This window comes from Zea mays, chromosome 8 (assembly GCF_902167145.1).
Source record: "Zea mays cultivar B73 chromosome 8, Zm-B73-REFERENCE-NAM-5.0, whole genome shotgun sequence".
Lineage (NCBI taxonomy): Eukaryota > Viridiplantae > Streptophyta > Magnoliopsida > Poales > Poaceae > Zea > Zea mays.
In genome coordinates, this window is record NC_050103.1 from 167,740,852 (window position 1) to 167,811,836 (window position 70,985).

The following is a 70,985-nucleotide window of genomic DNA, read 5'->3' on the forward strand; positions in this document are numbered from 1 at the left end:
CATGCGTATGTGGTACAACATGGTCGTAAGAGCCGAATGGGATTCAGCACTTTCTGTTGTAACTGAAAAATGAACCGTACTTTTTATCGTTAATCCTCGGATTCCACAAATCAGGATCGAATCTAGGCTAAGGAAGATCCTGGCTGCAAACGGAGGGAAGACACACGGGACGGGAGCTACTCCAGGCAGTCACGGCAGGCAACGCTCGCTTTGTCTTGAACCGAAGACACCGCACCAGAGAGGCGCTAGGTACGGAGCACGGTCTACGCATAACAAGAGCAGAGCAGCAGCGAACAATGAGCAAGGCGGGTGCACGGATCACGTACGTGGAGTGGCCGCGGGAGAGGGAGGCGGAGGACCGCCTGGAGGGCGGCGGGGCGTCATGGCCGTGCCCGTTCTCGGCGGGCGGGACCCTCCTCCTGAATCCGGAGGAGGAGGGGACGCTCCTCCGACCGGCACCCGCGCCGCCGTCCATCTCCCGGCTCGCGCCGCCCGCCGGCGGAAGCGAGGGCCTCCGATCGGCGACGGCGCTGATCCGCGGCGGAGAGCGGAGAGCGGGGGGCACTCTATTTCTCTCGCTCCCGCGAATCGGGAGCGCTCCCGATAGGTTGGGGACGGGGGGCAGGCGGAGACCGGAGACGGGAGCGAAGGTCGCGGCGCGCGGCTGAGTATTCTGGGCTGGGCCAATGGGATTTTTCTCCAAAAATTCCTTTTCCCCGAACTGGTGGCGGAGGAGGTGAAAGTGAAATTAGAAGGGGAAAAAAGGTGAGTGGATCGGATCAATTTGGGGTTCGGGGTTCCCGTCCATTCCGTTTGGATACGCACAAAGCACAGCGAAATTTCTGGTTGGATTGGATGCCCGTGCGTTTGCGTGCGGCATTGGACAGCGTGGGGTTCGCGCATGTCGTGCGTTTGCGTGCGGCGTAGGATCGGATCGTGTCAGATTCGACTCATGTCAAAATCAGGTCGTGTGCTGCTTGGTAGTGCTCACGTCTAATCCGTGTCAAGTGTCAGATCCAATTGGGTTGGGTTTTTAGAGTTAGGTTGGATATTAGATAAAAAATATTGTCCGTTCTTGACATGTAGATTATTGCAGATAAAAAACTATAGTATTTAACTAATCGTTGTATTTGTTAGGTCAGATTTTTTTCCGGATAGATCAGATCGGATGGTTAATGATTAGATCTAGTATGAGGGAAAGGGTTGTAACGGAGGGAGTCAGATAATGTTGTAACGTGAGGCTCGATCGTCGAGTACATCATTTTGCTCATTCGCTCGAGAACTACTCCTTCATGTTCAATATCCTTTATACCCAGTTTGGATGTAGATATTGGAGCATTGAATTAGAAATAGGAATTATCATTCTATAATTCTATTGTTTGGTTGCACATGAAATTAAAATTTGGAATTAGAGACTGAAAGGGAAAATGTGCCCTTGGGCCATTTCTAAGTATTTTGGTGATTGGGTGTCAACACAAGTGCTTAAATGTGAATCAATGCCCATGGATGAACAAAGTGAAAATCTAGAGCAAAGGTATGTTTCTAAGTCTTAGTACATTGGTTTTGTGTACTAATATATTTGTCTAAGTGTTAGAAACAGAAAGAAGAAGAGAAGAGAAGACTTGGCTGTGTACAGCCAAGAGGCTGTTTCGGTCTGGGGCACCGGACTGTCCGGTGGTGCACCGGACAGTGTCCGGTGCGCCAGGCTGCCCCGGTCGAAGAGGCCGCTCTCGGGAATTCGCCGACGGCGTACGGCTAAAATTCACCGGACTGTCCGGTGTACACCGGACTGTCCGGTGAGCCAACGGTCGGCCAGGACCAACGGTCGGCCGCGCGATCAGCGCAGGACACGTGGCCGAGCCAACGGTCGGAAGGGGGCACCGGACTGTCCGGTGTGCACCGGACATGTCCGGTGCGCCAACGGCTCCCGCATCTGCAACGGTCGTCTTCGCCACTTAAGGAAAGGAATCGGGCACCGGACACTGTCCGATGTGCACCGGACTGTCCGGTGCGCCCGATGACAGAAGGCAAAGATGGCCTTCCAGATTTGCTCTCAACGGCTCCTAGCTGCCTTGGGGCTATAAAAGGGACTCCTAGGCGCATGGAGGAGACATCCAAGCAACTCTTGAGCATTCTTGATCATCCACACTCAGTCTTTGCGCATCCATTTGTGATTCTAAGTGATTCGAGCTCTGTTCTTGTGAGAAACTGTAAGATAGTCTTTGAGCTCGAATCTTGGCCGTGTGTGTGCGCGTTTCGCTGTGGATTTGTGTGTGTTGCTCCCCTCCCTTACTCCGTGCTTCTGTGTGAATCTTAAGTGTAAGGGCGAGAGACTCCAATTTGTGGAGATTCCTCGCAAGTGGGATAAAGATAAGCAAGGCAAAATACTGTGGTATTCAAGTGGGTCTTTGGACTGCTTGAGAGGGGTTGATTGCAACCCTCGTCCGTTGGGACGCCACAACGTGGAGTAGGCAAGTTTTGTACTTGGCCGAACCACGGGATAAATCACCGTGTTTTCTCTGTGTTGAATTCTCTGTGATTGTCGTACTGTGCAAGATCTTCTCTTTAGCCACTTGGCAATTATTGTGCTAACCCCTAACAAGTTTTTGTGGCTATAAGTTAAGTTTTTACAGGATCACCTATTCACCCCCCCTCTAGGTGCTCTCAATTGGTATCGGAGCCGTTCTCTTCACAAAGGGACTTACCGCCCGAAGAGATGGATCCTAAGGGGAAGGGAATTGTGATCAACGACAAAGAGAAGGAATCCTTCGTCAACGAGCCGAAGGATGACAAGCCTACCGACTCCGGCTCGGGGCATAGACGGAAGGAAGGGAAGAAGAAGAAGACAAGGCGCATCAAGGAGATCATCTACTACGACGATAGTGATGAGTCTACTTCTTCCCAAAAGGATGATGACAACGACTACAAAAAGACGGTCAATTCGAACTTTTCATTTGATTATTCTCGTATTCAACATAGTTCGAATTCGCATTTGCTTTCCATTCCTCTTGGCAAACCTCCACACTTCGATGGGGAGGACTACGGATTTTGGAGTCACAAAATGCGTAGTCACCTATTCTCTCTCCATCCAAGCATATGGGAGATTGTGGAGAATGGAATGAAATTTGATAGCTCGGATAGCCCTATGCTTATAAATGAACAAATTCATAGAAATGCACAAGCTACTACTGTTCTCTTAGCGTCTTTGTGCAGGGAAGAGTACAATAAGGTGAGTGGCTTGGACAATGCCAAGCAGATATGGGACACCCTCAAGATCTCTCACGAGGGGAACGACATCACCATGCTCACCAAGATGGAGTTGGTGGAGGGCGAGCTTGGACGATTCGCCATGATAAGGGGAGAGGAGCCAACTCAAACGTACAACCGGCTCAAGACTCTTATCAACAAAATAAGGAGCTACGGAAGCACACGTTGGACGGATCACGACGTCGTCCGCCTAATGCTCAGGTCCTTTACCGTTCTTGACCCTCATCTCGTGAACAATATTCGTGAGAATCCCAGGTACACGATGATGACGCCCGAGGAAGTACTTGGAAAATTCGTGAGCGGGCGGATGATGATCAAGGAGGCGAGATACGTCGACGACGCGTTGAACGGTCCACTCCACGAGCCTCAACCCATTGCTCTAAAGGCAACGAGGAGCAAGGAGTCGCTACCTAGCAAGGTGGCACAAGTTGAGGCAGCCGGGCTCAATGATGAAGAGATGGCTCTCATCATAAAAAGATTCAAGACGGCGCTAAAAGGTCGAAAGGGACAGCCAAGCAAGGCCAAAACCAAGGGAAAGCGATCATGCTTCAAATGCGGTAAGCTTGGTCATTTTATTGCTAACTGTCCCGAAAATGATAGTGACCAGGAGCAAGGGAAAAATGGGAAGAGAGAGAACAAGAAGGTTTACAAGAAGGCCAAAGGCGAAGCACACCTTGGAAAGGAGTGGGATTCAGATTGCTCTTCGTCCGACTCCGACGACGAAGGACTTGCCGCCACTGCCTTCAACAAATCGGCTCTCTTCCCCAACGAGCATCACACTTGCCTCATGGCAAGGGAAAAGAAGGTAATCACTCGTAATGCTAATACTTATGATTCTTCTAGTGATGATGAATCTAGTGAGGATGAGATTGATTACTCTAGTTTATTCAAGGGATTGGATAGAACTAAGATAGCTAAGATTAATGAGTTGATTGATGCCTTAAATGAAAAGGATAGAATCTTAGAGAAACAAGAAGACCTTTTATATGAAGAACATGATAAATTTGTTAGTGCACAAAATTCACTTGCTCTAGAAGTTAAAAGAAATGGAATACTTTCTTGTGAACTTTCTACTTGCAATGAAACCATTTCTTCTTTAAAAGGTGAAATTAATGTTTTAACTGCTAAACTAGAAGTAGCAAGTAACTCTTGTGTTGAAAATATTACAATTTGCACTAGGTGTAAGGATTTTGATGTTAATGCTTGTAGTGAACACTTAGTTTCAATTTCAAAACTAAATGATGAAGTGGCTAGTCTTAATGCTCAACTTAAGACTAGCAAGAGTGAAGTTGATAAAATAAAATTTGCAAGGGATGCCTACACGGTTGGTAGACACCCCTCAATTAAGGATGGTCTTGGCTTCAAGAGAGAGGCCAAGAACTTAACAAGCCATAAGGCTCCCATCTTCGTCAAGAAGAAAGGGAAGGCCCCTATGGCTAATAGTGCTAAAAGGAACCATGCTTTCTTGTACCATGATAGGAGACATGCTAGAAATGCTTATAATGATTCTGATTCACATGTTTATGATTCTCATGCCATGTTTGCTTCTAGTTCTTCCTATAAGCATGATAGAGATATGTGTAGGAGAAATGTTGTGCATATGCCTAGGAGAAATTTTGCTCATGTTCCTAGAAAAGTTGTGAACAAACCTTCTACCATTTATTATGCTTGCAATGCTCCCTTTGCTATTTGTAGAAAGGGTAAGAAGGTAATTGCTAGGAAGTTAGGGGCAAAATGCAAGGGAGACAAAACTTGCATTTGGGTCCCTAAGGAAATTTGCACTAACCTTGTAGGACCCAACAAGAGTTGGGTACCTAAGTCCCAAGCCTAAATTTGCCTTGCAGGTTTATGCATCCGGGGGATTGTAGCATCCCAAAAATTCAAATCTTGGAATTTTCTCAAACTCGCTCTAAATTCAAAATGAATTTCAAATTTCATTTCAAAATGTTTGTTTGCGAGTTGATATCAACAAATAAAATATAGTGGTCTATATTCTCTCCAAAATCCTCCTCAAATATCCTACAAATATTTCCCCAGTGATCACCCTCAAATTCTTCCAGAAATACCGCCCAGATATTTCCCGAGTAATCCACTTCAAGTTCTTTCCAGAAATACTGTCCAAATATTCCACCGATATATCTCCAAGTATTTTCCTCTTGAGAAATACCTTCAGAATCATTTTTCAAGTCCCTATAAATATTTTCTTCATAACTTTCCTCATGCTCATACGTATATGTATGCCTCCAGTGTCATACGATGAGCTCTACAAGCAAATCTCACTTATATAAGACAAATACATGCTAACCTCCCACTAATCCTCTCATCCTCCCACTAATCCTCTCATCCCTCCCCCTAATCCCTCCACCATGGCTATAAATAGAGGGGCAAGGGCCTCCTCTCATCCCACCCCAAGCCATTTCATGGCAACTCTCTCTCCCCCCCCACACACACCCACTCCATGTTCCACACAAGCACACACTAGCACAAGGATCGTTCGATCGTTCTTCGATCGTTCGTCCCCTGTTCTTAGTTTGTTCGTTCGTTCGTTCGATCGTTCGATCGTTCGTCCGATCGTTCATGGTTCGTTCGTCCGTTCGTCCGATCGTTCGATCGTTCGTCCGTCCGTTCGTCCAAATAATCTTTTTCCTACCGTTGTGCTGCCGAAATTCCGATCGTTCGTTCGTTCGATCATTCGATCGTTCATCGTTCGTTCATAGTCCCTATTCATCGTTCATCGTTCGTTCATAGTCCCTATTCATCGTTCTTCCAGATAATCTTTGTCCTGCCGTTATGCTGCCGAAATTCTGATCGTTCGTTCGTACGATCATTCGATCGTTCGTCCGTTCGTTCGTCCAAATAATCTTTTCGTGCCGTTATGCTGCCGAAATTCCGATCGTTCGTTCGTTCGATCATTCGATCGTTCGTCCGTTCGTTCATAGTTCCTATTCATCGTTCATCGTTCGTTCATACGAACTATTCACTATTACTATTCACCATTACTATTCATCGTTACTATTCACATACACTATTCATTATCGTTACTATTTACCATTACTATTCATCATCGTTACTATTCATCGATGATATCTATAATTTCTTTTCCATCGCCACTATTCATCGTTACTATTCATCGATTAGCCGATCACCCCAAATTTCAACTACTCATACATCATGCTGTCCAGTCCACCTAAGACCAGCCAGACCCATATTCCAGTCATACGAACTCCGGTGACAGTGATTTTCCTTCCAGTAGGGAACTTCCCATCTGGTCACCCATCCTAGGTTTCTCCAAGTTGAGCATGCTTAACTTTGAGATTCCTTTGAACCAGGCTTCCAAACTCAGATTCCAATAATACTTGTTTCTAAATTCTTATCAAATTATTCCCTATCCAACCATGTCAGCTCTTAAGCATGGTTCATATTCCAGAAGACTCCCAAAATACTCTTGTCCCATATTCTGCCTATAACTCTTGTTCATACTAAGTCAGACGATTCATTCGTCACTATTCTCACCAACAGTGAACTTCACTGTGCTACACCACATACACCCAGCTATAAATACACCCAGCTACCCTCTCCCTCTCCACACACACTCAACACCCTCAGCCAAGGCAAACACCCCACCCACTCAGTTACTCTGCTCTGCCGGCTACACACCTAGTGTCGCTTCGCCTCCAGTCCACCCTCCTGGTAAGCACCTCCGCTCCACCACCAGTAATATCACAACACCACATGACACAGATTCTACTCAAGACTCTACCCATCCATATATCGCTTTTCTGACCACTATACTAAATATTTGTTGGTATACTTGCTGGTTTGTATGTTTGCTTGCTCATGTTGCATAGTTATCGGAGCGTTCGTGCCGTCTCGTGGAGGCCAGATCTGCAAGTCTACGCTAGGCGGTGGAGCCAGAAGCCAGTTCCGCGAGCTCCCCTTCCCCCTTCGCCGAATAAGCACGGCAAGCTCACTGGATCCCTTTGATGCATAAATTACCTATGTTTTACAACCACAACCCTCAGCCTGTTATTTTATGCATAATATGATTTTGAGACAAGTTATTATGGCCACCCAGCCGCTTGCCGCAATCAATCCCTGATATAATTGTTACAAATGATTTGAGGAAAGGTGTGAGTTTTCAAAAGAAAATGCTTTTCAAAATGTGTTTGATGAAGGGTTTTCACCCTTATCACCTTTGAGTAGGGATGATCAAGGACTCCCTGGTTTAGGGGAGGGCCTAAGGTGATGGCTCAGCTGGTTTAGGCGTGAGCAGAAGGATTGTCCCCTCTTATAAGGACCGGTTTGTCATCTTTCACTACCTGTACTCATGATAAGTACAACCACTCGAGACTGTGTGGGCAGTCACTCAATCTGAACTCGTACGGTCCAACCCCAGGGTTATGAAGGCTGGGGAGCACCGGGAGGATAAGGAGGGGGAAAGTTTTGTCCGGTTTGGACATGGCGGTGGCCTGACTCCTTCCGGTATAACTGTTAAGGTTAGGACGTGCGAGGAAAGAAAGAGATTCGGATTCGGATCTCATCGGCCATGAGATCGCAGAGCCGGACTAGTGGGTAAAGTGTACACCTCTGCGCAGAGTTTGAGAACCTATTCGAATAGTCTGTGTCCACAGGAATGGACGAGTCTGGTGTGGTATGGCAATTAGTGTTTGGTTTTTCCAAAAAAAGGGTGTGTTTGAGAAAAGTGGTTTTTAAAAGGACCGGCGGTTGAGCCGTGAGCTATGGTGGACGGGAAGTCCACTAGCTGTTTTTGAAAATGAAAACCAGTGGGAAACTGCTGAGATACCTGGATGGTTTAGTCCAGGGGATTTTGTTATAATACTGAAAAACTTCCTGCTCCTTTTGGAGAGGATGCACTTTGCAAAATACAAAATGTTTTTCAAAACAACCCTGCATAAAATATTGTTGTTTCTGCAAATATCCTGAGCTCTACATATTCCATGCATTATATCTGATTTCCCCATCCCGCGGGTGAAGGTGGGCTGCTGAGTACGTTTGTACTCACCCTTGCTTATTTGTTGTTTTTTCAGAAAAAGGAGATCGGGTAAGAGTTACGACTGTTCCCAACCTTGCCTGTGGCTGTTGGACCGCTGAATTGCTTCGCTGCGTATATCGGGCTGCTTCAGCCCCACTCTGATGATATGTCCCGAGTTGTGGACCAACTCTTAAAGTTGTTCGCCACCTTTGTAGGTTTGTCTCGTTTAAGCAGATTTGGTATCATCTGATGTATAAATGTGTTTACTAGCCTCCTGGGACTAGTAATTGTATCACATTTGAGTCCCAGAGGATTCGGGACGCTTCAGGTGGTATCAGAGCTGTTAGGTTGGCCGCAGGACGTAACCCTTAGCCTGATCAAAAGTTTTTGAGTCAAAACTATTTTCTTAAAAAAAATTCTTGCTCTCATCCCTTCATTTCAAAAATGTTTTCCTCCTTTCCTTCTCTCAGAAGTCAGATGGAGGTTCAGTGCCAAACCAGCTTCTGCCAGAATGAAGATGGTTTCCCCAAGTTGCTGAGAGCATGCACAGTCCGCCTCGGAATCAGGAGCCAGCCAGAGTATGATGGTCGTGAGTTCGTCGAGCATGGCACAGAGAAGTGTGTCGTGACTGTATACATTGGATCCAGTCCACACCATGTGGAATGGAGTGTCACTGCTGCTGGGCACAGATTCAAAGACACCTGCCAAGTCGTCGCTCGCAAGGCATTGAGGGCCCTGTGTGAGATCTATGAAGAAGAAGTGGCCGACACCCCGCTCAGATTCTTTCCGCCCTTTCAGAGAGACCGTCCCGCTTGGATGGCCAGGATGCGTGCATTGGAAGAGCAGCAGCTGCTTGAGGACGACCCCACAGTCGTGTACCTCATTGCATACCTGCTCACCCTTGATGCACAGTATGATTTCTTGGCTCGGCACCACCGTCAGATGATTGCCCGAGCAGAAGATGCAGAGAAACTCAACCGTAAGCTCCATGTGGATCTCACCACAGCTCAAGCCCGTGCAACTACCTTGGAGAGTCGTGAAGTCATTGCTGTTGAAGCTCTGAAGCAAGCCAAGGATGAGCACGTCCAGAAGTTGATGGAGGCCTACTTGGTAACCCATAACCAACGTAGAGCCCAGCGGATCCAAGAGCCTGCTCCATTCAACCCTGTTCAACCCATCAAAGCTGAAGACCCCCAGATTCTTGAAGGTCACCCGGTCCCTATCAGAGGAGAGAAGAAGGCTTGGGAACTCCCGGAAGGAGCCATAGTCTTGGAAGGAATTCCAGTCTCCCCTAAGGCTATGGATAAGCAAGAGCACCCTGAATCCTCCCAAGATCCCCCGCCAGAGTTGTTTGAGCCCCTCACCATGAAGAAGATTCCAGCACCGTCCCTTGAGGTCAAGGAAGAAGCTGCAAGCACCCCGCCAACACCACCGCCCTCTGAGGAGCTACAAGAGCCAGTTCAGCTTGAAGAAGAGTTCGACCCTGTGTTGCCATCTCAGTCGCCGCCAGAAGAAGTCATCAACATCAACTCCCTCTTGACCCATCCAGGAGATATCTCAGATTGAAGTTGTGCGCCAGCCTTGCCAGAAGAGAAGCTACCAGATCTGAGTTAGTTATACCCAGTCCTCTGCGTGCATTGGGTAGTGAAGTTTTTCTTCACTTTGGTAGAGCCCTGCATGTATGAGAGGTAACCGTGTAGTCGCGTATTTTGAAAAACTCCAACTGTGTGGCCCCCTAGGGCATTTCAAAATGAATTTTGCTTGATGTTTTCTCCCCTTTTGAAGTGCATATGCGATGCTTTAACGTTAGTGCTCATAAGTTGCATTTAGCCTAGTTCTCAATTCAGGAGCCAAGCAATAATAGTTATGCTTAGCCCCCGAATCTGAGTAGTTCGTGCTTTGGAAAAACTCTATTCTTTCCCCTATTCAAAATATTTGATTTGTTTGTGCTTATCATTGCTGAACTTATGTGTTTTCTTTCTTTTTATGAAAGGTTTTCTCTAAAAACATAGATCACAAATTAGATCTAATCCTCACCTTATGCTTCCATTCTCATCTTAACCCATCTCAAGAGAAAAGTGCTTTACCCAAGAAGATACCGGGAAGCTTACCCATGAAGCCTGGAACAAGCTACAGAAGAAACCAGTCCAGCCGCTCAGTCAAAAGGACCGACCGTGAGAATCAAAGCACTGCCCCTGAGTCAAAGTAAACAGCAAAAGAGGACAGAAGAAGTTATTACCATACAGAGAGGCAAAGATTCTTGGAACCAGAGACCACAAACATCAGGGTCATCGACCCCACCACTCACCCGTGCCCCCCGCACGTGTGCCCGCCTCCATGCGCACTACCACCGCCGCCCCACGCCCCCTTTGCAGCGCATTACCACCGCCCACACCCCCCCTTTGCAGCGCACCCACCGCCACCATCATCGCCGGCAACACCAGACCCCCCCTCCCCTTGTCGCACCCGCTGCCGCGTAGCACCTACTCCATCACCACCACTCTGCAACCGGACACCCCCGCTCGCCTATAAATCCCCCCCCAGCTCCCTCAACTCCCATCCCAAGCAAAGCACACACACCAGATAAAATCCCCTCTGCCAAATTGCAAGCAACTCCATTTTCCCACTCCCTCGCCCCTAAGATCACAATGCTTGGTGATTCTTGGGTTGAAGACTGTTGCACATGGTTCATAGTCTTTGGTTTCCTCCTCTGTATGATGGTAATACTCATCGATAGAATCCTCCAGTGGGAAGAGCCAAGAGAAAGAAAGAAGCAGTGAAAAGTGAAAAGTGAGAAGAGAAAAGAAGATAGTGAAGAGAATATAAGAAGAAGGTTCTCCCAGAATCAACCCTGTGCCAGTCATCTCTCCGCAGCCTGGTCAAGCAGCAATAGCAGAAGGAGGCCCCGTAACACCCTTGTTATGAGGTACTTCAAGGAGTTCAAATCCCCAAGATTCAAGAGTTCTACCCTCATTCTTTTTAAGTGGGGTAGTATTCCAGTAAGGTTCCTGCTATGGAGAAAAAGAAGAAGGCCTGTAGCAAGCTTGTGGAGGACCAGATCACCGAAGCTTATAAGTTTCTGGATGAGAAGTGGTCACCCAAGTTCTGTTAATGAAGCACCAAAAGACCAATCAAGTAAGCAATCCATGTGGGAGTTTGCAAGAGAAAGGTTTGTGTGTTGGCATCGATGCTTCTTCAATAAGCTAGTTGCCAAGCGAAAGCCAGAAGCCTGAAGATGATCTTGAGTAGCCAGAATCAGCGTTTGCCATGAGCAACCGGATGCTCCTGAAAGGCCAGATTTTGTTGAAGTTCCATCTCCTCGAAGAGTCTGCAAAGTGAAGATATGTAGCTGAAGTAAAGCTATACCCATAACCCTTCTAAGCCGAATCTCGAGGACGAGATTCCTTTTAAGTGGGGTAGATTTGTAGCATCCCAAAAATTCAAATCTTGGAATTTTCTCAAACTCGCTCTAAATTCAAAATGAATTTCAAATTTCATTTCAAAATGTTTGTTTGCGAGTTGATATCAACAAATAAAATATAGTGGTCTATATTCTCTCCAAAATCCTCCTCAAATATCCTACAAATATTTCCCCAGTGATCACCCTCAAATTCTTCCAGAAATACCGCCCAGATATTTCCCGAGTAATCCACTTCAAGTTCTTTCCAGAAATACTGTCCAAATATTCCACCGACATATCTCCAAGTATTTTCCTCTTGAGAAATACCTTCAGAATCATTTTTCAAGTCCCTATAAATATTTTCTTCATAACTTTCCTCATGCTCATACGTATATGTATGCCTCCAGTGTCATACGATGAGCTCTACAAGCAAATCTCACTTATATAAGACAAATACATGCTAACCTCCCACTAATCCTCTCATCCTCCCACTAATCCTCTCATCCCTCCCCCTAATCCCTCCACCATGGCTATAAATAGAGGGGCAAGGGCCTCCTCTCATCCCACCCCAAGCCATTTCATGGCAACTCTCTCTCCCCCCCCCACACACACCCACTCCATGTTCCACACAAGCACACACTAGCACAAGGATCGTTCGATCGTTCTTCGATCGTTCGTCCCCTGTTCTTAGTTTGTTCGTTCGTTCGTCCGATCGTTCGATCGTTCGTCCGATCGTTCATGGTTCGTTCGTCCGTTCGTCCGATCGTTCGATCGTTCGTCCGTCCGTTCGTCCAAATAATCTTTTTCCTATCGTTGTGCTGCCGAAATTCCGATCGTTCGTTCGTTCGATCATTCGATCGTTCATCGTTCGTTCATAGTCCCTATTCATCGTTCATCGTTCGTTCATAGTCCCTATTCATCGTTCTTCCAGATAATCTTTGTCCTGCCGTTATGCTGCCGAAATTCCGATCGTTCGTTCGTACGATCATTCGATCGTTCGTCCGTTCGTTCGTCCAAATAATCTTTTCGTGCCGTTATGCTGCCGAAATTCCGATCGTTCGTTCGTTCGATCATTCGATCGTTCGTCCGTTCGTTCATAGTTCCTATTCATCGTTCATCGTTCGTTCATACGAACTATTCACTATTACTATTCACCATTACTATTCATCGTTACTATTCACATATACTATTCATTATCGTTACTATTTACCATTACTATTCATCATCGTTACTATTCATCGATGATATCTATAATTTCTTTTCCATCGCCACTATTCATTGTTACTATTCATCGATTAGCCGATCACCCCAAATTTCAACTACTCATACATCATGCTGTCCAGTCCACCTAAGACCAGCCAGACCCATATTCCAGTCATACGAACTCCGGTGACTGTGATTTTCCTTCCAGTAGGGAACTTCCCATCTGGTCACCCATCCTAGGTTTCTCCAAGTTGAGCATGCTTAACTTTGAGATTCCTTTGAACCAGGCTTCCAAACTCAGATTCCAATAATACTTGTTTCTAAATTCTTATCAAATTATTCCCTATCCAACCATGTCAGCTCTTAAGCATGGTTCATATTCCAGAAGACTCCCAAAATACTCTTGTCCCATATTCTGCCTATAACTCTTGTTCATACTAAGTCAGACGATTCATTCGTCACTATTCTCACCAACAGTGAACTTCACTGTGCTACACCACATACACCCAGCTATAAATACACCCAGCTACCCTCTCCCTCTCCACACACACTCAACACCCTCAGCCAAGGCAAACACCCCACCCACTCAGTTACTCTGCTCTGCCGGCTACACACCTAGTGTCGCTTCGCCTCCAGTCCACCCTCCTGGTAAGCACCTCCGCTCCACCACCAGTAATATCACAACACCACATGACACAGATTCTACTCAAGACTCTACCCATCCATATATCGCTTTTCTGACCACTATACTAAATATTTGTTGGTATACTTGCTGGTTTGTATGTTTGCTTGCTCATGTTGCATAGTTATCGGAGCGTTCGTGCCGTCTCGTGGAGGCCAGATCTGCAAGTCTACGCTAGGCGGTGGAGCCAGAAGCCAGTTCCGCGAGCTCCCCTTCCCCCTTCGCCGAATAAGCACGACAAGCTCACTGGATCCCTTTGATGCATAAATTACCTATGTTTTACAACCACAACCCTCAGCCTGTTATTTTATGCATAATATGATTTTGAGACAAGTTATTATGGCCACCCAGCCGCTTGCCGCAATCAATCCCTGATATAATTGTTACAAATGATTTGAGGAAAGGTGTGAGTTTTCAAAAGAAAATGCTTTTCAAAATGTGTTTGATGAAGGGTTTTCACCCTTATCACCTTTGAGTAGGGATGATCAAGGACTCCCTGGTTTAGGGGAGGGCCTAAGGTGATGGCTCAGCTGGTTTAGGCGTGAGCAGAAGGATTGTCCCCTCTTATAAGGACTGGTTTGTCATCTTTCACTACCTGTACTCATGATAAGTACAACCACTCGAGACTGTGTGGGCAGTCACTCAATCTGAACTCGTACGGTCCAACCCCAGGGTTATGAAGGCTGGGGAGCACCGGGAGGATAAGGAGGGGGAAAGTTTTGTCCGGTTTGGACATGGCGGTGGCCTGACTCCTTCCGGTATAACTGTTAAGGTTAGGACGTGCGAGGAAAGAAAGAGATTCGGATTCGGATCTCATCGGCCATGAGATCGCAGAGCCGGACTAGTGGGTAAAGTGTACACCTCTGCGCAGAGTTTGAGAACCTATTCGAATAGTCTGTGTCCACAGGAATGGACGAGTCTGGTGTGGTATGGCAATTAGTGTTTGGTTTTTCCAAAAAAAGGGTGTGTTTGAGAAAAGTGGTTTTTAAAAGGACCGGCGGTTGAGCCGTGAGCTATGGTGGACGGGAAGTCCAATAGCTGTTTTTGAAAATGAAAACCAGTGGGAAACTGCTGAGATACCTGGATGGTTTAGTCCAGGGGATTTTGTTATAATACTGAAAAACTTCCTGCTCCTTTTGGAGAGGATGCACTTTGCAAAATACAAAATGTTTTTCAAAACAACCCTGCATAAAATATTGCTGTTTCTGCAAATATCCTGAGCTCTACATATTCCATGCATTATATCTGATTTCCCCATCCCGCGGGTGAAGGTGGGCTGCTGAGTACGTTTGTACTCACCCTTGCTTATTTGTTGTTTTTTCAGAAAAAGGAGATCGGGTAAGAGTTACGACTGTTCCCAACCTTGCCTGTGGCTGTTGGACCGCTGAATTGCTTCGCTGCGTATATCGGGCTGCTTCAGCCCCACTCTGATGATATGTCCCGAGTTGTGGACCAACTCTTAAAGTTGTTCGCCACCTTTGTAGGTTTGTCTCGTTTAAGCAGATTTGGTATCATCTGATGTATAAATGTGTTTACTAGCCTCCTGGGACTAGTAATTGTATCACATTTGAGTCCCAGAGGATTCGGGACGCTTCAGGGATCAAGCTGAATTATCGACAGCGGATGCACAAACCATGTGACGGGGGAGAAGAAGATGTTCACTTCCTACGTCAAGAATAAGGATTCCCAGGATTCAATTATATTCGGTGATGGGAATCAAGGCAAGGTAAAAGGGTTAGGTAAAATTGCAATTTCTAATGAGCATTCTATATCTAATGTATTTTTAGTAGAGAGTCTTGGATATAATTTGCTATCTGTTAGTCAATTATGTCATATGGGGTATAACTGTCTATTTACAAATGTAGATGTGTCTGTCTTTAGAAGAAGTGATGGTTCACTAGCTTTTAAGGGTGTATTAGACGGCAAACTTTATTTAGTTGATTTTGCAAAAGAAGAGGCCGGTCTAGATGCATGCTTAATAGCTAAGACTAGCATGGGCTGGCTGTGGCATCGCCGCTTAGCACATGTGGGGATGAAGAACCTTCACAAGCTTCTAAAGGGAGAACACGTGATAGGTTTGACTAACGTGCATTTCGAAAAAGATAGACCTTGTGCAGCTTGTCAAGCAGGTAAACAAGTGGGAGGAGCGCATCACAGCAAGAACGTGATGACCACTTCAAGACCCCTGGAGCTGCTGCATATGGACCTCTTCGGACCTGTCGCCTATCTGAGCATAGGAGGGAGTAAGTATGGTTTAGTTATTGTTGATGATTTTTCCCGCTTCACTTGGGTGTTCTTTTTGCAGGATAAGTCTGAAACCCAAGGGACCCTCAAGCGCTTCCTCAGGAGAGCTCAAAATGAGTTTGAGCTCAAAGTGAAGAAGATAAGGAGCGACAACGGGTCCGAATTCAAGAACCTTCAAGTGGAGGAATTCCTTGAGGAGGAAGGGATCAAGCACGAGTTCTCCGCTCCCTACACACCACAACAAAATGGTGTGGTAGAGAGGAAGAACAGGACGCTAATCGATATGGCGAGGACAATGCTTGGAGAATTCAAGACCCCCGAGTATTTCTGGTAGGAAGCCGTGAACACGGCTTGCCACGCCATCAACAGGGTCTACCTTCATCGCCTCCTCAAGAAGACTTCGTATGAGCTTCTAACCGGTAACAAACCCAATGTATCTTACTTTCGTGTATTTGGGAGCAAGTGCTACATTCTAGTGAAGAAAGGTAGAAATTCTAAGTTTGCTCCCAAAGCTGTAGAAGGGTTTTTGTTAGGTTATGACTCAAATACAAAGGCGTATAGAGTCTTCAACAAATCATCGGGTTTGGTTGAAGTCTCTAGCGACGTTGTATTTGATGAGACTAATGGCTCTCCAAGAGAACAAGTTGTTGATTGTGATGATGTAGATGAAGAAGATGTTCCGACGGCCGCTATACGGACCATGGCGATTGGAGAAGTACGGCCACAGGAACAAGATGAACGAGATCAACCTTCTTCCTCAACAATGGTGCATCCCCCAACCGAAGATGACGAACAGGTACCTCAAGTGGAGGCGCTTGATCAGGGGGGAGCACAAGATGATCAAGTGATGGAGGAAGAAGCGCAACCGGCACCTCCAACCCAAGTTCGAGCGATGATTCAAAGGGATCATCCCGTCGATCAAATTCTGGGTGACATTAGCAAGGGAGTAACTACTCGATCTCGATTAGTTAATTTTTGTGAGCATTACTCCTTTGTCTCTTCTATTGAGCCTTTCAGGGTAGAGGAGGCCTTGCTAGATCCGGATTGGGTATTGGCCATGCAGGAGGAGCTCAACAACTTCAAGCGCAATGAAGTTTGGACACTGGTGCCTCGTCCGAAGCAAAATGTTGTGGGAACCAAGTGGGTGTTCCGCAACAAACAGGACGAGCACGGGGTGGTGACGAGGAACAAGGCTCGACTTGTGGCAAAAGGTTATGCCCAAGTCGCAGGTTTGGACTTTGAGGAGACTTTCGCTCCTGTGGCTAGGCTAGAGTCCATTCGTATCTTGCTAGCATATGCCGCTCACCATTCTTTCAGGTTGTACCAAATGGATGTGAAGAGCGCTTTCCTCAACGGGCCAATCAAGGAGGAAGTGTACGTGGAGCAACCCCCTGGCTTCGAGGATGAACGGTACCCCGACCACGTGTGTAAGCTCTCTAAGGCGCTCTATGGACTTAAGCAAGCCCCAAGAGCATGGTATGAATGCCTTAGAGACTTTTTAATTGCTAATGTTTTCAAGGTTGGGAAAGCCGATCCAACTCTTTTTACAAAGACATGTGATGGTGATTTGTTTGTGTGCCAAATTTATGTCGATGACATAATATTTGGTTCTACTAACCAAAAGTCTTGTGAAGAGTTTAGCAGGGTGATGACGCAGAAATTCGAGATGTCGATGATGGGCGAGTTGAACTACTTCCTTGGGTTCCAAGTGAAGCAACTCAAGGACGGCACCTTCATCTCCCAAACGAAGTACACGCAAGATCTGCTAAAGCGGTTTGGGATGAAGGACGCCAAGCCCGCAAAGACTCCGATGGGGACCGACGGACACACCGACCTCAACAAAGGAGGTAAGTCCGTTGATCAAAAAGCATACCGGTCAATGATAGGTTCTTTGCTTTACTTATGTGCTAGTAGACCGGATATTATGCTTAGCGTATGCATGTGTGCTAGATTTCAATCCGATCCTAAGGAGTGTCACTTAGTGGCGGTAAAGCGAATTCTTAGATATTTGGTTGCTACGCCTTGCTTCGGGCTCTGGTATCCAAAGGGGTCTACCTTTGACTTAGTTGGATACTCAGACTCCGACTATGCTGGATGTAAGGTCGATAGGAAGAGTACATCGGGGACGTGCCAATTCTTAGGAAGGTCCCTGGTGTCATGGAACTCTAAGAAACAAACATCTGTTGCCCTATCCACCGCTGAGGCCGAGTACGTTGCCGCAGGTCAGTGTTGTGCGCAATTACTTTGGATGAGGCAAACCCTCCGGGACTTTGGCTACAATCTGAGCAAAGTCCCACTCCTATGTGACAATGAGAGTGCTATCCGCATGGCGGAAAATCCTGTTGAGCACAGCCGCACAAAGCACATAGACATCCGGCATCACTTTTTGAGAGACCACCAGCAAAAGGGAGATATCGAAGTGTTTCATGTTAGCACCGAGAACCAGCTAGCCGATATCTTCACTAAGCCTCTAGATGAGAAGACCTTTTGCAGGTTGCGTAGTGAGCTAAATGTCTTAGATTCGCGGAACTTGGATTGAATTATAGCATACATGTGTTTATGCCCTTGATCAGGTTCATTCTGCATTTTGTTGCTTATTGTGGTGCTCAAGTTGTACAAACACTCCCTGGACCTCACAAGTCCGTTGCAAAGTGCTGCACATGTTTAGGGGGAGATGTGTTACAACTTGACCCTTTCGAGACTAACCATGTGCTTGAGTTTGATGATTTAGTCTCGAAGGAGAATTGAAAGGAAAAAGGTGGACTTGGATCATGAAAGACTTCCACTGCACTCCGATGAGAGGGTAACTTATTCCAAGTTCATCTTTAGACTCTTATTGCCTTTGTATTCTTATTGGAGATTTTGGTGAGGCAATGGGGTTAAAGGGCCAAGATTGATCCCGTTTTGGTGCTTGATGCCAAAGGGGGAGAAAATAAAGGCCAAAGTGATAAATGGATCAGCTACCACTTGAGAGATTTTGAAAATAGTAGAATAGAGTTTTTGTTTTGTTAAACTCTTTTATTGTCTCTCCTGTCAAAAGTTGGCTTCGTGTGGGGAGAAATGTTGATTATGGGAAATAGGGGGAGTTTTTGAAATCTTTGATCAATCTCTTTTGGAATGACTCTCTTTATGCCTCAATATGTGTGTTTGACATAGAGATAGAGATTTGAGTTTGATTTGCAAAAACAAACCAAGTGGTGGCAAAGGATGATCCATATATGCCAAAATTGAATCAAAATCAATTTGAGTTTTATTTGAAGTGATTTTGCACTTGTTCTAGTTGCTTTATGTTGTGTTGGCATAAATCACCAAAAAGGGGGAGATTGAAAGGGAAATGTGCCCTTGGGCCATTTCTAAGTATTTTGGTGATTGGGTGTCAACACAAGTGCTTAAATGTGAATCAATGCCCATGGATGAACAAAGTGAAAATCTAGAGCAAAGGTATGTTTCTAAGTCTTAGTACATTGGTTTTGTGTACTAATATATTTGTCTAAGTGTTAGAAACAGAAAGAAGAAGAGAAGAGAAGACTTGGCTGTGTACAGCCAAGAGGCTGTTTCGGTCTGGGGCACCGGACTGTCCGGTGGTGCACCGGACAGTGTCCGGTGCGCCAGGCTGCCCCGGTCGAAGAGGCCGCTCTCGGGAATTCGCCGACGGCGTACGACTAAAATTCACCGGACTGTCCGGTGTACACCGGACTGTCCGGTGAGCCAACGGTCGGCCAGGACCAACGGTCGGCCGCGCGATCAGCGCAGGACACGTGGCCGAGCCAACGGTCGGAAGGGGGCACCGGACTGTCCGGTGTGCACCGGACATGTCCGGTGCGCCAACGGCTCCCGCATCTGCAACGGTCGTCTTCGCCACTTAAGGAAAGGAATCGGGCACCGGACACTGTCCGGTGTGCACCGGACTGTCCGGTGCGCCCGACGACAGAAGGCAAAGATGGCCTTCCAGATTTGCTCTCAACGGCTCCTAGCTGCCTTGGGGCTATAAAAGGGACCCCTAGGCGCATGGAGGAGACATCCAAGCAACTCTTGAGCATTCTTGATCATCCACACTCAGTCTTTGCGCATCCATTTGTGATTCTAAGTGATTCGAGCTCTGTTCTTGTGAGAAACTGTAAGATAGTCTTTGAGCTCGAATCTTGGCCGTGTGTGTGCGCGTTTCGCTGTGGATTTGTGTGTGTTGCTCCCCTCCCTTACTCCGTGCTTCTGTGTGAATCTTAAGTGTAAGGGCGAGAGACTCCAATTTGTGGAGATTCCTCACAAGTGGGATAAAGATAAGCAAGGCAAAATACTGTGGTATTCAAGTGGGTCTTTGGACTGCTTGAGAGGGGTTGATTGCAACCCTCGTCCGTTGGGACGCCACAACGTGGAGTAGGCAAGTTTTGTACTTGGCCGAACCACGGGATAAATCACCGTGTTTTCTCTGTGTTGAATTCTCTGTGATTGTCGTACTGTGCAAGATCTTCTCTTTAGCCACTTGGCAATTATTGTGCTAACCCCTAACAAGTTTTTGTGGCTATAAGTTAAGTTTTTACAGGATCACCTATTCACCCCCCCTCTAGGTGCTCTCAGAGACCCAATTCACTAGAATTGGACTATACCTATAAACTCTCTCAATATAAGCATCACCTATCTGTATTACGTAGAATTAAACCACACAATTCCAAACTTCAATTCATTATCATTTAAACCGTAGAATTAGAATTATATCTCATTTAAATATCATGACTACTTTGTTATTGAACTCAATTCAATTCTATACCTTCCAATATCGACATCTAAACGGAGCCTTAGCTTATATGTTTATAAAAAACACCTTTCATGCTTTCCTCTCCTACGCATAGCAACATATATTTGCAAAAGTCTCACGTGCTCATTAAAAAATTATTAGACGAAGAGTTCAAACTATTTTGTGCATGCGTATACAAAGTCTTATGAACAGGAAATGTTCTCCATCCACTCACCTTCCATACGGTCATTGCTAGTCTAGTTTGTAGGGATGCATGCAATGGTAGAACAGTCAATTACGACATTTGAGACGATTTACAATCAGTTAAAAACGTATTGAAATTTTATTTTAACTATTCATTAACACCATCAATGTGCGTGGCATACTAGAAGGAATTACAAAATCAATAATTAAAATACGGTGATGACTGTGCAACACCAAGGTACCAATAACAATAGAACAAATCGAAATAATAATAAGAAATGAGCGTAAGTATGGCTCAAGTTAGATTAAGGCACATATCATGATAGATAGAACACATATAATTAGGTTTGTACTATATGAGCACAATACTCTACATCCTCTATATGGTGGATGTATTCATGTATAGATGTATGGGGGTGTGAAAAAACAAGTGGAAAAATTCAGCCTAAAAGAGGTCAACTTAGAAAACCCAAAAGTCATTTAGTCCCCCTAACCGCTTCCAATATTGTTTTCCCCTCCCTTTATAGCATAAGGAAGTGGAGCGTTATATTTATTCGAGAATGGTGGGCCCCATCTTGCATAGACTTATCTACTACTATCTTGTCGCATTTGTTGATTCGTAAGTGGTACACGCTTCGTAAGTGTCATAGTGGTGAACATGTTGTCATGCAATAGCTAATACGTGAGTTCATGTCGCTAAGTACGGCATAGTTGGTAGGTGATGTAGTTCGCACATTCCCTTACACTCATCAATCGAGCACAACCTCTTTCTTCTATCCTCAAGCAACCACAACGTTCATATCCACTAGTTTAGTCCATCGCTATGGTTGCTCCTTGCATGCTATATTCATCATTGAGCATGCATGTTCTGAACCAGGAGATATTTGATAAGGTTTAGCTGCTCCTTAAGTGGATCTCGACAACTGCCTCAACAACGTGAAAGTGGTGATTAACTGATTATTCCCCCACGCACACCCTCAGAAGATGCAGGGGAGTACATATTCTTCTACTCCCTTACGACGGTGAGGGTAAACTTCCCGCTATCATAGTTCTTCCTCTAGATCTTAGAGTTCTACATACTATAGATCAAACATATCACCCCAACTTCATCCTCACGTTGGTGATCTTTATGTACCTGTGCCAGGCATTCGTGGGAGTGGGTGGGGCCCTCTTTGTTGTTTTTGTGACATTTCTTCATCATTTGAGCGTAAAGGAGATGAAACTTGTTTGAAGCATAATACTTCTAGCTCTGCTCAACAATGAAGCTCAAAACACCATACATCAACCTCACCTTCACAACAAGTGGGAGAACTAGGGAGAAACGTGGGTGTACATCTCCATCGCTCTAGAAGCTCTACTAGAGATGCCGACAAGAGGTCCGATGTGTATGAGGACCCGATGGGTGGAGCTGCCTGAGATGGGCGCTACTTTGGGATCCAATTCTAGAGAAGATCACCTAGCTTTGTCGGTGCTGCTAACGTCCACCAACCTACTGGCACATTTCATAGCGAGTGATGTAGGTACACATGCGAGTGATGTTGATGTACTCTAAGGAGTAGGGTCGAGGATCCCATTTGCGTTGAGCAAGGTCCCAACTAGCTTGGAGTGGCCCCTGGTGATATCAGACACTCATGAAGGCTTGTGTTGGCTCATTCAATGATAGTGTGGTGATGACAAAGGTGGGTGTCGTTGATGGTGTACGTACGGGGTTGTCGATTATTGGTGGAGGAAGAGCTCAAAAAGTGGCAACATATACGCTAAGATGTAGCGTCGTAAGACTTGGATGGAAGAAGATCCATCATGGAGGTTAGAAACAGACGCGCATAGAGCATTTTCTAAAAATCTTATTCATCTTCTCCTGGTACAGGATCACATGGATGAGGATCCTATAGGGACATGCTCTTTTGAACGTCTGTGCACGCTGATATCGAGATAAACAAGATACATCACAACATATTAGTGGGAAGAGGAAGACACTAATTAATTATTTTAGGATTTTTTGAACTGGAAACTCCCAATTATGGTTGTTCTATTAAACTCCCTTCATACTAAAATATAAGTCTTTCCAAGATTCTTGAAGAGTCAAAGTTTTTCAAGTTTGACCAAATTTATATAATAAAGTAATAACATTTACAATATCAAATATATAACATTAGATTCTCCATTAAATATATTTTCATACTATATCTATTTCGTGTCATAAATCTTTATGATTTTCACTATAATTTTGGTCAAACTTTAAATTTTTTTGACTCTTTAAGAATTTTGGAATGACTTGTATTTTGGAATGGATGGAGTATTTTTCTTAAAACCTATTAAAAATTATAGATATGGTATCTCAATTTCCATTAGAATTTCTGTATATAGATTTAGATGAACTGTAAATCTGAGAAATACTGTTTTTCCACGTAAATAAACAAGTGAATTGTCACCAACACCGGATTGCCGAGCCAACGCTCTGTCCAAACACTACAGGAAACTCATAAATTTTCGTGGGCCGTGTTATTTTCGTCGGCCGGCCCACGAAAATACGGATGTTATTTTCGTCGGCCTCGTGACCGACGAAAATGTGGCGTATTTTCGTGGGCAGGCCCACGAAAATACGGAAGTTATTTTCGTGGGCCTCTGGACCGACGAAAATAGTGGCCCTAAATCGTCCATCTCGGCCTGCCGCACCCGCTCGTTCGTCCAAATCCCGCCGCGCCGCACTCAGCCCGGCCTTCTCGCTCGTGTCTGGCGCACTCAGCCACAGCTAGCCTACCACCCGACCACCCACCGCCGCCGCCGCCGGCCTGCTCCCAACCACAAGTCCAGGAGGACGCCACTTCGATCCGCCGCAGGGAGGCAGGCGCCCTCGCCCCCCGCCAGGCTCCATCTCCGGATCCCATCGCCTGGCGGCTCGGTTCAATCTGGTACGTTCCCTTCCGATCATCTGGTCTTGTTAGTGCGCACACCCACGTGTGTTGGACAAAAGGTTGCTATTAGCATTCAATTCCTTGCATCTCGTGGGTTGCTAAAGATGTCATCGATATACTGTACCGCGTGGTTACCACGTGTGTTTGAGATGCTTCAGTGCAGACCTACAAAAGGTGTAAACCAGAGATTTTGTAACTTGAACCAGTGGTAACAACAGCAGTGCTTAGAAAAGGAAATATAACACAACAATGGATGAGCACAAATACAAAACTAAAGCATGAAATTCCAGAAGCATGAATTCATATTACCAACCTCCACTGCGTGCATCCGAGAGTGAATATTTTTGTTTTCAAACTGTCAATCCTGCTAAGCCTAAAGACAAAGCAAAGCCGAGGTAGAAAATTTAGTTGCAATGACTTAAGATAAAAATCAATAAGTAGCAAATAATGCTCAACACGATAATACAGAAGTACCGGTCCTCAAGGGGAACATAAGGCACCCATGCCATCTTCATCGCCTTCATTGGCACTATTTCCTCATTTTCCCTTTGGACAGAGTTTATGCCAATTTTGTCTGATGGAGGGAAAGGGCAGTCTACCTGCAAATAAAAGAGTTCAAGTGTCAAATGAGACCCACACCACCCAGAGACTATATTTGACCCATTGAGCCATCATAAATACATATGTAAAAAGCAATACTTGTCACTGCATTTTAGAGTCAAAACACTAATGAGAAGGAAAATATCACCAGCCAAAAACTTTTATGTGGACATCACCAATATTATTAAAGAACAAAAATGATTTATAAGGTATTAAATCTGCTACCAAAATATAGTCCCATTGGTAATATCAGTGAACAAATTAGATTAAGTCCCTAGACTTTTTTACTTTCAAATGTTTGTCATAGTTTTTAATCTTAAAGACTGATATTTTCAATGATGTGTGGTTGACAGTACTAAATAAAAATTGGAAACACCCACCCACCAAAGATGGTATGAATTGTTTGCTAATGCAAAAGTACAAACAGGATTGCTAATTTGTTTACCTGGCATAGATATGACCTAGATGAGTAGATTATATTTTCATGTCCAGCAGTTATGTGGTTTGCTTCTATGGCTAGTGGCTAGCTGGTATCCCCCCAACAAGTACGGCGAACCTTATTTACTTTCAATAAAAACAGAATTATCCCATGATAAAGAGCTAGATGTTCATCATAAGATGGTGTGGAACTACAGGGGCCGTTTTCAATAGGTGTGTTTCTAATAACATGTTTTGGGACTCAAAATCATGGAATAAATATACACACAGGATAGGTGTCCAGCCAAGAGGGTAGACAAGAACTTACAGCAACTACAATTGGAATAAGCACTATCTTTGATTCGCCATTAACATCCACTAGTTGGGCTGCATGACAGCAGGAGCCAATTAGTCTTGTATGGAACAATAGTCAGCAGGCTCATAAAACTAGTAAGCAAATGAAACAAATGAGTGAATGACCTATACTAAAATCCACTTTATAAATCCAGCACATAAGTAGTGTTGTGCAGATAGAATTGTCGAAATTACTAAACTAATAGCTCTTCAAGTTTAAATTGAGATTAAAATTAGCCCAGATAGCGCTGGTGTAAAATATTACAAAGACTAACAAACATACATCAAGGACTAATGGCAGCAAATTAACTCCAGAAACTAGCTGAAAACGAAGTGCACTTACGCTCAGTGCTTCCAAACAGATAAACTGTTTTACCATGAAGCTCGCCCCCTTCTTCTAAGGCTTTCTGTTCACCAATAACAACCACATTCATTATGAAGGTGGAACTAAGTACTCAAAAGCAAAATGGATTAAAAGATTAACTTCAATCGCCATACCTCTAAATTTTCAAAGCTCCAGTTGAACTCCTTTATCTTATCAATGTTTTCCCACTGCAGATGATATTGCGAGGTATATAAGTTGTTAGGACAAAACTGTGAGCTATGTCCAAATGTGGGTCACTAACATACACACTACTACAAATGAAAGAAGGGAGGGATGGGAACAAACCTCAGTACCGACAGGAAAAGCAGATAACCATAGATCCTCCTGAACATAGCAACAAATCATTAGTCAAAAACTCAAAATGCACGTAAAGTAAATAGCAACATCATCATGCAGAGCAGTCAAACACAATCTAAATTGCTATAGTAAATTTCCAAAAAACAAACCTGTTCTTTTCAAGCCAACATGTAAAACAATCAGCCAACTAAGTAATATGATTGGTGCATTCATATGAGTAAACAAACAGTTAAACTACTCAGCCCTAAAACTTTTGTAATATGATTGTTGCATTTTCTTTTGTAATATGAGTGTTGTGCTCGTTTTGTAGTCATGAGAGTGTTTAGAGGCATTTTACTCCCAAGTTCCTGTAGAACCAAGTCTTTCCCACTTTATAAAACTTGTTCTCATTACTAAGTTCTTCAACTTAGCTATAGCAACTTTAGTCCAAAACCACTTGCATTAATAACAAATGAGCTCCAAAGTAGACATCATTCACTGATTTCAGGTTTCAGCCACTGAACCAAATTCAGTTACAGAAATGCCTAGCAGCTGATCTTTGGGGGCATTTTTCTCCACTTTTTATGTGGGAACAAGCCAAAGTCACTTAAAGAAACTTGTTCACCATCATATAGGCTTCAAGTCAAAGTCACTTAAAGTCACTTTTTATGTGGGAACAAGCCAAAGTCACTTTTTATGTTGAAAGGCCATCTGTGGGTGTTACTTTGGTGGTGCTGATTGATTGAGGCAATATAATTCGTCGGCCTCTGGATCGACGAAAATGTGGCGTATTTTCGTCGGCCTCAGCCTAGCCGACGAAAATAAGTCATTAATTTATATTAGTCATCTTGTCGTGTTGTGATTAGTTTAACTGTTGTTTGCTTTAATTCAAATTTATATTTGTCTCCGAGTTATTTTTAATGTTTAGAGTTTAGTTTTAATCGTTAACCGTAGCGAACCGTATGTGTCACCCGTTCGGGAACGGCGAACGTCACATTGGCTTGTGAGGTTTGCCGTTCCGGAATTGTCCACGTATTTTGGACAGCCTGAGAGTGTAGGCCGATGCTTGTGATTTGTGACATGTGCCTTACGATTGACGGGGAATTTCGGTTGTGTAACCCAGTTGTTCTCCAACACACCATGTTCAGGCGTGTGCTTGGAGAGCAGCGGGGTTATGCTGCCGAAATTTCACGGCAATCGTAGGCTACACGTCACAAATCACAAGCATCGGCCTACACTCTTGGGTGGGTTTAGGGCCTTTACCTAATAGGGAGTTCACCTAAGCCACGGACGATCGTTGGTGTTATTTATCTTTTGTTTAATTAGCCTTTGAAATGGACGGTGATCGGAGGGTGATGTATGACGGGTGGAGAAAGGATGGGGCACATTCGAATGAATGGATGGTTGTAACAAAGGTTTTTCTTGAGCACGCTTTCAAAGATGCAACTGGTCGTCTAGTGAAGTGTCCTTGCAATCGCTGCGAGAACAAGTGGCCTCAGAAGAAGGAAGAAATGGAGAAACACCTTTGCAAAAGTGGGTTTATGCCGAACTACCTTGTATGGTACTGTCATGGAGAGTCTATTAGACACATTGACGAGGAGGTGGAACTTGATGATGATCATGATAGGATGGACGACATGTTGCATGATCTTGGTAGGGACGTTGAAATGAATGCTGAGGAGCCGGGGCAGCTTCCACGCGATGCTCAGGAATTCTTCCGGCTACTCGCCGCGGGAGAAGAGAGACTGCACGAGCACACTCAGATGTCAGTTCTTGGGACTCTCACAAGACTAATGGCGATAAAGTCGAAGCACAACATTTCAAACAGTGCTTACAATGACATCGTCCAACTGATGGGCGAGGTTCTCCCAGAGAATCATAAGTTGCCAAAGAATATGTACTTCGCAAAGAAGATGTTGGCTGGTCTTGGGATGACATATGAGAAGATCGACGTGTGTCCCAACAGTTGCATGCTATTCTTTGAGGAGGATGACAAGCTGGACCGTTGTAAGCATTGCGAAGCTTCTAGATATGTCGAGGTGACAAATGATGAGGGTGAATTGGTAGTTACGAAGGTCGCAGCTAAGCAACTTCGTTGGTTGCCCATCATTCCTCGGCTTTCAAGGTTGTTCCTCAACAAGGAAATAGCTCAGCATATGACGTGGCCAAAGAATGGTGTACGTCTCGTCACTGATCCAGACATAATGGTCCATCCGTCGGACGGTGATGCGTGGAAGGCATTTGACGAGTTTGATCCCGAATTTGCAAACGACCCTAGGAGTGTACGGCTTGGTCTATCGACGGACGGATTCACACCTTTCAATACCAGTGCAAGCCCTTACTCGTGTTGGCCTGTCTTCATTGTGCCATATAATCTTCCTCCTGAGTTGGTCAATAAAGAAGAGTTCATGTTCCTTGCACTAGTCATCCCAGGCCCCGAGCATCCAGGGCCAAAGCTGAATATGTCTGTTCGCCCTTTAATTGAAGAGCTGAAACAATTGTGGAGAGGTGTGAAGGCTTATGACAGCCATACTGAAAAGGAGTTTACCATGCGCGCTGCTTATTTGTGATCAGTGCATGATCTGCTAGCGTATGGAGATTGGTCTGGATGGTGTGTTCATGGTCGGTTGTGCTGTCCCATATGTATGAATGATACGGATGCATTCAGATTGAAGCATGGTGGGAAAGTGTCATTCTTTGATGCTCATCGACGTTGGACTCCATTCAAGCATGATTTCAGGAATTCGCTTGCTGCATTCAGAAGTGGAGCCAAAATCAGAAATGGGCCACCAAAGAGGCAAACTGCACCGCAGATAATGGCATGGCATGCTTGTCTGAAGCAAGGAGAAAATGATAGGTTTCAAGGCTACGGGGAGGACCACAACTGGACCCATATTTCATCAATATGGGAGCTTCCGTATGCAAAAGCCTTGATCATGCCGCACAACATAGACTTGATGCACCAAGAGCGTAACGTTGCTGAAAGCATCATAAGCACATGTTTCGATGTGACTGATAAAACGAAAGATAATATGAAGGCAAGAAAAGACATGGCTGAAATTTGTAAGAGACCGATGCTCGAGTTGAAAGTAAGCGATAAAGGGTATGAGAGTAGGCCGCGAGCTGATTACTGCCTCAAGCCAGATGAAAGGAAAGAAATATTTAAGTGGTTGAAGAATCTAAAATTTCCAGATCGATATGCGGCAAATCTGAAACAGACAGTCAATCTGAAGACCGGTAAATTGATCGGTTTGAAAAGCCATGACTACCATATTATTATGGAGAGGCTGATGCCCGTGATGTTTCGAGGCTATTTTAAGGATGAGCTTTGGAGCATATTTGCAGAGCTGAGTTACTTCTATAGGGAAGTATGCGCAAAGACGGTATCGAAGAGGTTGATGCAGAAATTTGAGAAAGAAATTCCAATTCTTATTTGTAAATTTGAAAAGGTTTTCCCGCCAGGATTCTTCAATGTGATGCAACATCTAATTGTGCATTTGCCTTGGGAAGCTTTGGTAGGCGGACCAGTGCAATTCAGGTGGATGTATCCTATAGAAAGGGCGTTGAAAAAGCTCAGGGCGTCTGTTCGCAACAAGGCTAGAGTCGAAGGGTGTATTGCGGAGGCTTTTGCCCTTAAGGAGATATCTCAATTCTCAACCAGGTATTTCGCTCGAGCCAACAATGTGTTTGCTCCTTCAGTGCGACTTCATGTCGAAAATGAATCGCCCCAAAGCACCCTTCAAATTTTTGCGAATCCGGGTAAAGCAGTTGGAAAAGGGAGTGTACGTCACATTGAAGGATCAGATTTGAACACACTAATGCTATATATGTATAGCAATATTGACAGCACACAGGAGGCGTTCGAGTAAGTTTTCCTCATAGTTACTTCCATTTTCTCATCTCATAATTTCTATAGTGTGTAATGTCCATGTTTCTAATATGTCCAGCATGTTTGATGAAGAATGTTGGAAATCTACTAGTAAACCTACGGCCATCCAATTAGAAAATCTTCGACGTGATGGGTTGAAAGGTGGACCAAACTTCGTGCAGTGGTTTCGTAATTATGTTAGTAATTGTCATTCTCTCATTGTCCATACTTAATCTTTGAATTTTGGACTTGGAAGATATAATGCATATACTAATTCCTTGTATAGGTTTCCAAAAACTCTGTGCACCCAGACTTGCAGCAAATGGCACATACCTCTGTGTCCGTCCGGAACTATACTCGCTATGATGTAAATGGATATCGCTTCCGAACCGCGAAATTGGTGAAGAGTCGACCATTGGCAGCCACCACCAATAGTGGTGTGTTGGCAAGTTCATATGTTGACGATGACAAAGTAGTGGACTATTACGGTGTTCTTCAAAACATTGTAGAGTTGATTTTCGATGGCCGCAAAGAACTTAAAGTCGTGTTTTTCGAGTGCGACTGGTTTGATGCTCATAGTGGAACTCGTGTCGACAAGTATGGTAATGTCGAGGTGAAGCATAGCTCTAGGATTCCGAGCAGTATGAGCGATGTTGTCCTTGCAAATCAGGCAAAACAGGTGTACTACCTGCCATATCCTCACCCAAGCCTTAGGGCTTGGTGGGTTGCAATCAAAGTCAACCCACAAGTCGTCGCTCCAGAGAGTGCTGACTACGTGAATACGAGCAGGGACAACGATGACGCTGTTTTTCAACCAGAAGCGACGTCGAATCAAGACATAGCTCACCGATTCCATGTGACCAATGGAGAAGGCCTTGAAAATCTCTGTTGCAATTCAAGCGACTTAATTGAAGAACCTAGGTCAAAGCGCAAACGACCTGTCGTCGTTAGAAGATCAGTAAGGATCCAACGAAATCAAGAGCGTATGAATAAACAACGAGCCGAAGAAGCATCATCGGATGCGGATGACTTTTGATTAGTATGTTTCTTTTAGTTAATCAATTAAGCTATGTATACAGTAATTTTCATATTATTTGTTTCATATACTGTGGTTTGACATTAATTTATCTACAGTTGAACATGTTCAAGCATAGGAGATCGAGGAGGAGTGGGGGCAGCGCGGCCAGCGAGGACAGCTCGGGCAGTGGGCTTTTTCAGGGCACCTCACAGAGCCGACAGAGGCAGCAGCAACTTCTCGACTGTCTAGACGAAGTGCAGGGTGAGGAGGGTGAGCAGGAGACTCCTCAGCAGGATGCTCATGTGCAGGGTGAGGAGGGTGAGCAGGATGAGGAGGGTGAGCAGGATGAGGAGGTTGACCCTATGGGGGCAGGCAGCGCGGGCGACGCGTCAGATGGTTCTACGTCCTTCAGGTATTATTATGCATATTAGTTTAATTGATATTAATTTTTTATCATTTCATCATATTGAATTTACTTGTATACTTAGGTATAAGAAGAGCAATGCGCTTGGTCCGAGACCTGCCGAGAGGAGGCTCATCCGGCCGCATGGAGAATGGTGGGGCTTATTTCTGTTGTGTTAATTTTTTAATGTGAACGTGATTGCACTGGTTTACTTTTTTTATTAATGTTTGTAGGTCATGGGAAGACTTGACTTGGGACGGTACAGGCAGACGTCCTAAGGTGAACGCGGTGTTGGGTAGCCTCTGTCGCTTCTACTACCCTGGCATGGTGGAGCTCAATGGCGAGAGGTTCGCGGCTATGCAGTGGGCTGACTGGGGTCTAAAGGACTATGTCCAGCCAGGGGAGTCAGGGGAAAGCAGTAGCGGAGGGGGAAGTTCGGAAAAAAAAAACGAAGGACTTGTCAGGTGGCTATGTGGGACGAGTTCTGGGTGAGTTTACTTTCGTATATAAGCAATTCACTGAATTATTGCTTCTCCTAATCTTACTTTAACTTAACTTCTCCATTGATATGTAGGGGAGGTTCGAATTGCCGGATGACATCGAGGACGATCAGGCTCAGTGGGCACGTGTGAAGAGGCACTTTCGGAAGTGCGCTGATAAGGTCATCAAGGATGCCATGTACAATGCTCGCATCGTGGCCGTCAACTACTACTACAAGAAGATAAAGGGGCAGAAAATGAGCAAAGCATTAGGGGCCAATGAGATCTACCTCACAGAGGAGCAGTACCTGGAGAGCGTTGTGGATTGGCTGGCGAAGGACATGGAAGCCTGGAGGTGGTTGGCAAAGAGATGGGCGTCGCCTGAGTGGATTGCAGAGTCCAACAAGCACCGTGTCAACCGTGGCACTGAAGGACCGGGGCATAGGTACGACGCCGATGGACACCTTGGTACCGCACGCCGCATGGTAAGTATATAAATCAAACTTGTATGTTACATCTATGAAAATTCTATGGTTTAACTCTTCTTTTTCATGCAGGAAGCTGAAAGTGGAGTTGCTCCAAGTTTTATGGAGGTTTACGTCCGTGGTCACCGTGGCCCTGATCCGGCTAACCCTGATGTGCTATGCAGCGAGGCGGCAAGGGAGAAAATGGTAAACAAGTTTGTATTTACGAATTAAATTGCATATTTTGTGTCTAACTCCAACTCTAACTTTCTTTGCAGAATGCATATGGGGAGGAAATGACTCAACGCCATGGGCCTGACTTCGACTGGATGCATTCAGACTTAGATGTCTCGGCGTTGTACCACAGTGGTGGGGGTAGAAAGCATGGCAGGTGAGGTGTTTGTGTTTGATTCGATGATTTCATTAACAAGAATGTGTCCACTTAATGGCTCAACTATGTGTATCATGCAGGTTTGCCTTTGGCACCGGCGTTGTGGATTATAACAGGACAATAGGTCAAGGGAAGGCATCGTCTTCGGGAGGGAGTTCTCGCTCCTCCAGGTCTGCTCGAGAGGCTCACCTGGAGGAGGAGACTCGGGCAGCACAGGAGCAGGCTCGAGCAGCACAGGAGCAGGCTCGAGCAGCGCAGGAGCAGGTTGGGCAGCTGACGCAATATATGGCTTCTTATTTTCAGGTAATTCGTCTATCTCATCACGTGTCGTCATTGAATTCAAAGTATAATGTTGCGATTCTAATGTTGCATCCATTTGCAGGAAATGACTACTAGACTCGGCCCTGATATGAACTTGCCCGCTTTTCGCCCTCCCCAGGTAACACTATCTGAACACTTCAATTCCATAGCAACTCTTTTTTATTATCAAAAATGGCTCGCAGGCACAAGGATGGGGATAGTGGCCAGGACAAGCTCCAGCGTCGCAGCCACCCGGGACCGGTGTTGGGTGGACGCAGGCACCTCCAGGCACTTGGACGCCTCCACCACCCCAAGGATCGCAGCCAGTCCGGGGATGGGTGCCACCGGTCTTCCAGCCACCGGCGGGCTCTCAGCCATTTCAAGCGTGGATGGCACCGCCACCGACGGGGTGGGTGCCACCACCTCTGGGGTGGCCAGCACAACAGTACCCGTGGATGCATGCAGGATCACAGGTGTCGTTCCATGTTTAATTTTATGCAAATCGTGACCAAACATTAGGGATAGCAATACACAACCTTATTTGAATGCTTGATGAATTGCAGGGTTCAGTGTCAAATGCTCAGGGATCGGAGGGTGCTGCCAACGTCCAAGGCTTCCTCGTCCATGGTTCTGGAGGGAGTGGCCACCTTCCTGGTGGCGGAGGAGGGAGTGGCCAAAACTCCCACAGCCCGCAGGAGTGAGTTTGATTATAGACTATGTATGGACTATGTATACACTTTATTATAGATGTGATTATGGTATTGAAACTGTATGAACTGTATGAACTATGTATGGACTATGTTTGAAACAATTATGGTATTGCTTGTGAATGTGGTTTGTGAAATCTGTATTGCTTGTGAAATCTGTATATGTCATTGTGGATTATGTGTATTTTGCTGTGAATTAAAAGGTGCAGAAAAATCTGTTTTGGGGGGTATCATTAATTTTCGTCGGCCTGTTCGGAGGCCGACGAAAATACAACAGCTATTTTTGTCGGCCAAAGAGGCCCACGAAAATAGCTGCTGTATTTTCGTTGGCCAAAGAGGCCCACGAAAATAGCTGTTGTATTTTCGTCGGCCAAAGGGGCCCACGTAAATAGCCTGTGTATTTTCGTCGGTGCCGACGAAAATAGTTGCTTATTTTCGTTTAACATATTTTCGGCGGCTATTTTCGTCAGTATGCCGACGAAAATAATCTATTTTCGTCGGTTTAAGCTTATTTTCGTGGATTTTTGGCCCATGAAAATTTAGGCGTTTCCTGTAGTGAAAAGCCGAGCACTACACAACATAGCAGATGAGCAACTAAATCTTGCGCCATCCGTAGCCTACATACTCAAAAGACCTGGAAAGTTACAAAGAGACCACCATCGTGGGAAGCGAAGCAAGCCAGACGAACGTATGGAGCCTAAGCTACCTAGCATGGCTGGGCTACGTACGCCTACGCGGCGTAGACGTGGATGCCGATGGCGACGACAAAGATGGTGAGGAGGCAGAAGAAGATGACGGCGTGGACGAGGATGGCGATGGCGCTGGTGCCCATGTTGCCGAACTCCACGACCCGCGTCCGCGAGGGCAGCTGGAACAGCAGGCCCGGCGAGAGCACCACGAAGAGGATCACCGCCACGATGATGGGGCCCCAGTCCGTGCCCGGCCGCGGCGAGATGCTGGTGCCCGCGTTCATGCCTCCGGTTCCGGTCCTCGCTCCTCCTTCCTTTCGACCCCGGCCTTGCTGAATGCTGCTGAGGCCTGCTGCCTGCGCTGCACCACGTACGCCCACCTCGGCTGCTCTAGCTCCTCGACCGGCCGGAAGCTCCCGGGTATCAGTAGCTGAATGTGTGTGTGGGTGTGGGTGTGTTTGCGCCAATGGCGGACGCAGCAGGGAAGTTAGCTAGAACGATGTAGAAGGGCAATTTGTAGTGCGGTTGCTTAGCGTTGTACGTAGTGTAGGTGTAGAAGAGAGGGAACTGGCTGTCAAAGGAAGGAAGGAATGCCCTGCTTGTGGACGAAGCAAGCAAGAGCTAGAATAGAATAGAAGCAGGCAGAAGGCAGCATATAGCGGCTTTCGCTTTACAGCCTGAAGCTCTGAATAAAGAGCACTCCAGATAGGTGAGGTGAGGACCGTGAGGTGAGCTGCTTTCTCTCCGATCCTTTGCAGTGAGAACGAGGGTTCCCGGCCAAATTTAAAAGCAGCAATGGCCAGCATGGTTTTAGCAAGAAAAACAGGGTTAAAGCCTCAAAAGGCAACGCGTTTTGGCCGGGCTACAAAACGCTAAGCAAACGCAAACTGTTCGTAGTCAGGTGTGAGCTATAAAAAGTTTTCGTGAGCTATCCGCGGTTTTGGTTCTTGTGAGTTATGAATTATAAGCAAACTGTATATTATTTATATACACATTGTTTAACAATATCTTTTAATCAATGTATTAAAAACCGATTTCATATTTTAATATGCTTTAATCGATATATCTGGTATTTTTACAAATAAATCAAGTTTATAATTCTATTTTAATACTTTTCAATAAAATATTTGTATTCCATTTATAATAACACTTAATTATTTTTAGTCCTATTTTTCTACTATATTAAAGCATCAGTTTCAATGGTCGGCCAGCGTTATTTTCTACAAATACCCCTGAAATTCTATGAATCATCCGGCTATCATATGCACTTATCTGTCCCGCCTTCCTCTAGACTCACACCATATTCATCCCCAACCTCCCTCCCCACGCCGCCTCCCTGCGCCCTCCCTCCTCACGTCACATCCACCACGCCTCCGCTCGTCTGGATCTCCCCGCAACCTCCCTCCCCACTTCGTTGCTCCGCCCGTCACCTCCTCGCGACCTCCCTCCCCATGCCGCCTCCCCTGCGCCCTCCCTCCCCACGCCGCCTCCACCACGCCTCCGCTCGTCTGGATCTCCCACAACCTCCCTCCCCACTTCGCTACTCCGCCCAAAACCTCCACGCGACCTCCCTCCCCACGCCGCCTCTGCCACGCCTCCATTACCGTGGAGCTTGCAACCGGCCCGAGCGCCCCAGAAATCTCGCAACCCTCCGCTTGCCATGAACCCACTCGTAACCGTGAGCACTCCAGTCGCGCCTGCCATCCTCGCCCGCGGGCGCAACAACCGCGACCTCCTGAAATCCACGTTGTGCTTCGTTCTTGCCGCGTCTGCTCCAACCGCGTCTGTGCATGCCGCAACCTCCATCCTCGCCCGCCCGCTGTCTACGCATTTTGCTCTCACCGAACAGCCTGATCGCGCCCTCCACCCTCGTTAGCCCCGCGTTCGACGCATGCGCCAATCTTATCGCACCCGCCTTCCTCGCTCGCCTGCGTTCCCAACCGCACTCCTACTAGCCTTATGCACCTCGCCCCACGGTAGCCACGAGCTGGAGCAGTAGCACTTCCAACGTCTGTTCTTAAGACCCCGCACCTCACAACATACCGTCTTAAGCCCCTACACCTCACAGCATATCGTCTGGTGAGTCTCCAGCTAACCTAAATGTGATTGTGGCACCTTCTATTTTGACATGAAATTGGTTCTAGCACCTTGCTAATTTTGGTTGTACATCGATCTGGTGACGCTACTTGTGCATATATATTTTTTGTTTATTTCTATCTAGATATTTTTGTTTTCCCTCTATTTTTTCTTGCTTCAATTTTTGGATGGAGCATCAGTTTTTTACTACAATTGTTTGTGGCTTGATGCTATTTTCAATTACTTCTTCGATAGAAAAGTTACAGTAAGTGGTGAATTTAACACATGATGTTATTTGTTGTAGAGACTTAGTGATACTCCTTATCATCTTGATAGAAATTCATTTATGCAATATTTTTTTGATGTACAAAGCTCCTGCTGGTTAGAAAATAGAAACACATGGCATTTTGGTTGAGGTTATTTCCTGCTCCTATATAAACCACAAAATATTTCATGTGCCTAACATGTATTTGCTACGTATGTATTCGTCATTTTAGATTACTAAAATGTTCAGATAAACAAAGATGCCAATAATATGGATTACTTTTACAAATACCCCCTGAAATTCTATGAATTAACCCGCTGTCCTACACACTTCTCTATCCCGCCCCCACCATCTTCGTCCCCAACCTCTCTCCGCTCTCCCCTGAAATTATGTATTGCTCGTTGCCAGAGAATTTATAAGATTGAGATCAATAATATGTGATATTTGTTTTTATGTAATTGTTGTGTATTAATATTTTGTCGAATATTTTGTTTGTGGTTGCAACACATGGGCATTTGACTAGTCAGTTTATTTTTGCCACTTTTGTTTATTAATATAACAAACTTGGATGAATGGTAAAAGTAGGGTCTAAACTGTTTTTTAATTTATATTACAGAAAAGTTGTTTTTTTCAAAGTAACGTTAAAAGTTTGAACCGATTTGATTTAGCAGAAAAGTCAAAATCAGGTTTAGAAAGTTGAACCAAAGGCAGTTGTGCAAGTTTATCACGTGATGTTCGCATCAGGAAATCGAGGCTCAATCGATCGATAGCGGAGAAGGAGGAGAAATGGACTGTTCGTTCAGAAACAGAGCGCGTCCGAAGCCGAATCTTCTGACTCCGTAGCGCGTACAAAATGGTGGCCCTGCAGCATTGCCGCAATGGATAATGCAGAAAACTGCAACGTACTGTACTTACTCAGTACTAGTTCTGGTCAATGATTGCATGTGAAAGACAATCCAAGCAGATTGCATCACGCGCTTCTCAAATCAAGCATAGCTTCTACTCTCGAGCCCTGGCAAATCTAGCTGTCGAGTTCATCAAGCACAACTTTACTATATTATACAAAATTTTATAAATTTTAATAGTGTTTTACTAAATGTTTTATAAAATTTATCATGATCAGCTGACTCAATAAACCCTCCTATTCGCCCATGCTCTCCAGCGATTCTAGGATATGTTTGGGGGAAGAGAGAATAAACACACAGAAGTAAAAGAGGAAACCAATAAGTTATGTATCGAGTGGTAGAGATAGATAATTTTTATTATTAATTTTATCAAATTTAAGTTGGCGACGCAACATCCTGAGGAGATTTATTAAAATGGCGAATCTGATATCAAGATTCACCATTTTAGTGATTCTTAGAAAAATGTATCTAAACTGTTCAGCTATTTTTATATAAAATAGAGCTGTTTTTTATTAATATGAAGTTGGGGAGCTATCAAACAGCCCCAAGTGTTCCCTCTTCCCTGTGCTTTTGCACGTAACCGACACCTCGTGTGCCACGTGCTGGGTCACCTCTCTGTCACAGCTGAGTAGCTGACGACGAACACGCTAGTCGAAACACTGACAGCCACCAGCGCGTTCCAGCGGTAGCGAACTTGCACTGTAGCACTGTGCTCCGTAGCTCACACGTTATCATATATTCTAACGGATAAAAACAAAGTGGCAGTAACAGATAAAACACCCAAAAATACGTGTCACCACATAGTAGACTAGTAGTAGACTTGAGTACTTGACATGGATAACAAGAACAAGCAGGAAGGAAAAAAAAAGAATTCCTGTCGCGTCTCAATAAGGATTCTGCTCATTCTTAATTTGGACGGATCAGAATAGAATTGCCAACATTTGGACGACGGATTCTCAATAAGGATTCTAAACGATCACTTAAATATCCTGTGACATTCCTCCCATTAACCAGCATATTAGTACTACAGCAAATGGGCGCGTTTTTACAGGGAATTATAATAATCCTTCCATCATCCATCCATCCACGAAGAAGAAAAATAAATCTAGGCACGGTTCCGGCTGGCCGGAGGAGGGGAGCAAGCTAGGCGAGGAGCGCATCGGATCCGACCACTGGGGTTGGGGCCCCGGCGGCCCGAGCCCGATGACGATCCGTCACCGCGTGTGCTTGCAGGGGCCCGCGGCGGGGGGCTGCTTGGTGCCGCTGCCGCTGCAGAGGAACAGCCCCGAGGAGGAGAGGGTGTTGACGGCGCCGGCGAAGCCGAAGAGGAGCGCGAGGCCGGCGACCCAGGGCATGAGGAGGAAGCCGATGGCGAAGGTGACGGAGCCGCAGAGCATGAGCGCCACCGACGCGCCGAGGAGCATGGCCGCGGCCGCGGCAGGGGACATCGTCGACACCGGCTGCCGCGGCGGCGCCGGGGAGGGGGACACGATGGCGAGCAGCAGCGCGCAGAGCTCGCGGACCTGCCGCGAGTAGTGCTCGCCGCCGCCGCCGCCGCCGCCGGTACACGTCATGCTCGCTGGGTTGCTGGGAGGAAGAGGTCGAGGGGTCCTCGCCCCTTTGACTCGTCGCGAGCGGTCGGTCGGTGGATCAGCGCGCAGGCGAGGAGAGGGCGAGGGGACTCGAGACGTGGCGTACGGCAAGAGGAGGCGGGGAAGGGAGAGAGGAAGAGGGAGAGTGGAACAGAACAGGGAGGGGATTGGCGGGTACGAGTTGGAACAGGTCTTTATACAACGAGGTGGGGCCCGGCTACTGCTCCCCGTGCCTGCCACAACCGGGTCCACGGAAGCTGCAGTATGTGAGCCCACACGCCAGCGATGGACGGGAACGGCATGGCATGGCATGGGTCGGTCGTTCGGTCGTTCGGACGGAGTGGGTGGGCGCTAGGACGGTGGTCTGCTACTCTGCTCGTGCTGGCGCCGGATAGGCTAGGGATGGGACGGACTGGATTTTATTATTACGAAAAATTCTCTGGCGCCCGCGCCCCCATCCCTATCCGCGGCGCCGAGTCATGGCCTGCGCCGTGTCATTGTGGGTTATCGCTTTGCTGACAGGGCGGGTCCGCGCGTTTCTTCTTTTTTTCGGGTGGATTCACGCAAGCGCGAGCTGACGTGGAAGATAAAAGAGAACGGCTCGGGTAGTCGGGTCTAAACTTTTCGCGCTTTTTCCTGTGGCCTTCTCTTCCAGGTTCCAGCGGTCGCTTTTCCTGATGTTTTGCTGCAGGCACCGTCCGCTTCAGCAGCGGCCGTGGCTATTCCAGTTCGATGGTGCGTTTGAGTTGTTTTTTTCCCCTATGGCTGTCTTCTAACTCCTACAAGTCATAAGTTAAACTAGACTAGTCAGTTGTCTGTGTTTTGTTACGATATTTTTCTAAAAACTGATTGGACTAAATTTATTTGGTCTGTGTTGTAACTTAGCAATATATATATAGCACATGTTCATTTGTCGCCAGCCATATGGCTTGAATTTGCCAGACGATTTGGGCCTTCGCTACCGGTACCGTCATAACCTTGCTCTCTAATCCTAATGATATACGTACGTGTATGGGCAGAAGGAAGGTGACGTTTGGCACGACGATTGCGGATCCCATCGCGGAGAGGACGACAGGTTGATCCAAGGAAATCTGAGGGTATTCTTTGTAAAAAACAACGCAGGACGATCGTTGAAACTGGTACTTTAAGTATAGTAATAGATATGTGCCCGTGCGTTGCCACGAGAGTTAAAATTTTCAAGACATTAATAACCGCGTGCAGATAGTTAAAATTCTAACCTGTCTTATGTTGCACAAGCTGAAGCACATATTCATGCACAAATCATATATCGTTTTATCATCAGTCGTACCTTCAGCCTTCGGCTCCATCTAGTTGAATATATTTGGTCGTGGCCGTTGTCGTGTTCTACAACCGCTCTGGGACGGGGAACACGCACAGGCAGAGGAGCAACAGCAGCGTGCTCAGCCTCAGTGCATGCACAGGCGGCCGCGCGCATCGTGTCTTTCACTGTGGATAGGCGACGGAGAAGGCGGCGGCAACGGACGCGTACGTGTCCCCGGGCTGCATGACGTAGGTGATGAGCGTCGTGGCATTGTCGGCGGCGCCAGGCATTGGCAGAAGACGGGGAACGTGACCATGGTGCCGACGTCGAGGTCGGTGGGCACTAGCGTGGGGTTCACGCTCCACGGTCTGGTACTGCGTGAGGTTGTGCAATTTGGTGGTGGAGACGATCCATTAGGTGTCCCCTGGGCCGATCTAGTACTGTATCGGCGCGTACGAGCTGGGGGACCGGGAGGGGCAGCCGCACTGGAGTGACACGAGCAGCGGCTGCCCGTTGGCCGGCATGGCCGTGGTGGAGAGGTTGTTGGCGTGCGCGACCATGAAGCGGCTGACGGCGAAGAGGTCACCGATGGCCGCGAGATCGAGCAGCACGCCCGCGAAGCCGGCGCGGTAGAGCGCGTACGCCTGGCACAGGTACGTGCGGTTGGTGGTGCAGTTGAACCCCTCGACAGACGCCGGCGCGGCCGTGGCCATGGTCGTGTTCTACGACCGCGCCGGGGCGGGGAACGTGCACAAGCAGAGGAGCAGCAGCAGCACGTTCAGCCTCAGTGCATGAAACAAGACAACGACGATCGCAGAGCCTCAGAGGAAACACGATAGGTGGCGCCTCACTAGGTTCCTCTCGCCCAGCCCCGTCAGTGCTTGCATAGTGTTCTGCAGCTTGCATGCAGCTTCTGTGGCTTCCCATTAGTGCTTGCATAGTGTTCTGCGGCTTGCATGCTTGCATGCAGTGGGAGGGTAGGTGCATGCGACGCGGGATAAGGGGAGGCGGGGGCACGACGTGGTCTACATTAGCTTCTTAATAGTTAGTATAGATAAGGGCACTTATGGTCCTCTTGATCGGCGTGCCAATTCTAATCCTAATGATATACGTACGCGTATGGGCAGAAGGAACGTGACGTTAGCGGCGGCGCGACGATCGCAGATCCCATCGCGGAGAGGACGACAGGTTGATCCAAGGAAACCTGAGGGTGTTCTTTGTAAAAAAAGACGCAGGACGATCGTTGAAACTGGTGCTTTAAGTATAGTAATAGATATGTGCTCATGCGTTGCCACTAGAGATGGCAACGGGTATAAACCCGCCGGGTTTTGCTATCCCAAACCCGTACCCGTGAAAAATATTTACGCCCATTAAAAAACTCGTACCCATGACGGGTTTGAAATTTTGCCCAAACCCGTACCCATCGGGTTTGCGGGTACCCACGGGTTACCCGCGGGTTTTTATCTCTAATATGCTTATTCTTTTTATAGTCAATAAGTATCGTAATGATTAATGAGATCATGGTCCAAAATTTATGTAATGAACAACGAGTTCATGATTTGGTATAAAAAATATTAGTACAGAGAATTAAATACAAATAATAAGTTATATAATCAAGTTACCTTGCACTAAATTATACATTCACCACATATATAACGCTAGTAATAACTATAATAGCAAGCAAGCAACACTATCACCAACTACTTATACATTCACTATTTGATAAAAATTAGGAAGTAAAATAGGTAGATAACAAGTTTGTTGTTTATTTATAAAATAAAATGATAATATGCATTAGGTTTGGTCGGGTTTAAAAAACCCACGGGTTCACGGGTTTGGGTACTATAGGAACAAACCCGTACCCATGAACCCGCCGGGTATACATTTATGCCCATTAACAAACCCATGGGTATGAAAATTGACCCAAACCCGTACCCTAATGGGGTAAAAACCCATCGGGTTTCGGGTTTCGGGTACCCGTTGCCATCTCTAGTTGCCACGAGAGTTAAAATTTCTAAGACATTAATAACCGCGTGCAGATAGTTAAATTTATAACCTGTCTTATGTTGCACAAGCTGAAGCACATATTCATGCACAAATCATATATCGTTTTATCACCAGTCGTACCTTCAGCCTTCGGCTCCATCTAGTTGATTAAATTTGGTCGTGGCCGTTGTCGTGTTCTACAACAGCCCCGGGGCGGGGAACATGCACAGGCAGAGGAGCAACAGCAGCGCGCTCAGCCTCAGTGCATGCATAGGCGGCCGCCGCATCGTGTCTTTTACTATGGATAGGCGACGGAGAAGGCGGCGGCAACGGACGCGTATGTGTCCCCGGGCTGCATGACGTAGGTGATGAGCGCCGTGGCGTTGTTGGCGGTGACCGGGCATTGGCAGAAGGCGGGGAACGTGACCATGGTGCCGACGTCGAGGTCGGTGGGCACCAGCATGGGGTTCATGCGCTCCACGATCTGGTATTGCGTGAGGTTGTGCAACTTGGTGGTGGAGACGATCCAGTAGGTGTCCCTCGGGCCGATCTGGTACTGCATCGGCGCGTACGAGCTGGGGGACCGTAAGGGGCAGCCGCACTGGAGCGACATGAGCAGAGGCTGCCAGTTGGCCGGCGCGGCCGTGGTGGAGAGGTTGTTGGCGTGCACGACCATAAAGCGGCTGACGGCGAAGAGGTCACCGATGGCCGCGAGATCGAGCGGCACGCCCACGAAGCCGGCGTGGTAGAGCGCGTACGCCTGGCACGAGTAAGTGCAGTTGGAGGTGCAGTTGAACCCCTTGATGGACGTCGGCGCGGCCGTTGCCATGGTCGTGTTCTGCGACTGTGCGGGGGCGGGGAACCATGCACAAGCAGAGGAGCAACAGCAGCACGTTTAACCTCAGTGCATGCAACAAGACAACGACGATCGCAGAGCCTCAGAGGAAATACAATGGGTGGCGCCTCGCTAGGTTCCTCCTGCCCAGCCCCGTCAGTGCTTGCATAGTATTCTACAGCTTGCATGCAGCTTTTGCGGCTTGCATACTTGCATGCAACTTTTGCGGCCGTCAGTGCTTGCATAGTGTTCTACGACTTGCATGCAGCTTCTGCGGCTTACATGCTTGCATGCAGTGGGAGGGTAGGTGCATGCGACGCGGGATAAGGGGAGGCGGGAGCACGACATGGTCAACATTAGCTTCTTAATAGTTAGTAGATAGAGATAGAGATTAAAGGTATAGATCTAGCTAGCATTCCAAAGAAGAATTCCTCGCAATGGAAAATTGAATTAGACATGCTTTTAGCAGCTCTTTGATGGAAGAATTTGGCAGATATTAACTATCAGCCGCTAATAATAATAAGTGAAAGATACCGCTTCGTTCTTTCCCATCATCCTCGAGCGAAAACGGCAGCATCCGCTTGTCCGTAACTCGCTCAACCACATCTAATTTTACCAAAATACTTCGAGTTATTTTACAGATCACATCCACAATTGTTTTTCTTTTTCCACATGACACGGTATTAGCTGGTGTACCGCAGAGACCCATGTAAAAAGGGGTACCGCAGAGGCCCATGTTGTTCGGTAGAGTGTGTCCATGCTTTGATCAAATATTGTCTTACATTAAAGTGGATTTTGCAAATAAATTTATAGGCTATTAGCTGGCTTGGGCCACGGCGTCACCTACGAACGCATTGCATCGATGACTATAGATGCCAAACGGACCGTGTTAAATGGCCCGACACTAAGCACAACACTGCCTGTATTCCTTCGGCATGGCACGGACACGATTCATATAATGTCAGTGCCAGCACGATATGAGTCTAATGCCGTGCTTGAGCCACCACGCCGGCATGATAGGCTGGCACGAGCAAGGCACGACTAAGTGACCGACACGATTAGACACGACTTAGACCAACATGTGGTTTATAGATGTGATTGTGATATGTACACGTGATTGTAAATTGTTATTTGTTATGGTTTTAAACATAATGAATTTACTTTATAACGGTATAAATATTCAAGTTTTAAAATTATATATATAATCTTAAAATCTTATATTTTTGTAAGCTTTTAAAATGAAATAGTGCCTAGACTGACATGGGTACAATTAGGTGTTAGTGCCGTATAGTGTCAGCATGGCATAATTAGGCACTATAGTGTAGTGCCTAAGCCACGGGTTAGACATTAGTGTCGACACGACACGGTACGATTACTAATAATGCATAATAGTGTCGTTTTTAATAGTGCTAGTGCCGTGCCGAACGGTCGATTTGGCCATCTATATCGACGACCAAGCTAGGAGGCCCAACACGCTGGCTAAGGCCCAAGCGGGAAATTAGCTCTGTTGGTCGGCCTAGGGAAAGGCCGGTCGGACCGAATTAGAAATCTTCAGATCAATTTTGTTTTTCAAACGAGTTTTGAGGAGGCTTAGCAACATATTAGATCTAAACAAATATTAAATTAATCTAGAGCTTTTAGAGATTTTACGGGGAATTCCTCTGGTGCTTTTAGAGAACATTTTGTACACACAATCTTGATGGTTGAGGTGACCTTCATGCAAGACCAGTGTGGTTTTCTCGTCCCTATCTCCTGTTCATTATTTACATGCATAGTTAAAAGAAAAATAGGGTAAAATCTTTTCCTAAATAATTTTAGTGGTTAAATTACCCAACACAAACAATTGAGCTAACTAGTTTGATCTAGATTTTATGTTCTACAGGTGCTAAAGGTTCAACACAAACCAATAAAAAGTTAAAGTTAGGGTTCAAAGAGAAATGAGCAAAAGAAACCGAAGGCTGCCCTGATCTGGCACACCAGACTGTCCGGTGCACCACTGGACAGTGTCCGGTGCACCAGGGACCGTACATTATGAACTCCTCAGCTTTGGGTTTCTCCAGGCGCACTCCGCTATAATTTCACCGGACTGTCTGGTGTGCCACCAGACTATCTGGTGCACCAAACGAAGCAACGGCTACCAGCGCAACGCTTGACTGCACAGTGCCCTGACAGAGCTACAGTTCGTGGTAGAAGTCAGAGCAGGCGCCAGAGGCACACCGGACAGTGCACAGTACCTGTCCGGTGCGGCACCGGACTGTCCGGTGCCCCATGAAGACAGAGCTCCAACGGTCGAAACTGTTAGAACCCTAACGGTTGGGTGACGTGACTGGCGCACCGGACAGTGTCCGGTGGTGCACCGTACTGTTCGGTGCGTCCATCGACAGCAGCCTGCCCCAACGGTTGAATTGGTGGTTGAGGCTATAAATACCCCACAACCACCACCATCTCAACCATCCAAGTTTTTTAGACATCTCATTCAATACAAGAGCTAGTGCAATCAATACAAGACACAATTCAATAGAATCAAAGTCTCTCCAAGTCCCAAATCCACTCCAAACAAATAGTAACTAGATAGAGTGTTTTGTTCGTGTTCTTTGAGCTCTTGTTCTTGGATTGCTTTCTTCTTTCTCTCATTCTTACTCTCAAAGCTTGTAAGCGAAGCAATAGATACCAATTGTGTGGTGGTCCTTGCGGGGTCTAAGTGACCCGGGAAATCAAGAAAGAAAGCTCACTCGGTCTAAGTGATCGTTTAAGAGAGGAAAAGTGTTGAAAGAGACCCGGTCTTTGTGACCACCTCAACGGGGACTAGGTTTGCAAGAACCGAACCTCGGTAAAACAAATCACTGTGTCACTCTCTTCATTTGCTTGTGATTTGTTTTCGCCCTCTCTTTCGGACTCGCATTTATTTCTAACGCTAACCCCGGCTTGTAGTTGTGTTTGAAGTTGTAAATTTCAGATTCCGCCTATTCACCCCCGCTAAGCGACTTTTATTAGTTTTGGTTTTAAATTGATTTGTCAATTTCAATTATTATTATTTATTTGAATCATCTATATCATTGCCAGGGGTGGACCCAGAAATTGCCCAAGACCCGGGCCGAAGCGACCATAAACTATAATAGTAGCATATAAAGAAAAATTGTACGACGAAACAACGTTGTCATAGATGTTAATTAGGTGAGTGCCCGTGCGTTGCAACGGAACCGTATAATAACACGATAACGTATGTACATATGTGTGTTATATTGTTATAGGTATGTGCCCGTGCGTTGCGACAGAAGTAAAAGATTTGTATGAAACATTGATACGGAACGACAAACATCACTATAATATGCAAAATCCGTGTGGAAAATATTATCAATATTACACAAATTATTTCTAAAAAGTTAATTTAGAATTTTTAATTACAAACAAATGTGTCGACAACCCTACACTAATCAGCTAATCCTTTTTAGCGATATCGATAAGTCTCAGTTGTATGTTTGCAGGGATGGCATATCGGCACGAATTGTCTTCATAACTTAACAGATCAATCACAAAGTTCCTTCAAAGAATCTTTGCATTCTACAGACAAAGACATAAGAGAACAAAACGTATTATCTTGTAGAGCGAGGTAGCTGGAATGTATGATTTGAACATAAAACGAACGTACTACATTCATCCCAACAAATTTCATTTGTCTGTCATTCCCCCACATGGTCATAGCTTGTAGAACGAGGTAGCTAGTATTAAACCTATAGAATAATGTTTGGCCAACTATGTTTTATACAATGATTATCATAGAAAAAATTTAAACTGCTGAGAAGGTGGTACGAAAAAAATACCCTCTTAAGTCAATTGGAACACTAGTCTGAATTGTATGTTCCCACTTAAAGATATCCTCCGCCCATCTAGAACATTTCTTGCTGTAAGCAATCTTATATTTCTTTGAGGTCATGATAATCGCTTCCGCGAACCTCTTGTATGACATGTGTTTACACCAATCTTGAGTCGGTGTAAAGTCGATAAAAGTCACATGCTTTTTAACATGATCTATAACGAAAAGGGCGTGACATCCGTTAAATTTCCATGGCATAAGAACCTGCAAAATATCAGTCATTAGGATTGCAAAGAACTGTCCTTTATAAATACATTCGAAATGAACACATACTTACATACCTACAACTCGTGATATAATAATTCATTGATGGCCAACAATCGAGTGTTTTAGCTAACTCTTCTGTTGTAGGATCCTGGTGGTACTTTGGAAGTTTACCAAAACAACCATTCTCTGGACAGTATATATACATGTCCACATGAGGATTAGATGTAGATACTATATATTAATACATTAATGATTGGAAACAAACTTACCGAGAAACGCATGTCCATATAATGCTTTCTATTATTTATGATTTCTCCTTTCGGCCTACGTGACTATTGGCAAGCAGCCGAACAGCCATGTCAAAATATCTTAGAATCATATCTTGATTTATCGTTAGTATGTTTTGCAGGTATTTGACAGATATTTATATCTTAAAAGAATTAAAACTTCGCACTGATGTCATCCTGTAATGTAGCATGACGAAAGTCTATATCAAGAATCTAAGTAGTTGGTATACATAAAATAGATAAATCAATGAGCACTTACTCTAGTGTCGTATCGTCTTCTATTGTCATGATATAATCACATAAAACATCTATTGAATCGGCTTTAGTCGCTGGCATGTCCTTTGTAGAAAGGTCAACCATTAAAAAGTCATTGGTGCACCCATCGATAGAGGCTTTTACAGGAGCTCTTTTATCCCAATCATCAACAAACCACTTTTGCAAGTCTGCTTGAGTAAAAGTATACTTTGTGGAGTGTCTTCCTGTGACATTAGGCAAAGATTATTTATTTTTTTCTTTTTTTTTCACCAAACTTTTTGTGGTATTTTCCTACAGTATATAGACCTATATGTTTAATTCTAGCACATATTTATCAAAATATTTGCTATAACTATTAAACTTAGTTTGTTTAATTGCATTCCTTCGGATAATTTAAATTTAAACTGCAAATCACTCGAAAAATAGAAACAATGAATGTAAAAATAATATTCATTTTCCCAATCTATACAAATAAAGATTTTGATTAAAAAACGCTATAAGTATCTTTAATTGAATCCCCAAATATATACATCCATCGTTTCAGATTTATCGGTAGCGAAGGACAGTAATAACGACTATTATGACCTATAGAAAAACTGTTGAAAGGTAGATAAAGAAAGCAACTTTTATTCTAAAGCAAATTTAAGAACTCTTTGGACATTCGGTATCTATCGAGGTTCAGGCACGCAAGAAAATCGAAATTATTGATGGCATAACGAGGGAGGGTACCAATAAGGAAAGGAAAAAAATTACTGGAACGGAAAAAGAATACAGGAACGTATGTAGGACACCTTGGAGAACCAGGGCTCGTCGAACAGCTCCGCCGCGGCCCCTCCAAATCCGGGGAACGCTGCCTAATCGTAACCGTCCTCCTCCTCCTCTAGAGAAGAGGAGCCGTAGTCTTCTCGGCTGCCGCCGGGGTCGGACCACCACCACCTCCTCGTCGCCCTGCTGCTCGTGGCGGCGGTGGCGCTGTCTCTTCCATGCGCGTTGCCGTTTGAGAACCACAAGCGGCGGCGGAGGGAGAAGGAGGAGAGAGGAAAGGGCGGTTTGCCCGGTGGTGCTGGAACTGGCGGCGCAGGGGCAGCAGCAGCTACTATCATCGCATTGCCTGCCGGCTGCCCGCTGCTCGGTGACAGACAGACACCCTGTGTACAGCGAGGGGACAGCCGGACAGGGAGGGGAGGGAGAACCGGAGAAGATAACCTTTCTTGCCTTTTTCTTAATTTCTTTTTCTATTCAAAATCTTTAGAAAAATGAATTTGAGCTAAGTGGGGCTAGAGTCCAGTATAGCACGAGCTTCCCACGTGCAGCGGCACCAGTTTGTTTTTCCGTTTTCCTCCTGCGCCATCCTTCCATGGCGCCAAGCCGCCAACGCCGCCTCCCACTCGTGCCGCCCACGCCCACGCGACCGCGAGGCCCCGCGTAATTCGAATTCGAATGGGTTGTTAGAGTGGGGCGAGCGAGGCGGACTCCGCCTTATGCCAGTCGGACGGACTCCGCCTCCGATCCGTGCGCCACTATATATATATCACGGCGGCGGGGCAGCGACGCCATCAATCCATTCCACGTTCCATTCTGCCGCGCAACAATGCACCAGCAGATGTGTCTCGCCGACGCCAAGCGCTCTCTCGAGATCGTAGTATACGACCGTGCCTTCGCCGAGTCCCAGCAGCGCGCCAACAAGCGGGCGCGTCAGGACGAGGCCGCCGCCAAGTCGTCGTCATCGTTGCCGGAGGAGGCGATGGCGTCAGCAAGTGCGATAGTTCCGTACGTGGGGGCCGTTCATGACATCGCACCCATCAATAGCATCGTCGTCCCGCCCTCGCTACGGCCGCCACCGCCGGCTGCCGGCGGCCGAGAAGAGCCGCCATGCCTGCGCAGGCATTTCCTCGAGGCGCTGGGGCTCCGCGCCGACCTGCCGGTGCACTTCATACACGACAAGCGCATGTCGAAAACCGATCTCGATGGGCACCAGAGCCGGTTCCGCATCCCGCGGGACGGTGTCGAGCGCCACCTTCGGCCAATCCTAAGCCCCCAAGAGCTCGACGCCGCCAACCTCCTGGAGGGGCCGAGGAGGCGGCCGAGGCGGCAGGAGCCTGGACCGTCAGAGCCGCAGGATGGCAACAACAGAAGGAAGACATCTAAGAAGAAGGGGAAGGCGCACGGCGGGCTGCCCGTGATGCTTGTGGACCTCAACGCCGGCGCCAAGGAGCTGCGGCTGTCACGTTGGGATAGCAGCCAGGGCACGATCGTCAAGGGAGAGGGGTACCTCCAATTCATGCGCCAATGTACATTCAAGGAAGGCGACGACGTCGCGATTTGGGCCTTTGTGCAGCGGCGGTTCCGCCTCTTCGGCGTGGACATGTGCCACGACAGCCTACTGCACCTCCTCGTCGTCAAGAAACAAGACGAAGCCCGGTGCCGTGTCTGCCGTGCCCCTGCGCAGCCCGAGAGTTAGTTAGTTCTTTTTTTTTTCGTAGACTTAGTTAGCATGCACGATGCCCATCAAATGATTTGATGAATATGTAAATGTGTTTCCTGGAATGTAAATGAGTTTGATAACGGCCTTAGAGAAAGTATGTCAAGGAACTTTGTACTAATTTACTTGTTCAACCAATGGTTTCAGCAAGTTTATGTAATAAGCAGCAACTTCTCTAGGAAATTATTTGTCTGCTTGTCAGACTAGATGGAACGTATACATGGTTTTACGAAGCTGGTGTATATTAAGGAGTCAACAAAAGAGATTCAAGCAAATACACATGTGGCTGGATGCTAGAATCGTCAACCCCTTTGATCAGTGGTTTAGTAATCTATCATCTTCGATGGACCGTTGTAATTTAGATGTAAACAAAAGTAGACATAGTGTATATATCTAAGTCCTTACAAAATTATATAAATCTGAAAATGAAATATCTTATAATTTAAAATAAAGAGAGTAAATTAGAATACAAGTCATCGAATCTCGTGTCGACGTTGGAGATCGATTTGCTTCATGGTTGAAATGTTGAGGCGAGAAGCCATAAGCCACTCATAACAAAATTAAGGAGTACTCACTCCGTTCTTTTTTATTTGTCACAATTTATTTAAAATAAACTAACAAAAGATAAATATTTGAGAATGGAGATAGTACTAATTTATTCCATTATTTTCTCAATGTTATGGAATATAAATGGTACGTGCATGTGATCTATCTCTATACGTACGTACGAGTGGTTAAGGAGAGGGATTTGGAATATGTTGGGCTTTGCCTACTCTAGTTTGGCTCGTGCCGTTGATAATTTTTCTCAGCAATGTCGACAAAACTATTGTGCAATTAAACTTCTACAACTATAATTTTTTGTTTAAACCGCTGTATAATCAAGTTTTTCAGAAATCATGAAAAATTCTTATTTTTTCTCTCTCTACCAATATATTGAATTATAAATAAAAATAAATCTATAAAAGATAGATTTTTTAATATCTGTTAATTAGAACTTAAAAGTTAATATATTGTTTAAATAATGAAGTATATCTATAATTTTAAAGAAATTTTCATATCACTTTCGTTAGTTTGATTGCACGAGAAAACTTGATTGTGTAGCGGTTTTCGATCAGTTGATATATAACAACTCTACTAGGAACCTCCTCTCTTGACCACCATCTCTTGGAATGTAGCAGTTTTCGGTCATTTGATTGAGTAGCAGTTTTCGGTCATTTGATTGCGTAGCAGTTTTCGGTCAGTTGATAGCGTAGTCTTGGGCCAGGATATCACCATCCCATGTGGCCAGGATATCATAATCCACCTCCCTAGAAGACCGGCGTCCTCGTCGGCCAACTCCAAGCCAGGAACCTTTCCTTTTGGTCACGTTTGTGTGTCTAGTATCGTCATATGCCACGCCATGTGACCACTCCGGGCCCACATGCGCCATGCGTGTAGGAAATGGTGATGCCTAAGAGGGGGTGAATTGGAACTTCTAAAAACTATCTCTACTAGTCCAAAATTAAATCCATATAGCAAAACATATGCAAATAAAACAATCTAGAATGTGCAAACTAGGTTTTGTCTAAGTGTTGCTATCTCTACCACAAAGTCTAAGTTTCAATCCTAAATAATCTAACTAGAAAGGCGAGATTGAAACTTAAATACTTAATATAAATGCGGAAGGTAAAGAACATGGTAGAGATGCAAATTCTTGTGGATGACGTCAGTATCTTTACTGAGGTATCCGGAACCACGCAAGGATCCGACTAATCCTTGTTGGTGCCCCTACGCAAAGGGTAGCCCACGCGAGGGCCAAGCACCTCGGTCGACTAACTCCGTAGAAAGCCATTGGCCTTCTATACGCGCAAGTGGTGCTCTGCTTCCGGTTCCTCTCCGACGCTTTCCCCGTCTCCACTATCGAGCTTCTGGCCAAAACGTCGTGGGCCACGTGTCCTTCGGTACACGGTGGCGGCCATGGCACAAACTCGTTTGTCACGGACTCGCAAGACTCTCGCTCCACTCGGTACAATTACAACGGCTCGCGCAAGAGCTGAGCGGTTGTGTGGTTTTCTAAACTCACTCAACGAAATAATCTCTTCACATGATTATTTGGTTGTGTAGTTTTTCATGAAACATGTGTGGTTTTTCTGACATGTCGACAAGTTTCATGAAACAAGTTTCATGATTTTTATCATAGTGGTATAAAAATCATGAACATGAGAATAATTAGAAAATCATTCTCGATGCGAGCAAATGTGAAAAGAGCAAGTTGAATCAAGAACCTAAGTTATACGCTTTTCATCATTAAAAAAGATCATAAGAGCTTCTCTACCATTACTATTTTCAACAATACTAGCCTCAGCAGATGATTTATTAGCTTCTTTTTTCTTCTATCTTTCTTCCTTATTTTTCAACTTAGAACACTAGTAGATCACATGATTATTAGTTTTACAACCACGACAAAAATTGTTGGGTTTACGATCTCTTGACTTAGACCTTGATTTTGGTTTATTAGAACTGCTCGCTTGTTGAGTTGTACCTCGAACAATAAAACCTTCACCTTAGCCTCAGACTAGAATCAATATTAAATTTTTCTTTGGACAATAAAATTGGCTTAACATTCTAAAATGTCAATGAAGTATGATTTCCATAAAGCATAATTTCTTTAAAATGCTTAAAAGAGAGGGACAACGAGACTACCAATAATATTGTCTTATCTTCATCATCTATCTTTACATACAAACTCTTAAGGTTGACAAAAATAGAATTAAATTCATTGAGATGTGATTGAATAAATGTATCTTCCGCCATACGAATAGTATAAAGACGCTCTTTGCGACGGAGCATTAGCAAGACTCTTAGCCATATATAGCTCCTCCATTTTTTCTAGAATTCCGCCGCAGATTTTGCATTCATTATTGCACGCAAAACATCAGGAGATAAACTATGATGTAAGGCGGACAAAGCTTTTTCATTAAGATCCTCTCATTTGTCATCAGCCATATCAGTAGTGTCGGCGTTTCGAGACCGGGGGGTCCCTGAGCCGACGAGTGAAGTGTCGTCGCGTGCCCCAGCCCAGATGGGTCGACGCGAGGCCGAGCGTGAAGGGGGGAAAGCGAGGAGGCCGGAGATGGGCGAGAGAGAGGTGGAAATCCCGTGGCCTTCGTGTTCGTCCCGCGCCCAGGTCGGGTGCGCTTGCAGTAGGGGTTACAAGCGCCCACACGGGGGAAGGAGCGAGCGGCCTTATGCGAGCGCCCGTCTCGTCCTCGTCCCCGAGCGGCCAACCCTCTCTAAGAGGGCCCTGGTCCTTCCTTTTATAGGCGCAAGGAGAGGATCTAGGTGTACAATGGGGGTGTAGCAGAGTGCTACGTGTCTAGCGGAGGAGAGCTAGCGCCCTAAGTACACGCCATCGTGGCGGCCGGAGAGATCTTGGCACCCGATTTGTGTGATGTCGTGGCCGTCGGAGGAGTGCTGGAGCCTGGCGGAGGGACAGCTGTCGGGGTCGTCGAGTCCTTGCTGACGTCCTCTTGCTTTCGTAAGGGGGCCGAGAGCCGCCATCGTCAGGGAACATGCGGGGCGCCATCATCGCCTATCTGGCGGAGCGAGCTAGATGGGATGCCGGTCTTGTTCCCCGTAGCCTGAGTCAGCTTGGAGTAGGGTAATGATGGTGCCTCCTGTTGACGTGGTCGGTCCGCGCCCTAGGTTGGGCGATGTGGAGGCATCTCCGAGGTCGAGATCGAGTCCGTCTTCCATGGCCGAGGCCGAGTCCGAGCCTCTGGGTCGGGCGAGGCGGAGGCCGTTGGCTGAGGCCAGGGCAGAATTTTAGTCCCGGGGTCGGGCGAAGCGGAGTTCGTCGTCTTCTGGGGCTAAGCCCAAGTCCGAGCCCTGGGTCGGGCGGAGCGGAGTTTGCCGTCTTCCGGGGCTTAGCCCGAGTCTGAGCCCTGGGTCGGGCGGAGCGGAGTTCGCCGTCTTCCGGGGCTTAGCTCGAGTCCGAGCCCTGGGTCGGGCGGAGCGGAGTTCGCCGTCTTCCGGGGCTTAGCCCGAGTCCGAGCCCTGGGTTGGGCGGAGCGGAGTTTCCTATGGTGCGTGCGACTGGGCCTGACTGCCTGTCAGCCTCACTCTGTCAAGTGGCACCGCAGTCGGAGCGGCGCAGGCGGCGCTGTTTTTCTGACAGACCGGTCAGTGGAGCGGCGAAGTGACGGCGGTCACTTCGGCTCTGTCAGCTAAGGGGCGCGCGTCAGGATAAAGGTGTCAGGCCACCTTTGCATTAAATGCTCCTGCGATTTGGTCGGGGTTGCTTCTTGGCGAAGACAGGGCCTCGGGCGAGCCGAGAACGTGTTCGCCGCTGGAGGGGGGCCTCGGGCGAGGCGGAGATCCTCCGGGGTCGGCTGCCCTTGTCCGAGGTAGGGCTGGAAAAAAAGCTCGAGGCTCGCGAGCCGGCTCGGGCTCGATCAGGCTCGGCTCGGCTCGGTGAGGCACGCGAGCCTAAACGAGCCCGAGCCGAGCCTAATTCCATGGCTCGCTACGCTAACGAGCCGAGCCGAGCCGGCTTGGTGAGGCTCGCGAGCCGGCTCGAGGCTCGGTCCAAACTATTACAGCTATCACTTGTCAGTTGTCAGTTTGTTTATTAGTGTCCAGTCATCTAGATCCAGTGACCAGTGTGTTGTTTTGGTCATAACTCACAAGGAACTAGAGTGCAGGGACGCAATTTTTTTATTATATGGAACATATTGTGCTTCAAATTTGAGCTAATGACCGTAATTAATGTTGTTGAGTACTTGAGTGTACAGGCTCGCGAGCCGAGCCGAGCCGGCTCACGAGCCTATATCGAGCCGAGCCGAGCCTCATCATCGAGCTCGCGAAGTGACCGAGCCGAGCTTGGCTCGGCTCGCTATTCCACCGAGCCTCACCGAGCCGAGCCGAGCCTGGCTCGGCTTGGCTCGTTTCCAGCCCTAGTCCGAGGCTAGGCTCGGGCGAGGCGTGATCGAGTCCCTCGAATGGACTGATCCCTGACTTGATCGAACCCATCAGGCCTTTGCAGCTTTGTGCTGATGGGGGTTACCAGCTGAGAATTAGGAGCCTTGAGGGTACCCCTAATTATGGTCCCCGACAGTAGCCCCCGAGCCTCGAAGGGAGTGTTAGCACTCGCTTGGAGGCTTTCGTCGCACTTTTTTGCAAGGGGACCATCCTTTCTTGGTTGCGTTTTGTTCCGGTGGGTGCGCGCGAGCGCACCCGCCGGGTGTAGCTCCCGAGGCCTCGGAGGAGTGGTTTGACTCCTCCGAGGTCTTAACGCCTCGCGCAATGCTTCGGCTGGTCTGGTCGTTTCCTCATGCGAGCTAGCCGTAGCCCGGGTGTACGGTCGGGTCCCAAGTTCTCGGGCTGGTATGTTGACGCTGTCAACGGTTTGGCCGGAGCCGGGTTTGCGAGAGTAGCCCCCGAGCCTCTGCACAGGGCGAGAGGGCGATCAGGGACAGACTCGACTTTTTACATACGCCCCTGTGTCGCCTTTCCGCAAGGAGGAGGGGGGAGAGCGCCATGTTGCCCTCGGTGGGCGCCGAACATGGTGTCTCCGGTGAGCTGCAGGCGGGTGATCCGAGCGGACGCCCGTGCCCCATTCGTTAGGGGTCGGCTAGGGGCCCAGAGGCGCGCCCAAAAGTACCTGCGGGTGATCTGCCGGACCCGGTCCCCTGGTGACGGGGTCCGAGGGCTCGATGCCTCCCTTCGATGGGATTCCGTTACAAGATCGTTCCCGCTGGTCTCGGAAATGTCCTAGGGTACCTCGGGAGCGCAGCCCGAGCCTTGGTTATGTATCGAACGTACCCATGGTCATCCCTCGCTCTGTGTCTGAGGCGGCTGTGAACCCTTCGGGGGCCAGCCTTCGAACCCCTGATCAGTAGTGGGCGCGGAGCCCGAGTAGCCTGAGGCGGCCGTTGAACCCTTCCGAGGGGCCGGCCTTTGAACCTTTGACCAGTAGTGGGTGTGGAGCCCACGTGCTCTGAGGCGGCTGTTGAACCCTTCCGAGGGGCCAGCCTTCGAACCTCTGATCAGTAGGGAGGCTCGGAGCCTGGTTCCTTCACAGGGAAGGATCCTTTCCGGGGTATCCCCCTTTTCCGGTCCATGTTGCAAGAGAGAGAAAGAGGAAAAAAGGAAAAGGATACAAAATCGAACAACGCGGCGTACCTTTTTTGACGCGGTCATTATGGTGAAGGCGAAGCGTCGCTCGCTTCTCCTGCCAGAGGCGCCGCCTGTCCCGCCGTGGAGTTAATGCGACGGGGCGAGTGGTTCGCAGGGCAGCCGTTGCGCGTGCGCGAGCCGTTCGAGGAATGGAACACGGGCGCGTTGTCTTCACGCTGTGAGAGAGGGTTCTCTCGCTGCCCCCGGATGTGACGTAAGCTTGGCTGACGACGTGACCGCTGCTCCTGCCCGCCTGCCACCGCCATTACTGTCGGCCCGTCTTCGGCCGCATTGATCGTCGCGCCAGGCTGGAGTGAAAGGGAAATGTGCCCTTGGGCCATTTCTAAGTATTTTGGTGATTTAGTGTTCAACACAAGTGTCTAATTGTAAAAAGGTGGACAAAGTACAAATCAAGGATAAAGGTATGTTTCTCAGACTTAGTACATTGTTTTATGGACTAATGTATTGTGTCTAAGTACTGGAAACAGGAAAAATCCAACTGGAAATGCCTTGGCTCGAGCAGCCAAGACTTTGCTGTGTCTGGGAGCACCGGACTGTCCGGTGGTGCACCGGACAGTGTCCGGTGCGCCAGGCTGGCTCGAGCGAAGTGACTGCTCTCGGGAATTCACCGGCGACGTACGGCTATAATTCACCGGACTGTCCGGTGTGCACCGGACTGTCCGGTGTGCACCGGACTGTCCGGTGAGCCAACGGTCGGTAGGGCCAACGGTCGGCCACGCGATCTGCGCGAGACACGTGGCCGAGCCAACGGCTAGAAGGGGGCACCGGACTGTCCGGTGTGCACCGAACATGTCCGGTGCGCCAACGGCTCCAAGTCTGCCAACGTTCGGCTTCGCCATTTAAGGAAAGAAATCTGGCACCGGACTGTCCGGTGCGCCAGACGACAGAAGGCAAGAATTGCCTTCCCAGATTGCTCTCAACGGCTCCTAGCTGCCTTGGGGATATAAAAGGGACCCCTAAGAGCATGGAGGACAATACTAAGCATCTCCTAAGCATTCCTAAGCACCAAGACATCGATTCCGCATCTTTGATTCTTTGCAATAGCGATTAGAGCTCTAGTTGAGTGGTGAACTCATTGAGTTGTGTTGTGAGCTCTCGTTGCGATTTGTGTGCGTGGTGTTGCTGTGATTTCTTGTCTTGAGTGCGTTGCTAATCCCTCCCTTGCTCCGTGTTCTTTGTGAATTTCAAGTGTAAGGGCGAGAGGCTCCAAATTTGTGGAGATTCCTCGCAGACGGGATTGAGTAAAGCAAACAAAACACCGTGGTATTCAAGTGGGTCTTTGGACCGCTTGAGAGGGGTTGATTGCAATCCTCGTCCGTTGGGACGCCACAACGTGGAGTAGGCAAGCGTTGGTCTTGGCCGAACCACGGGATAACCACTGTGCCATCTCTGTGATTGATCCTTGTTGGTTATTGTGTTTTGTTGAGGATTCCTCTTTAGCCACTTGGCAATTATTGTGCTAACGGTTAACCAAGTTTTGTGGCTTAAGTTTTTAAGTTTCACAGGATCACCTATTCACCCCCCCTCTAGGTGCTCTCAATTGGTATCAAAGTCGTTCTCTTCACAAAGGGACTAACCGCCCGAAGAGATGGATCCTAAGGGGAAGGGTATCGTGATCAACGACAAAGAGAAGGAATCCTTCGTCAACGAGCTGAAGGACGACAAGCCTACCGACTCCGGCTCGGGTCATAGACGGAAGGAAGGGAAGAAGAAGACAAGGTGTATCAAGGAGATCGTCTACTACGACGACAGCGATGAATCTACTTCTTCCCAAAAGGACGATGACCACAACGACTACGAGAGAAGGAAACCGGTTAATTCGAACTTTTCTTTTGACTACTCTCGTATTCCGCAAAGTTCAAATTCACATTTGCTCTCTATTCCACTCGGCAAGCCCCCACACTTTGATGGAGAGGACTACGGATTTTGGAGCCACAAAATGCGTAGTCACCTATTCTCTCTCCATCCTAGTATATGGGAGATTGTAGAGAGTGGAATGCACTTTGATAGTTCGGATAGTCCCATGTTCATTAATGAACAAATTCATAAGAATGCACAAGCTACTACTGTTCTTCTAGCTTCATTGTGCAGGGATGAATACCACAAAGTGAGCGGCTTGGATAACGCCAAGCAAATATGGGACACCCTCAAGATTTCTCACGAGGGGAACGACGTCACCTTGCTCACCAAAATGGAGTTGGTGGAGGGTGAGCTTGGACGGTTCGCGATGATAAGGGGCGAGGAGCCAACTCAAACATACAACCGGCTCAAGACCCTTATCAACAAAATAAGGAGCTACAGAAGCACGCGATGGACAGACCACGACGTCGTCCGACTGATGCTAAGGTCATTTACCGTTCTTGATCCTCATTTGGTGAATAATATTCGTGAGAATCCGAGGTACACCAAAATGTCGCCCGAAGAAGTCCTCGGAAAATTCGTTAGCGGGCGAATGATGATCAAGGAGGCGAGGTACGTGGACGACGCCTTGAATGGTCCGATCAACGAGCCGCAACCCCTTGCTCTCAAGGCAACAAGAAGCAAGGAGGCGCTACCTAGCAAGGTGGCACAAATTGAGGCGGCCGGACTTAATGATGAAGAAATGGCCCTCATCATCAAAAGATTCAAGACGACGCTTAAGGATCGCAAGGGACAGTCAAGCAAGACCAAAGCCAAGGGGAAGCGCTCATGCTTCAAATGCGGTAAGCTTGGTCATTTTATTGCTAACTATCCCGACAATGATAGTGATCAGGATCAAGGGAACAAGAGGGAGAAAAAGAAGAACTATAAGAAGGCAAAGGGCGAGGCTCATCTTGGCAAGGAGTGGGATTCGGACTGCTCCTCGTCCGACTCCGACAATGAAGGACTCGTCGCCACCGCCTTCAACAAGTCATCCCTCTTCCCCAACGAGCGTCACACATGCCTTATGGCAAGGGAGAAGAATGTATGTACTCGAGACTCTACTTATGCTTCTTCAAGTGAAGATGAAACTAGTGATGAGGAAATAGATTACTCTAGCTTGTTCAAGGGATTGGATAAAAATAAAATTGATAAAATCAATGAATTGATTGATGCCTTGAATGATAAGAATAGGCTTTTAGAAAAGCAAGAGGATTTGTTGTATGATGAACATGATAAATTTGTAGAAGCACAATAATCCTATGCTTTAGAAGTTAAAAGAAATGAAATGCTTTCTTATGAACTATCCACTTGTCATGAAACCATTTCTACTTTACAAGGTGTTAACAATGATTTAAATGCTAAATTAGAAGTAGCAAATAAATCTAATTCTTGTGTAGAACATGTTATGATTTGCACTAGGTGTAAGAATTTTGATATTGATGCGTGTAGTGAACACCTAGTTTCAATTTCTAGATTAAATGATGAAATAGCTAGTCTTAATGACCAACTTAAGACTAGCAAAAGCGATTTCGATAAGCTAAAATTTGCAAGGGATGCCTACACGATTGGTAGACACCCCTCAATCAAGGATGGACTTGGCTTCAAGAGGGAAGCCAAGGACTTAACAAGCCATAAGGCTCCCATCTCCACCAAGGAGAAAGGGAAGGCCCCTATGGCTAGTAGTGCTAAAAGGAACCATGCCTTTATGTATCATGACAAGAGACAATATAGAAATGCTTATAGGAGTTATAATGCATATAATGCTTTTGATTCTCATACCATGTTTGCTTCTAGTTCTTCCTATGTGCATGATAGAAATGTTGGTAGGAAAAATGTTTGTCATAATATGCCTAGAAAAAATTTTGTTCATGCTTCTAGGAAAGTTATGAATGGTCCCTCTACAATTTATCATGCTTTGAATGCTTCCTTTGCTATTTGTAGAAAGGATAGGAAGATAGTTGCTAGGAAGTTAGGGGCAAAATGCAAGGGTGATAAAACTTGCATTTGGGTCCCTAAGGAAATTGTGACTAACCTTGTAGGACCCAACAAGAGTTGGGTACCTAAGACCCAAGCCTAAATTTGCCTTGCAGGTTTATGCATCCGGGGGTTCAAGCTGGATTATCGACAGCGGATGCACAAACCATATGACGGGGGAGAAGAAGATGTTCACCTCCTACGTCAAGAATAAAGTTTCCCAAGATTCAATCATATTCGGTGATGGGAACCAAGGCAAGGTGAAAGGTTTAGGCAAGATTGCAATATCAAATGAGCACTCTATCTCTAATGTGTTTTTAATTGAGTCTCTTGGATATAATTTACTATCTGTCAGTCATTTATGTAATATGGGATATAATTGTCTATTTACAAATGTAGATGTTTCTGTCTTTAGAAGATGTGATGGTTCACTAGCTTTTAAGGGTGTACTAGACGGCAAACTTTATTTAGTTGATTTCGCAAAAGAGGAGGCCGGTCTAGATGCATGCTTAATCGCTAAGACTAGCATGGGCTGGCTGTGGCATCGCCGCTTAGCACATGTGGGGATGAAGAACCTTCACAAGCTTCTAAAGGGAGAACATGTGATAGGTTTGACTAACGTGAAATTCGAAAAAGATAGACCTTGTGCAACTTGTCAAGCAGGTAAACAAGTGGGAGGAGCACATCACAGCAAGAATGTGATGACCACTTCAAGACCTCTGGAGCTGCTGCATATGGACCTCTTTGGACCCGTCGCCTATCTGAGCATAGGAGGAAGTAAGTATGGTCTAGTTATTGTTGATGACTTTTCCTGCTTCACTTGGGTGTTCTTTTTGCAGGATAAGTCTGAAACCCAAGGGACCCTCAAGCGCTTCCTCAGGAGAGCTCAAAATGAGTTTGAGCTCAAGGTGAAGAAGATAAGGAGCGACAACGGGTCCAAATTCAAGAATCTTCAAGTGAAGGAGTTCCTTGAGGAGGAGGGGATCAAGCACGAGTTCTCCGCTCCCTACACACCTCAGCAAAATGGTGTGGTAGAGAGGAAGAACAGGACGCTCACTGATATGGCGAGGACTATGCTTGGAGAGTTCAAGACCCCCGAGTGCTTTTGGTCGGAAGCCGTGAACACGGCTTGCCACGCCATCAACAGGGTCTATCTTCACCGCCTCCTCAAGAAGACTTCATATGAGCTGTTGACTGGTAACAAACCCAATGTATCGTACTTTCGTGTATTTGGGAGTAAATGCTACATTCTTGTGAAGAAGGGTAGGAATTCCAAATTTGCTCCCAAAGCCGTAGAAGGGTTTTTATTAGGTTATGATTCAAATACAAAGGCGTATAGGGTCTTCAACAAATCATCGGGTTTGGTTGAAGTCTCTAGCGACGTTGTATTTGATGAGACTAATAGCTCTCCAAGAGAGCAAGTTGTTGATCTTGATGATGTAGATGAAGAAGATGTTCCGACGGCCGCTATACGAACCATGGCGATTGGTGATGTACGACCACAGGAACAAGATCAACCTTCTTCCTCAACAATGGTGCATCCCTCAACTCAAGAAGATGAACAGGTTCATCAAAAGGAGGCGTATGATCAATGGGGAGCACAAGATGATCACGTAATGGAGGAAGAAGCACAACCAGCACCTCCAACTCAAGTTCGAGCGACGATCCAAAGGGATCATCCCATCGACCAAATATTGGGTGATATTAGCAAGGGAGTAACTACTCGTTCAAGATTAGTTAATTTTTGTGAGCATTACTCCTTTGTCTCTTCTATTGAGCCTTTCAGGGTAGAAGAGGCCTTGCTAGATCCGGACTGGGTGTTGGCCATGCAGGAGGAACTCAACAATTTCAAGCGCAATGAAGTTTGGACACTGGTGCCTCGTCCCAAGCAAAATGTTGTAGGAACCAAGTGGGTGTTCCGCAACAAACAGGACGAGCACGGGGTGGTAACGAGGAACAAGGCTCGACTTGTGGCAAAAGGTTATGCCCAAGTCGCAGGTTTGGACTTTGAGGAGACATTTGCTCCTGTGGCTAGGCTAGAGTCCATTTGTATTTTGCTAGCATATGCCGCTCACCATTCCTTCAGGTTGTTCCAAATGGATGTGAATAGCGCTTTCCTCAACGGGCCGATCAAGGAGGAAGTGTACGTGGAGCAACCCCCTGGCTTCGAGGATGAACGGTACCCCGACCACGTGTGTAAGCTCTCTAAGGCGCTCTATGGACTTAAGCAAGCCCCAAGAGCATGGTATGAATGCCTTAGAGACTTTTTAATCGCTAATGCTTTCAAGGTTGGGAAAGCCGATCCAACTCTTTTCACTAAGACTTGTGATGGTGATCTTTTTGTGTGCCAAATTTATGTCGATGACATAATATTTGGCTCTACTAATAAAAAGTCTTGTGAAGAGTTTAGCAGGGTGATGACGCAGAAATTCGAGATGTCGATGATGGGCGAGTTGAACTACTTCCTTGGGTTCCAAGTGAAGCAACTCAAGGATGGCACCTTCATCTCTCAAACGAAGTACACGCAAGACTTGCTGAAGCGGTTTGGGATGAAGGACGCCAAGCCCGCAAAGACTCTGATGGGGACCGACGGACACACCGACCTCAACAAAGGAGGTAAGTCCGTTGATCAAAAGGCATACCGGTCTATGATTGGGTCTTTACTTTATTTATGTGCAAGTAGACCGGATATTATGCTTAGTGTATGCATGTGTGCTAGATTTCAATCCGATCCTAAGGAATGTCACTTAGTGGCAGTGAAGCGAATCCTTAGATAATTAGTTGCTACGCCTTGCTTCGGGATCTGGTATCCAAAGGGGTCTACCTTTGACTTGATTGGATATTCAGATTCCGACTATGCTGGATGTAAGGTCGATAGGAAGAGTACATCGGGGACGTGCCAATTCTTAGGAAGGTCCCTAGTGTCATGGAATTCTGAGAAACAAACCTCTGTTGCCCTATCCACCGCTGAGGCCGAGTATGTTGCCGCAGGACAGTGTTGCGCGCAACTACTTTGGATGAGGCAAACCCTCAGGGACTTTGGCTACAATCTGAGCAAAGTCCCACTCCTATGTGATAATGAGAGTGCTATCCGCATGGCGGAAAATCCTGTTGAGCACAGCCGCACAAAGCACATAGACATCCGGCATCACTTTTTGAGAGACCACCAGCAAAAGGGAGATATCGAAGTGTTTCATGTTAGCACCGAGAACCAGCTAGCCGATATCTTTACCAAGCCTCTAGATGAGAAGACCTTTTGCAGGTTGCGTAGTGAGCTAAATGTCTTAGATTCGCGGAACTTGGATTGATTTATAGCATACTTGTGTTTATGCCTTTGATCATGTTCCTTATGCATATTGTCGCTTAATAATGGTGCTCAAGTTGTACAAACACTCCCTGGACCTCACAAGTCCGTTGCAAAGTGATGCACATGTTTAGGGGGAGATGTGTTACAACTTGACCCTTTGAGACTAACCATGTGCTTGAGTTTGATGATTTAGTCTCGAAGGAGGTTTGAAAGGGAAAAGGTGGACTTGGACCATGAAAGACTTCCACTGCACTCCGATGAGAGGGTAACTTATTCCAAGTTCATCTCATGTACTCTTATTGCCTTTGTATTCTTATTGAAGATTTTGGTGAGGCAATGGGGTTCTAGGGCCAATATTGATCCCGTTTTGGTGCTTGATGCCAAAGGGGGAGAAAATAAAGGCCAAAGCGATAAATGGATCAGCTATCACTTGAGAGATTTTGAAAATAGTAGAATAGAGTTTTTTGGTTTGACAAAACTCTTTTGTGGCCTCTCTTGTCAAAAGTTGGCTTCTTGTGGGGAGAAGTGTTGATTATGAGAAAAAGGGGGAGTTGTTGAAATCCTTGATCAAATTCCTTTGGAAAACCTCTCTTTATGTCTCTACAAGAGGATTTGACTTAGAGATAGGAATTTGAGTTTGATTTGCAAAAAACAAACCAAGTGGTGGCAAAGAGTGATCCATATATGTCAAATTTGAATCAAAACGATTTGAGCTCTTTTTTGAAGTGAGTTTGTATTTGTTCTACTTGCTTTATATTGTGTTGGCATAAATCACCAAAAAGGGGGAGATTGAAAGGGAAATGTGCCCTTGGGCCATTTCTAAGTATTTTGGTGATTTAGTGTTCAACACAAGTGTCTAATTGTAAAAAGGTGGACAAAGTACAAATCAAGGATAAAGGTATGTTTCTCAGACTTAGTACATTGTTTTATGGACTAATGTATTGTGTCTAAGTACTGGAAACAGGAAAAATCCAACTGGAAATGCCTTGGCTCGAGCAGCCAAGACTTTGCTGTGTCTGGGAGCACCGGACTGTCCGGTGGTGCACCGGACTGTCCGGTGGTGCACCGGACAGTGTCCGGTGCGCCAGGCTGGCTCGAGCGAAGTGGCTGCTCTCGGGAATTCACCGGCGACGTACGGCTATAATTCACCGGACTGTCCGGTGTGCACCGGACTGTCCGGTGAGCCAACGGTCGGTAGGGCCAACGGTCGGCCACGCGATCTACGCGAGACACATGGTCGAGCCAACGGCTAGAAGGGGGCACCGGACTGTCCGGTGTGCACTGGACATGTCCGGTACGCCAACGGCTCCAAGTCTGCCAACGGTCGGCTTCGCCATTTAAGGAAAGAAATCTAGCACCGGACAGTGTCCGGTGTGCACCGGACTGTCCGGTGCGCCAGACGACAGAAGGCAAGAATTGCCTTCCCAGATTGCTCTCAACGGCTCCTAGCTGCCTTGGGGCTATAAAAGGGACCCCTAGGCGCATGGAGGACAATACTAAGCATCTCCTAAGCATTCCTAAGCACCAAGACATCGATTCCGCATCTTTGATTCTTTGCAATAGCGATTAGAGCTCTAGTTGAGTGGTGAACTCATTGAGTTGTGTTGTGAGCTCTCGTTGCGATTTGTGTGCGTGGTGTTGCTGTGATTTCTTGTCTTGAGTGCGTTGCTAATCCCTCCCTTGCTCCGTGTTCTTTGTGAATTTCAAGTGTAAGGGCGAGAGGCTCCAAATTTGTGGAGATTCCTCGTAGACGGGATTGAGTAAAGCAAACAAAACACCGTGGTATTCAAGTGGGTCTTTGGACCGCTTGAGAGGGGTTGATTGCAATCCTCGTCCGTTGGGACGCCACAACGTGGAGTAGGCAAGCGTCGGTCTTGGCCGAACCACGGGATAACCACTGTGCCATCTCTGTGATTGATCCTTGTTGGTTATTGTGTTTTGTTGAGGATTCCTCTTTAGCCACTTGGCAATTATTGTGCTAACGGTTAACCAAGTTTTGTGGCTTAAGTTTTTAAGTTTCACAGGATCACCTATTCACCCCCCCTCTAGGTGCTCTCATGGAGCCGCTGGGTCGCCTCGAGTCGCGGTATTGGTTCCGCAGTCGAGGAGGCGCGGTGGTGGCGCAGGTGGCAGGCACGAAGCATTCGGCGCGCCGGTTGCATGACGCGTGGGTCTGGGCCTCCATGCTGGGCGTGTTGGCAGTCGGAGAAGCGCGCCCACTTGGCGCGGTTGCATGCCGCCTGCATGGCTGCCCGCCCTTTCGCTCGCTGGTCTGGGCAAAAGTGGAGAGCCGCTTGTAACCACTGGGCGGTTGCACGCACCACGCGCGGCGGTTTGGCTTCTTCTGATCTGGGCCGGCTTGCATGACGTGTGGGACCCAGCCCCCGCGCCGTAGGGGGAGGACCTTGGAGCGTGTTGGAGAAGACTCAGCCCACGACAGCTGGGGACGCAAGTAGGGAGAGTCGCCTTTAAAAGGAGGGTGATCCTCTTGGAAGGTGACCGTGTCTTCGCGCTCCCTTATGCATCGTGTCTTTCCATCTTCCAAGCCCCCGGATGGGGGATATCCACCGCCTTTCCGCTTCGTCGTTGGAGGAACGCAACTCTGCGGGAGTTGGTACCTTTCAGCCGTCGTTCGGCTTCAAGGATTTTCATCATGCAGCCCGGCTGCACCCCTCCGTCGGCGGTCACCCAAGACGGTGACCTCCAGCCCCTGGATGGGGAGAGGCAAGCCAGGCTGCGATCTTGGTCCCACCCTCAGCTTCAAGGATGTTTATCATCCCCGTTGGGGTGGAGGCCGGGTTGAGCCGGAGCTCTACCTCCCGCGTGGGTTCGTGGGTCGGCCTCTCCTTCGGCGTTTGAGGGAGAGGGCGCTCACTGGCCCTGCGGGCGGGTCGGACTTCGACAACGCGGGGCTGGTCGACGGCGGGTGTCATCAGCCCCAGCGCGTCGGGCTCGTCGGCTTGGCTCCTGGTGCCCCCTCCTGCCAGAAGGCGGCTGCCGCGCCGTGTACACGGGAGGACCGCCAAGATATCGCGCGCTGCCAGGGCAGCGTTCGTGTTCTGGGGCGGTTCTCCCTTTGCACCGGTACGACGCCTCCACGTGGAGGTCGGTGCCTCACTCGCCCGGGAGGATCTGAGTGGGGATCTGCCGGAGGGCTGACGGCCCCTGTCGTCGGTGCCGAGGTGGAGGCGACTCGAGAAGTCCCCGCTGCCGACGGGATCACCGCCACCATCCGCGCTTCGGGCCTCCGGCTCTTTTTACTTGTCCTCGCCCCTCGAGCGTCGGTGTGGGCGAGGGCAAGATCGCAGCAGCATCCGCCCTGAGGCCCTCGCTGCTGCAGTTCGGCCACCCGGAGCGGGGGTCGTTGTCGTTGCTGGTGAAGCGGACGACGGCGAGCCGCCCGTCGGTCTTCTGCTGCTCCGCAGGCTCCTCCCCCACCGAGTGGGGTTGTTCGTACCTGCGGAGGTGGAACCGGAGTTCCGTTTGTAATGGCACTTCGAATGCCAGTGTTTTTGTTCATTGTGGCTGTCGAGGCCTGAACATGTATGTAAATTCGGCACGGAGCCGTGTTTTTCCCCATTTTTGAGCACTAAGACTCGCATGTTGGTTGTCTGAACCGCTTCACCAAGCGTGAGTCGCCCCGTGTAAAGGTGACGAGTGAGGTATCTGTATCCCGGAGGCGTAGGAGTCCCTCGGCTCGGTCAGCCTTGTTGTCCGAGGCTTCCCTTGCTTAGTTAGAGGAAACCCTCGGCCGCTCTTCGATGAGCCGAGGCCAGGGGTAGCGGTGCCAGCGCGAACAGAGGCAGAGTTGGCTCAAAAAGAAGACCAGGTCAGCCGGAGCCTGGCCGAGTCATCCGTTAGCGGGACCGACGCCGGGATTGGCCTGCCGAGGCCTCGGGCCGGGCTGATGTCCTTGGGGACAGCTAGCCGAGGCCCCGGGGTGACCGGCCGAGCCGCCTGCTCGGGCCAGATCCTTGGAGAAGACCCTGGCGGCGATGGCCCGGGCTTGGTGATGACGTTGTCCTTCAGAGCGGAGACCATTGGACTGCGTCGCCGTCCGAGGCTAGGTCGGACCTCGCTAGAGGTGTTGTCAACGCCGAGGGTGCTGCTGCTCCCTTTAGCCGTCAAGATTCGAGCCTGCAGGATCGGATTATCTTGTAGCGTGTGTTTTATGTGGCCGCCGAGGCCGAAACACACCCTCGTCGTATTGTAAAGCCACGTCTCCTTTCCTCTTGTTTCAAGCATCTGGACTTTTTTGTCGGTAACAGAACTGTTTGTGCGAGCGAGAGTTGCTCCTCACGGAAGGTGATGAGTGAGGTATCCGTATCCCGGAGGCGTAGGAGTTCCTCGGCTCGGTCAGCCTTGGCTGCTTACGTGTACTCCATCGTTTTCAGGATCCACTTTCGAAGTAGTCGAAAAGCACGAAAGACATTCCGGCGGAAAAGATCTTTTTCGAGGAAAATTTCGACGCAGAGGGGGTTCCCCCCTTTTAGCCCCCGAGGGAGGGTCGGGCTTTGCCGAGGCAAGGCTGACCCTTCCTTGACGACTAAACTTTGCGTGAGAGCGAGGTATATGAACAACTTGAAAACATCTTAAGGGTGGAAGCGACGTAGCTGTTGGATGTTCCAAGCGTTGCTGTAGACCTCGCCTTGACTGTTGGCCAGCTTGTATGTTCCGGGTTTTAGAACTTTGGCGATGACGAACGGCCCCTCCCAGGGGGGCGTGAGCTTGTGTCGACCTCGGGCGTCTTGTCGCAGCCGAAGCACCAGGTTGCCCACCTGGAGGTCTCGGGACCGAACCCCTCGGGCGTGGTAGCGTCGCATGGACTGCTGGTACCGCGCCGAGTGTAGTAAGGCCTTGTCCCGAGCCTCTTCCAGCTGGTCCAGCGAGTCTTCTCGACTAGCTTGGTTGCTTTGGTTGGCATAGGCCCTCGTCCTCGGGGAACCGTATTCCAGGTCTGTGGGCGAGATGGCCTCGGCCCCATAGACTAGGAAGAACGGCGTGAAGCCCGTGGCTCGGCTCGGTGTCGTTCTCAGGCTCCAGACCACCGAGGGGAGTTCCTTCATCCGTCGCTTGCCGAACTTGTTGAGGTCGTTGTAAATCCGAGGCTTGAGTCCTTGTAGAATCATGCCATTGGCACGCTCTACTTGCCCATTCGTCATGGGATGAGCCACGGCGGCCCAGTCCACCCGGATGTGGTGATCCTCGCAGAAGTCCAGGAACTTTATGCCGGTGAACTGGGTGCCGTTGTCGGTGATGATGGAGTTCGGGACCCCGAAACGATGGATGATGTTGGTGAAGAACGCCACCGCCTGCTCGGACCTGATGCTGTTCAGGGGTCGGACCTCGATCCACTTGGAAAATTTGTCGATGGCGACCAACAGGTGCGTGTAGCCCCCGGGTGCCTTCTGCAAGGGGCCGACGAGGTCCAGACCCCACACAGCAAAAGGCCATGTGATGGGTATCGTCTGTAGAGCCTGAGCGGGTAGGTGGGTCTGCCTTGCATAGAACTGACACCCTTCGCAGGCGCGGACAATTCTAGTGGTGTCGGCCACCGCCGTCGGCCAGTAGAAACCTTGTCGGAAAGCATTTCCGACAAGGGCTCGAGGTGCTGCGTGGCGGCCGCAAGCCCTCGAGTGTATTTCTCGGAGGAGTTCCTGACCTTCGGTGGTGGAGATGCATCGCTGGAGGATGCCTGAAGGGCTGCGGTGGTAGAGCTCCTTCCCTTCTCCCAGCAAGACGAACGACTTGGCGCGCCGCGCCAACCGCCGAGCTTCGGCTCGGTCAAGGGGTAGCTCTCCTCGGTGGAGATATTGCAGGTATGGGGTCTGCCAGTTTTGATCAGGCGTGACCCCGCTTTGCTCCCCCTCGATGCGCAGTGTTTCGCCCTCGGGGGCCGAAGGTGCCTCGGGCCGAACTGAGGGTGCCTCGGGCCAAGCCGAGGGTGCCTCAGGCTCGGGCGCGTCGTCGATCTTGACGGAGGGTTGATGCAGATCTCGGGAGAAGACGTCCGGGGGAACCGTTGTTTGCCCCGAGGCTATTTTGGCCAGCTCGTCCGCAGTCTCGTTGTAGCGCCGAGCGATGTGGTTGAGCTCGAGCCCGTAGAACTTGTCTTCCAGGCGCCGAACCTCATCGCAGTAGGCCTCCATCTTCGGGTCATGGCAGTGGGAGTTCTTCATGACTTGGTCGATGACGAGCTGCGAGTCACCGCGAGCGTTGAGGCGTCGGACCCCTAGCTCAACGGCAATCCGCAACCTCTTTGATGAACCCTGCCGCCATTAGCTTGTGGATCTCCTCGCCTATGGCTCTGCGCTTCTCCTCATCGAATCGGCACAGAGGCTGCTTGACGGGTCGGGCTCCGGCTCGGATGTCTAGCGAGTGCTCGGCGACATCCCTCGGTATGCCGGGCATGTCCGAGGGACTCCACGCGAAGACGTCGGCGTTCGCACGGAGAAAGTCGACGAGCACTGCTTCCTGTTTGGGATCGAGCCCGGAGCCGATCCGGACTTGCTTGGAGGCGTCGCTGCTGGGGTCGAGGGGGACAGACTTAACCGTCTCCGCTGGCTCGAAGTTGCTGGCATGACGCTTCACGTCTGGCACCTCCTTAGAGAGGCTCTCCGGGTCGGCGATGAGGGCCTCGGACTCGGCGAGGGCCTCGGCGTACTCCACGCACTCCACGTCGCATTCGAACGCGTGTTTGTACGTGGGGCCGACGGTGATGACCCCGTTGGGGCCCGACATCTTGAGCTTGAGGTAGGTGTAGTTGGGGACGGCCATGAACTTCACGTAGCAGGGCCTCCCCAATACCGCGTGGTAGGTTCCTCGGAACCCGACCACCTCGAACGTCAGGGTCTCCCTTCGGAAGTTGGAGGGTGTTCCGAAGCAGACGGGAAGATCGAGTTGTCCGAGGGGCTGGACGCGCTTCCCAGGGATGATCCCATGGAAAGGCGCAGCGCCCGCCCGGACAGAGGACAGATCGATACGCAGAAGCCCGAGGGTCTCGGCGTAGATGATGTTGAGGCTGCTGCCTCCGTCCATGAGGACCTTGGTGAGCCTGACGTCGCCGATGACGGGGTCGACGACGAGCGGGTATTTCCCCGGGCTCGGCACATGGTCGGGGTGGTCGGCCTGGTCGAAGGTGATGGGCTTGTCGGACCAGTCTAGGTAGACTGGCGCCGCCACCTTCACCGAACAGACCTCCCGGCGCTCTTGCTTGCGGTGCCGAGCCGAGGCGTTCGCCGCTTGCCCACCGTAGATCATGAAGTAGTCGCGGACCTCGGGGAACTCTCCTGCCTGGGGATCTTCCTTTTGTCGTCGTCGCGGGCCCTGCCACCCTCCGCGGGTGGCCCGGTCCTGTGGAAGTGGCGCCGAAGCATGACACACTCCTCAAGGGTGTGCTTGACGGGCCCCTGATGATAGGGGCACGGCTCCTTGAGCATCTTGTCGAAGAGGTTGGGACCTCCGGGGGGTTTCCGAGGGTTCTTGTACTCGGCGGCGGCGACAAGGTCCGCGTCGGCGGTGTCGCGTTTCGCTTGCGACTTCTTCTTGCCCTTCTTCTTGGCGCCGCGCTGAGCTGACGCCTCGGGGG

The 70,985-nt window shown here is 47.7% G+C and overlaps 4 protein-coding genes and 1 long non-coding RNA gene across 8 annotated transcripts in view; all 5 read right to left on the bottom strand.

Annotated features, from left to right (window-relative positions):
* Positions 1-812, bottom strand: part of LOC100273720 (CBS domain-containing protein CBSCBSPB1) — a 4,698-nt gene extending 3,886 nt beyond the window's left edge. Inside the window, exon 1 of the mRNA NM_001360302.1 lies at positions 327-812. Coding sequence (NP_001347231.1) covers positions 327-475 — 149 coding nt within the window. The 5' untranslated portion in view covers positions 476-812. The remainder of the gene's footprint in view (positions 1-326) is intronic.
* Positions 813-24,925: 24,113 nt separating this feature from the next.
* On the bottom strand, positions 24,926-25,768 carry LOC111589972 (protein HEAT INTOLERANT 4-like). Its single transcript, XM_023300897.1, has 4 exons — positions 25,682-25,768; positions 25,510-25,563; positions 25,355-25,418; positions 24,926-25,044 (listed from the first exon to the last, which is right to left on the bottom strand). Exons 1-4 carry the CDS (start codon positions 25,739-25,741, stop codon positions 24,926-24,928), a joined length of 297 nt encoding a protein of 98 aa, XP_023156665.1. The 5' UTR covers positions 25,742-25,768.
* Positions 25,769-33,855: 8,087 nt separating this feature from the next.
* LOC109941685 (uncharacterized) lies at positions 33,856-34,677 on the bottom strand. The gene has a single exon (XM_020542885.3). The coding sequence runs from the start codon at positions 34,273-34,275 to the stop codon at positions 34,033-34,035; it is 243 nt and encodes an 80-aa protein (XP_020398474.1). The 5' UTR covers positions 34,276-34,677; the 3' UTR covers positions 33,856-34,032.
* Positions 34,678-38,190: 3,513 nt separating this feature from the next.
* LOC100277040 (uncharacterized) lies at positions 38,191-38,997 on the bottom strand. Its single transcript, NM_001150711.2, has one exon. It carries the CDS (start codon positions 38,809-38,811, stop codon positions 38,452-38,454), a length of 360 nt encoding a protein of 119 aa, NP_001144183.2. The 5' UTR covers positions 38,812-38,997; the 3' UTR covers positions 38,191-38,451.
* A 7,372-nt stretch (positions 38,998-46,369) lies between these two features.
* On the bottom strand, positions 46,370-48,796 carry LOC103636347 (uncharacterized). Of its 4 annotated transcripts, XR_004852205.1 has the most exons (6): positions 48,347-48,771; positions 47,560-47,779; positions 47,283-47,345; positions 47,088-47,199; positions 46,754-47,010; positions 46,371-46,663 (listed from the first exon to the last, which is right to left on the bottom strand). It is a non-coding gene; the product is annotated as an uncharacterized lncRNA (long non-coding RNA). The 4 variants fall into 4 exon arrangements; XR_004852203.1 differs by having other exon boundaries at positions 46,370-46,663; positions 47,283-47,779; XR_004852204.1 differs by having other exon boundaries at positions 47,088-47,345.
* Positions 48,797-70,985: the final 22,189 nt, after the last annotated feature.

What these genes read in the sequence shown, in the direction of transcription:
- LOC109941685 (XM_020542885.3), bottom strand. Translation starts at nt 34,275, where the DNA reads ATGAACGCGGGCACCAGCATCTCGCCGCGGCCGGGCACGGACTGGGGC.
- LOC100277040 (NM_001150711.2), bottom strand. Translation starts at nt 38,811, where the DNA reads ATGACGTGTACCGGCGGCGGCGGCGGCGGCGGCGAGCACTACTCGCGG.
- LOC111589972 (XM_023300897.1), bottom strand. Translation starts at nt 25,741, where the DNA reads ATGATTTGTTGCTATGTTCAGGAGGATCTATGGTTATCTGCTTTTCCT. An exon ending in CTTTTCCTGTCGGTACTGAG is followed by an intron (nt 25,564 to 25,681) that starts GTTTGTTCCCAT and finishes TATCATCTGCAG; the next exon opens with TGGGAAAACATTGATAAGAT. An exon ending in GGAGCTTTGAAAATTTAGAG is followed by an intron (nt 25,419 to 25,509) that starts GTATGGCGATTG and finishes ATTGGTGAACAG; the next exon opens with AAAGCCTTAGAAGAAGGGGG.